The sequence below is a fragment of the Spea bombifrons genome, chromosome 4 (assembly GCF_027358695.1).
Source record: "Spea bombifrons isolate aSpeBom1 chromosome 4, aSpeBom1.2.pri, whole genome shotgun sequence".
NCBI lineage: Eukaryota > Metazoa > Chordata > Amphibia > Anura > Pelobatidae > Spea > Spea bombifrons.
The window spans coordinates 36,651,390-36,712,337 of record NC_071090.1 but is presented as its reverse complement, the minus strand read 5'-3'; the positions used below and the strand labels follow the sequence as shown (position 1 = coordinate 36,712,337).

The window sequence follows — 60,948 nt, the reverse complement described above, 5'->3', positions numbered from 1 at the left end:
CAAATGATGGCTGGGGTGTCTCTTTAAATTCCATGTTTCTGAGCACCCAACCTCCATGTGAAAGGGTCTTATGTACAATCTGTGCAGGTACCTCTGCTTAGTAGAACCCAAGTAGAATGTATTGTAGGAGGACCTATACAAGGCCCTTTAACATTGTAGGTATGGAGAATATATAGTGCAGAGCTCCAGTTACCCTTGGCCAGCAGCAAGTACTGGCACCATGCGTTATATTACACACTGACCAGCAAAACAGCAGCAAGTAGCCAATAAAAGCAATATAGGATGAGTTGCATGAAAGGGGGATGCGATCAGCATTCAAAGAAAAAGGGTAAAGCAAGTCAATGTTCCATTTGCCCTTTTATGCCTTTATCAATAAATAAAACAAAACCCTATTAGGTTGTTTCCATCATTTTGACAAATCTGTTAACTTCCTTTAACACACTCTGGTCCTGGTAGTACACACAGGGCCCCATTCCCCAATATGCATTAGCCAGTTTCCAATGTGAACACACGAGGCGTGCGGTTTCCTGTGCTGTGAGACGCGATACCCCTGCTTGGCCACGAGGCGCCGCTGTAGCCGGATGTGCAGGGACCGCCCCTCGCTGGGAGGGACTTCGCCGAGCACTGCATCCAGGACAAGGCAGTGAGGCAGACATGGACATCCCGTGCATGAGACCCCGGGAAGCTGTATAACAATAGGCTGTTCTGAGCTTCTAGTGCTCGCTGCAGCTTCCCAATGCCGGCTTTAAGCTCCCGGGCACCTTTGGCATTATACCCTGCTTTCCTCCGCAGCCCCGTACAGCTGCACATTGAACCCTTCCTCCCCGCATCGCATTGTTAATTATTTCTGACTGTGTGTTTGGAATCGATCCTTCCCTGTGTCGGTCTGTGGATACAAACCATGTCTGGCAAACACCAGCATTTCAAAGGACCTGAAGTCAGCTGTTGTGTCAAATATTTCTTATTTGGATTCAACATAGTGTTTTGGGTGAGTTTCCTTCTTGATGGTGACTTTGTTGGGGGAAGGAGGCAAAAAAGACTGAGGCTTTTGTTTGCTGCCTGGGGGTGTAATGTATTCCGAGTGGGTGAGCTGGCCTTTGCTGTCTCTATCTGTGCACTTTCTATTGTTTGTATGTTGCTGGTGTAATGAGCTGAGAGAGGCTCCATTATTCCTTGCAGAAGCTGCTTTTCCTGATGCCCTATTGTAACTCCAGTGTCCATAACACAGTTTATAAAATATTCTGCCTTGACCCTTTACAGCCGGTAAGGACCCACACACAGGCTGCCTCCTCTCCCCTTCTAATTATCATTTACCCCTGCATTACAATCAACCTAGTATACATATAAGTTTAGAGGGGCACATTTGGATAACAGAAAGGGTTAATCTGAGCAGGTTATGTGTTTTTGTGGATGCCAGTCCTTGGTCTTCCTAAATCAATACTATCATCAGAGTGGATCTTTGTGTCAATACAGGGCTTACAGATAACACACACACACACCTCCCTTCCTGCTTCTTTATTAGAGGGTATGATATTTCTCCTTTTGCATATAAGGTAACAGGTCATATAGGGTCGGTGGTGTGGCTAGTAGCAGGACTGTAGGTCTGATGCTAGAGGTCACTGGATCTGTGTGTATTAAAGGGCCAGTATATGTAGGATCGGGCTCGCTTGTGTCATTCATTACTGTACACAGGGTTCATTGTTTGTGTCTATGGGATGAGATGAACTCAGTCATCAAGTGTAATCTGCTGGGGTTGAAGTTAGGATTACATTATATTGTTATCTTTTATTAATATAGCGCCTGCTGTATTGTATAATAATCCTTCCTTTTTTTCCCAATTACTTCCCAATATTTCTGTTTTTGAAAAACCAAGTCAGTGTTGTGATCATAACACTCTTAGAACAGTGTTTTGGGATAATTACTGTATGTAATAACCTGGCAGCATTAACCTAGACAGGTTTTCCTATTTAAAATCTTTTTTTTTTTTTTTTTTTTTTTTTTTTTATGCGACTACAGTGTTTTAAAGTAATACATTTTTTTAGGATTTTCTATTGCCTATGCTTTTGTATGTGTTTACCTGTATTGAATGAAGTACTGTTGAAATGTAGGTACATAAACAAAATGTTATGGTGATAAACAGTGTGGCTCCCTAAATGATTTTGTTTACATCATTTGCTGTGAATACAAAACTCTATTTTTAATTCCAAATTTTAGCATAATATACATACTCAAGTGCCTTGAATGTGCTTTGCATCATTTTTCACTGCTTTCACTTCCTTTTGTTGAAATTATAGGTTTAGTTAATAATTAACAGTCTGGGACAAGAGGTAATCACTAAAGGTGGGGGAATATTTAAAAACACATTCACAGGAGTTAGAATAGCTTGCTTTTTTTTTTTACTTGCTTCCATGGTAACTGCTGCAGAAGCAATGGCGGTCACCATAGTGTATGGAAACTGATGTCACGCCATACGCGCCTTCTCCTGGAACGTGGTGCGCATCATGACATCACGAGCAGTCATGTGACTTACGTCAACAAAAACTCAAATCCAGGAAAAATATTTTTAAGGACTAGCTCACAATGTTACAAAGTCGAAAGACCATTTTTATTACTCTGTTTGCTACATAAGCTATGGTATATATATGGTATATTTAGATGTCGTTATGGATTTTGATATATAGAAATAGAATTTGAAGGCAGATAACAATTTGGCCCAGCTGGTCTGCCCACTTGTCCCACTGTTAAGACTCAAACCTTAAGCAGTCCTTGGTCTCATCTTAGATTTAGAATATGCCACATGTCTACCCCACGCGTTTAACTTTTGGGCTTATGTGTGTAGGTCAAAACTGACAGTGTCTCCAACGATGACACTTTGTATAATCTAGTCTCCGTAGAGCAGGTTTCCCTGTTTTGGATTGTTATTTTTATTATCGTGGGGTTCTAAAGCCAGCTGACCGACAACTACACCTTGGTGGACAAGAATTTGTAAAAGTTACAAATTACAATAATGTGTCGATACTTTAGGGCGTCTATCTTTGTCACCTTAGGTGTGTTCTAAATTCTTATACAAACTCTAAGAAACAGATGTGCAACTAATTGGGATCATTTTCAGGTTTTTGCAAGCCTTTGCACCTGGAGCAATTGTACGAGACTACTCACTAAACAGTAGTGTGTGAAATTCTCATACCATGTGTACTACTATCCCAGGGTCTGTGTGGTAATGGTTAGCACTGACTCATTCTTAATTTGGATTCTGTGATCTTGTAAATTGAGAACACTCATTTCCATATAGGCTAGTGAACATAAGGCATTGTGGTTTGATCGGGACCTGTTTAGGTTATTTAAGCTGGTCACTGAAGTAGGAGAGCTGCAGATGCAACTCACTGACTTCATTATACATCTTAAATGGTCAACTCTGCAACATTTCTTATATGAAAAGAGCGGAGTGGGTCCTATATAATGCTTAATTCAGCCAGTGAAATGACGTTCAAGATAAGCTCACTGGGTTACCCTTTCATACTAGTGCCTCTCGATTGTAAGCTCCTTTGAGCAGGACCCTCCTCGCTCGTTGTTTTCTGTAGCTCAAATTGTTAAGTTATATACTACTTATGTCCTGTTTATCTATTGTGCAGCATATGATGGTGCTATCTAAAACAATAAATGATAATGCGTACTGAAGTAGGTAAACTCTCCTAAAAACTACCAAACTACTGTGAAGCCAAGACCGAAAGGGGCAGAACTTTCATTCATGCAAAACATATACAACTTCTGTAAACAACATGTTATTTAAAGAGATACTTTCACACAGAATGTACAACTTTTTGTTAATTATACATATAAAATAAATGTGTTATTCTTTTTGTAGTCATCTATTATACTACTAATTTAAAGAAAACTATTTTGTAAAATCCCACAAGTTGCCGTTTTAAGATCAACCGCAGTTATATTCTAGGAAAATCTACAGCTTTAAAGAAATGGAAATATTGTCACTTTATTTCCAGTTCCTAGCATATCTCGTACAATTTTTCACCCAAAATGTGACATCATTTGTGAGAATGTTGCAGTGCTACGTTGCCATGGCTAACAAGTCCTCCATTGTCATTACCTGTCATCTGGAAACTGCAATTTAATGAGCTTTCATTGTGTTTTTAGCTACTGTGTAATAAAATGTTGTTAATAGTCACCCACACATCAAAGTGTTCATCCTGTAAACATCTGTTGTAGCCATCCAGTTGCCATGGTTTGTGGAGGTGTCTGGAAGCACTGGGCAGAGCCGAGGCTTTGGAAGGCAGCTGATGAAGCAGTATATGGTGCATTATATGGCCTCGGTCATCTCACCATCACTGTACATTTGGTTCTCGACCACACCTCAGATCAACCCCAAGAAACGTAGGGCACTGTGATCTAGAACACACATCCAGATTATGGCTTTTAGTGCCCTAGGCTAAAAGTTGATTTCTCTTCTGGCACCCTGAATTAAAACATTTTAGCATGATTTGACTAGAAGCCAAAGCTTTCTGACTGTCTAGCACTGAAAGCACAAGTTGGAACTAACACTGCAGGCTTTCAGAATCTTCTCAGAAGTCCCATGTGGATGAGTAAGTAGTTGTCAGACCCACCGGTGCCAAACGAAGAGAACACACAGCATTGGTGGGACCGGAAAATGTCTTACAAGCTACGATTTATAGAAGGGTTTTGAAAAATGCACTTGCATTTCAGTATAAAATATTTATAACATTGACTAATAAATTGCATGTTAATTAGCGGGATCTTAAAATTCTGGCTGAATTACAGCCCCTCGCGAAGTATATTGCTTTTGGCGTAAAGGTTGATGAAAGTCTCTCTAGTAAATAAGTGCAGACATTTGAAAGCCCAGAGCGTTTTCAATGTGTGTATGAAGGTTCAAATAATCCATCTTAGTGTTATAGTTCCATAATAAATGCTGCACGTTTCAGAAAAATCTACAGAACGAGGTTATCGATTTCAGCTGTTAATTACGGCTAACGTTAGCGGATCAACAAATACCCGCTTTATTTTAATGTCGTTTGTCACTCATTGAGGTTAATCTGGAAACGTTTAATATAGCACACCTTTCAGATCGGGACTTGCGACTCCAATTTTACATAAAAAGCCACCTGCTTTAATCCGTTTGATATTCCTTTGTTAACACTTCGTGGACCATTACAGTTTTATATTCATATGGTTGAATGGCCAAACCTATTAAAACCATGTTGTAATGCAATACCTGTGAGTCTTCCATGGCTATTTGCACACATGGGATGGGGTATCAGATGTGACGTCACTATAAATGTTTTGAGCAGAACTCCTGTTTTATAGTTTCATTCTGGACAGATTTTTGGATTTCGTAGATACCATCGGTTTTCTGTTGAATGAAGCGACGTTAGAGTAGCCACAAGCAAACAAGAGCTTCAATTGTTGGAGAATTGTATAGATGAAACCTGGGGACGTGTGCAGGGTGTGGTGGAGCATGCGTACGTGCATGTGTGTCCCCTGAGCAGTCATACTGCATAGGAACTGATGCCTGTACCTATCAAATATATGGAAATTGGCAGTAATTTCACTAGCATGTAATATAAATATATATATGTGTGTGTGTGTGATGACAGTATAGATCATTATGTTTGAAAAGCAGTGTGAATTCTAGGAATGTTGGTGTGTCCAAACCAAGAATGAAAGCAATCAAAAATCATTTCTTGGTTCGTGCTCTCATTACGTAGCTGGCTAGGTTTTCATTTTTTTTTTATGAATGGATTTAGAAAGGTTAATTATTGACAACAGTCCAGTCCGGAGGTTGTGAAATTGCCAATGCTTCATCGCGTAAGTTAATTGGAGAAGCTTCCTTATTATTCCTTTCCTCTGTAGTCCTGCACCTGATTTCTCCTATGTTCTGTTTAGGTTTAACGCTTTTGTCTTGTGAAGGATGGGATCCAGCATGGAGTATGTGCTCTACATCTATACAGAACCCACGACACACACACACACACACACACACACACACACACACACACACACACACACACACACACACACGAACAATACTCTGAGACATCAACTACTTAACCATGGGAGTCCTCACACATGGAATATGTGTACATTTTCTTTTGTATGCCATGGGAGTGAAACACTTGCATACATTTGAGGCAAACTGTACGCTGTTTAGAGAATTCCTCTTCTCTGTAAATCTGCCAACATTCTCAAATTTACCAAGACAGTCCCAACTGCTGGCTTTCCCAGCCAATGTCCTGATTATCTGTCCTGCTGTCAGCTTTGTATACACAAAACCAAAATTGGATGCCGATCATACCGAAAGTGAAAATAGCATGTAATGTAGGTGGACCGTGACAATGCCAGGAAGTGCCATATTAGTAAGGATGCAAATAACTGGTATTATATGTGTAAAATACAATTTCATCTGTGTAGGCCGTTAGCAAATATTTAGATCAAAACATAGTTTGACTGTTTCTCTTTCATACATGATTTGTTAAAGTTTCTTATTACATCCTTGTAATGTTTGTTTTTACTTATAGATTATAACCATTGTTTTTTTAGCAAGACCAAATAACAATAAAGAAATATAAAAAGGTGTATTCCTTGGGATTAACTGGGTCATGTGCATTAAGTTGTGGACGTTGGCAAGTAGTCACGTACAATTCCGTGCACATAAGGCATATGCAATGTGTTTCTTCATTTGCCTCAGTATATTTTATAAACACTGCTTAATTACAACCTTTTGCGACCACGCCTAATGCTGTGTCAGCCCGCTTTTGATATTCTGTTTGTGCACAACAGGAAATTTAAATTATTCATACGCTCTCCTTTTTTTAATTGTACTCCATATCAGTTTTGTTACTCTTGTTCTTTTATATGCTTTACTTTGTGTTTTCGTTGTTGTACAAATACCTTAACTTTTTGGTTTTTATATTGGTAGGCCTGGGAAAACGTATTTGTATCAGCCAGTAGAAACCTGTAGTCCACCCAATTTGGATATATGAAAAACCAGAATAATTGGATTTGTGTTTGTAAACATGGGCAGGTGTGTGTGTGTGTGTATATACTATATATATATATATATATATATATATATATATATATATATATACATACATACATACATACATACATACATACATACATACATACATACATACATACATACATACATAAAATTGAGTGTCCCTTTAAAAAAAAAAAAAAAGAAATATAAATACCGTATTGGCTCGGATATAGGCCGCCCCCGTATATAGGCCGCACCCTAAAAGTTTGGTGCTTTTTTAAAGAAAAAGTTTTTTTCTTTAAAAAAGCACCAAAAAAACATGCTGCCACTCTGTCCTCCCTCCCCGAGATACGCTGCCACTGTCCTCCCTCCCCGAGATACGCTGCCACTGTCCTCCCTCCCCGAGATACGCTGCCACTGTCCTCCCTCCCCGAGATACGCTGCCACTGTCCTCCCTCCCCGAGATACGCTACCACTGTCCTCCTCTGCCCCCCCCGGACTTACCGGAGCAGACTCCCGGCGGGGGACATCTACGCAATACAACTTCCGGTGCTGGCACCGGAAGTTGTATGCGCTGGCCCCGCAAGACACCCGGGAGTCTGCTCCGGTAAGTCCGGGGGGGGGGGGTATTTGAGGTAAAACGCAAATGCGCTTAGACAACCTCCCGTGCCGGCACCCCCCCCCGTGGGAAGTGCTGGCAGGGGAGGCTGTCTGAGCGTATCGGGGAGTAGGATGCAGGTCCCCTGCACCGCTGCGGGGGATCTGTATCCTAACCCCGCTGCCTGCCCGGCGCCCGGGACTGCATGTCCCGGGCGTCAGGCGCTAGACCCCGAATATAGGCCGCACCCCCACTTTAAAGACTTAAAGTGGGGGGAAAAAGTGTGGCCTATATTCGAGCCAATACGGCTATATGAATATAAAATCTAAAGGGACATACAGAGCACTGATATAATTCAGTCATTCATCCTGTTAAGGGAGTAAGAGGAATAATTAAGACCTATATCCCTAATATTAAAATCTTGCTTTATTCCTTTTAGTAAAACCAATAAAATATTGTTCTATTGATGCAGTGTGAAGATTTTTTCCCCCCCGTTCTGGTTCACACGTCTGTGGTTTCAGTGGCAATTCGCTGCTAATGCTGCAGTAGTCGTCGAGAACTCTTATTGCTATTTCCAGTAGTGGTGGAGACTTCTTTTTATAGGATGGTACTTCTGTTTTTAAAGATGTATAAATGTCTGATTGTGTCACCGTTTATCCTCCCTGCTGCTCACATTGATGTTTGTTGCTTTTCCCGATGCCTGCTCTCTTTGCTTTGGAATAGTTGTATGTTTACACAGTGCGAACCAACAGGAGCGCTTTCCTTTCCCTGTCAAACATTGATTAAAGTAGATAAAAGGACAAGTATCAAGGGCTTATGAATACTACCCTGTTAAGCAGAACATGTATGTTCTTGTTGAAATGTCCATAAAACATAGCGCAAGTGTGGTCTTGAACCCAATGAGCAGGGTTGTCTGGCTTACAGGGCATATTGACTACTGATAGATAGTACTAGAACATTAGCCTTTCACCTTTACACAGACAAACAATATTTCACCTTAGAGCAGAGGTCTCCCATGTGTTATACTGGCCGTTCTCTGCCACTGAGCCACAGTTTTATTCATCCTGTTTTCTTAGTAGCCCAGGACATTTCTCTGATTAAGCGTCAGTAGTTGTCTTTTTAGTTGCCCCTTGGTTTATTGCACACCGAAGGTCTGCAGGAAAGAACTGACCAAACCATAAAGACGTTTGTGGTATTTATATACAAGTTTAAATCCTGACTATTCTTATAGTCCTACTGTCCAAAATAGTTTTTATTGGTGTAAGTGAACACAGACTACCTCGATGAGGCTTTGAGATCGCAAAAGCAGTAACCTAAGGAACACCCCATCCCGTGTGTGCAAATAGTGATAGGAGACCCACAAAAAATTCTTTTCTGCCAACCATATGCCATAAATTTGGTTCCCCTAATCCCATTCCTTCACGTTTACGGTACTGTTTGATAAGCCTTCCAAGGGCATGGTAAATGTAACACTGATTATGGATGTCAAAGCAGGTCTGCACCGCATTTGATCTCTTTAATAGAATGGCCATTGTTCAATGGATTAGAAACGGAAGAGTGTTCAGGTGTCTGGTGTGGTTTTGATATACATTTTGCCATTTGATGTGTGCTTTCCCAAAAGAGTGGTTTTTTTTTTCCATTTTCCCCTGATAAGTCACAAGCGATGCTTTGTTCTGCTGCCAGTTGAAATATTGTAATGTTCTCAGTACACTGATAACCTTTTCTGCCAGATGTGACAGTGTACTGTTTATTTTTCGTATTCGTTTTGAAAATGCTTAAAGTGACATTGTTCTCTTTGTAACTTGTTGCTGCTACTCCTTCCTATCCTAATATATGACAGAAATGGTGTCAAAGTACATGGGGGCTGTTGCCATCAGAGCTTTTACCAGCCACAATTGTGGCTTACATGCTCCTTTGACTCATTCTGTCTATAAAGAATACAGTGTATGATGTGTGTGTGCACACGTCAATAAATATACTTATATGTGAAATGCTGCCTCCTATAGCACTCTACAATATGCTCCAAAATTCCAAATTGAAATACAATTAGGATGGCACAGGATCGCTAAAACCACTCAAACCCATCAGAGTAATATGCTGACATATTACTCTGTGATGGGTTTAACATAAAAAATGCTGCTATAAGGAGTTCAATAGATGTCTTGGACACTTAGGGACATTCCAGCCATCATATGCACATTAAAATCGAGATCTGTCATGTGGTCTATTTCCCAAAATGCATGAACGATTCTACATTTCCCCACCCTCAGCTTAACGCCCTGCAGTAGATACATTTGGCCGAATGCGTCTCCCTGCCCGCGATGTACCCTCTTCCAGTAAGCTCCAGCACTGGCTCTGGTGAATGCTGCTTGCAGGGGTCCGTTTAAACCCCGGTGGGGATGTGGGAAGTGTTCGCATTGACTTCAATGGATGTACTTTCCTGCCACTGGTTGACAGCTTCAAGAGAGACCCTTTAAATAATGTAGAATCAATTTGTTAAAGGTCGACACCTGTGTGCATTCATTGTCTGTGTTGGACTTGATGCTTTAGGCTGTTCCTTTGAACCATGTCCTTGGCTTAGATGGTTAACCTGGGGAAGCTGTAGTCAGTCTTTGATAGTAACGTGTGCAGCTGTACTTGCGCTTTGTCAAGTGAATGGTGACTTTGTATAGGAGGTCGTCTAAACATGCTGACTATGTGAAAAGGCTTTGTTTTGCAATATAAAGTAATATATGCCCTAAATAACATATAATGCGAGAAAAGTATCAGCTTCCTTTGATTTGTTTGTCAGAGATTCTCTATCGGTATTCCATTTGTTAACAAATTGATAGCAAAGCCTGTCAGTGTAATCCAGACCATAATAAGAGTCGAACTGTATGCAGTGCTCTCAAAGAGAAAGAGTATTGTCCCAGGCAGCCTTACCTTAATATGACTTTAATATGCATTATTTAAAATTAAATGAAGCGCTTACCCAAGTGAGAAGCTGCAGCTTCCCTCCTCCTCCGAAGTACTGTTGACACCAATGGGAGTCCTTTCTGTACATGCCCACATTGGGCTCATGTGTTGGAGCCAGTGGTAGAGCTGGCAATCAGTAAGTATATCACATGGCAGGAGATGTGTTAGGCCGATCACATCTAAATGGGAAATAGCTGGGGCTAGGGGAGAGGGGCAAATGCATTTGGATGGGGGACACCATTAAAATGTAAATGACCCCGCAGCTGTCATATGCATTAAAGTGAATATGATGGCTGGGGTGTCCCATTAAAGCTACTGGGTCACCCATTAATAAAAAAAAAATATCATTGCTCCCCCAGTTACTGAAAAACTGTAACCTAGTTACTTATTATTCAGTTGTTTTAATCATTGTAGCCATAATCCTTGTAACTGATTGGGTAGAAACATAAAAATAACACCCAATCAGGCAAGCAGATCTTTGCAGAAATATCAGATCAACAAACATAACCCTAACCCCGACATATACCGGGCTAGTTTCCTTTTCAATTTGGTAGCAAGTTACCAATTTCGTGTGTTCACTTATCTGGCTATATTTTAATAGTTTGTATTACTCTGTAACGTATATATAAATTCTGCTATAAACGGTTGTGGTTACCACATGTTTGTACTGCACTAATCACATCTTTCTTCAAAATTTAAACAAACCTAATACTATATGTCCTGTGGGCACATCTGTACAAAACCTGTTGGAAATAAGATACTCTTCTTCCAGAATATTCTGACCGTTAGTAAAGATTTTACCGTCTAAGACACAGCTCCCCAACAGAATATTGAATTTGCCTCTAATATACCTTTTTATGTAACTTTAGTAATGAGAGAAACTCCAAAGCATATTACCGCGGTGTTGGCATCGCCTGTGGTAGCCGGTAGTCTTGGTGTGTTTGCCTTGCTTCTCCTTTTTGCAGACTTGCCATGTTCAGTTGTAGAAAGATCTAATTGATTGCGATAATAATGTTGCTCTAAACTTGCTAATTAAGCCAACCTCTTTAATTGTGCATGTGGGCGGGGTATCTTTAGATCCACTGGATCTCTCGGTGGAGCTGGCTAATAATGAGCATGCGTGCATATGTTAAACGCATCTCCTCCAAAGCATATAGCTGGGGGCGAGGAAAGAGAGCAAATACATAGAGAAGGTTCTGACTAATGTAATTCTATTCTTTAATATTTATATAATTTAAAGGTGCCTCTTTGATATCCTATGCATTAAAGAGAATATGATGGCTGGAGCGTCCCTTTATGCGTACAGGTCACTTAGGAAGTGTAACGTCCTACGCTTCTTTGAATTGACTGGACAACGTATGCTGTTCCAGTCTCTGTATTAATGTTGGTAGTTTTTAATTTTATTATTTGGAAAATATAAAAGACAACGTTAATACCTTTTAGAGAGGGAGTGTTCAGCTCCTCTTCTCATATTATTAACTTTTTTTTTCTTAATCTAGTACTTCCAAATGTTGTATATTTTCAGATCTAAATAATTTTGAGCTGAAATACCCTTTTCCATTTTGCAATGGGTTTAAGCAGATTGCAGTGGTCATTATGTGTCGGTTAAGGCTGGCCTTAAAGCAGACTGCCAGCAGGCCCTGTACCTTGGGAAGTGACTGTTACTTGTAGACTTGTGACTCCCTCAGGATAAAGCCATCTCCTGTTGGAGATCTGAGGGATCACTGTGGTTACAGACTGGAAGGGATGGGCAGTCGGTGGTTTCCATGGGAACTGACTGGATTGCTGTGGGAACTTTAATTCCCAGCTCCTGGCTTTCTCTGGTGTGAAGTGTTTATGGCTTTATATCTGTCCCAACCCCCTTCTTTCCAGTTGACTCTTCCTATCTCCTGCTGAGTGCGGGAGCTTCCTTCACACCCGCACCACCTACATCTGTTGGCACTGAGCTGTATTCAACATCAAAGCAGAAAATAAACAAACTAGCATGGAGAGATTTCCAGAGTATAATAAAGATAGAAAAACGAAAGAGGTTTATTCTGCAAAATACCTTCTAGTCTAGATCTTTACTGTGCCTGAAAAATGTAGTGCCTCAATATTCTGTTACCTAGAGGGAATATGTTATATGGCAGTAAAAAAACAATAGGTTGGTTAACCCCTTTTTCAACATTTTTGCTATGTCCTTGTTGAACTGTAATTTCCCTCTTTCTCATTTAGTGTACCCATTCAAATTTATATATTGTGGGCTTTTTTTATGTGTTGCTAAGAACAAGTAGGACTTTCTTTTTAAACTCTTCTATATGATCCATCAGTAAATTGTACACAACTAGTGCAAATGTTTTCATATACTTGAGTTTGGATACACCTCATTTGCCTAGTATTTTCATTTATTTTGGCAGTTATAGTGCATATATTATCAAATTTGGTATTCGCTCACAGATATCAAAACTGCTAAAAGTATGTTTCGGTGAACGTAGACAGCCCAGGGTATTGCACTATGGTAATTTTGACATATTATGTACATTTCCCCACTAACCTCATCAAAAATGTGAGATCAGCAGCAGGGAAGCCTGCTAGGAGGTTCCCGATCCATTCCTTTTGTGCACTCTTGTATTAAATTGCTGAACTCGGGGCCATACACTGTGGCCACAGCTTGCAGGGGGAGACAGTCAAAACTTCTGTGTGTCAGTGGGTATTTAGCTGATGCTTAAAGCTACAGGATGTAATAGTACGTCCTCCGGCGTCAACTTCTGGAATTTTGTGATATTTTGTTACATTCATGTTGTGAGATGTGACACTCCCTGTTATTTTAAGATGCTTCTCCTAATATAAGTACATGGGGTCAGAATACATTTCCCTCTGTGAGGCCAGGACATGTTAAGCTATTCATAGATGCCTAGTTTAACCCTATATTTCCTGGTGGTTTGAGAAACATTTTTTCTCTCTGAGAGGTCAGGGAAGGTTTTCATAGTTTGTTAATCTTAGTTGCCTCATTTAAGGCAAACTACACAAAAAACATGTTTTCCTTTCCTCTGTTACCTTCCCGTCCATGCCAAACCAAATACTTAAAGACACTGTACGCAATGTATCAGTGTAGAGTTGAACAGGGTTAAATGTTATAAAATCCTGAATCTCAAGATCCTCCTACTCTAGCTAAGGGCTATAGGAAATGTACTTTACAGCACTTTATCATACTGTTTTATCTTTGTTTTTTCCAGAAATGTATATAAATTGTAATGAGGGTTGTCAGGAGTGGGGTGGGTTTGATGTCTCAGTGGCTGATCCTTACAGTTTAACAAACTGTTAAACATGCAAAAATAACTACAAGTAGGGGTCATGGCTTCTGTTAGGAGCTTAATTGCAACTACCACTACACTACAGAAAGCATTTTTGCCACAGGGAGGTAGGATAATACTGCCAGGGATGTGATTTCATATTTAGCTGAATTAAGGTTACAGTGCCACTTTCAGATTGCTGTACTAAGCTATATGATGCAAGCTGTGTTGCGTTGTGGAATGTCCACCAGCAAAATGTTGGCGATTTGTCTACACATCTGCCTTTCACACTGGGCGTTCACACTTAGGCGTTTATGATTGCTTGTTATTGAGCCATGTGCACCTACACAATTTGTTGTTTTTACATAATAATGGGAATTTTAATGCTTAAGCAATTATTTTTTATCAATACAAAGTTACGAGTAGTAAGGCGTTGCAAGTAAAGTGTACAATATTCTCTGATAAAACTAATAAACCAGAATCCATTTATTTTGGAAATAGAAAAACAAGAGTTTTTCCCCTCACAACCTTTGTGTCCCTAGAAGTCACTAGGGACTCCTTCCCCCGGTGTCCTATGTTGCCACTATTGGTCCACCCCATGAAGTCCCCCATCATTAAGGCAATGGAATAGGATGTTTACCCTGAAGAAGTTAATCAGCTGTCAAATATTTAAAAAAATAAATAAATACATTAGTGTGCATTTTCATATAGAAGAAGTAAATTGGCTTCGCCTGGAATAGAGTAATTTGGAGTGAAGTCCAGTCATGCATGTCTTTCAGGCTACAAGTAGTATCTTTTGTACTAATTTGTGGCGAGTCGGCTCGTGTCACCAGGTAGTGGATTTCAGGGCATGTCTAGAAGCAATGCCACAGGTCCGCCCCTGTTCCTGTCAATTGGGAAAGTCACCGTCAACCCTCAAACACATATGGGCCTGCTGTCTCCTACAGGAGACCAAAATGCTGTACCAACTTAAGCATTCTACCTGAATAGGGAAGCACTGTAAGCAACCACATGGTCCCTCAAACTGCTTTTAAGATCTTCCATCCAGTAACTTATCCCCAAATAGCCATCTCAGGCACACATGTGCGTCAAACCAAGGGATAAAGCTTTGTTATGGTGTGAGCTGTACCTCTACGCCACAAAATAAATCTGTCGTTATTCCAATCCTTCAAGGAGAAATGTCTTTGTTCCAAGATGTGTGCTTGTGTGTAAATAAAAGAACCACTGCATGCGTAACGTAGGAAACGTCCTAATGAGCGTTTTAAAGCAAATGCTATATAAGCTTTGATTTTTCACCTAGCTACATGCCTTGGTTGGTATATCCATTCCTATTGTAAATGTGCATTTGGTTTACCGCCTCTTGCCACAGCTAAAATCTTCATCACATGAGAGGGTAAATTTTAATCTTTGGCTGACATTCATTCACAAATTCTATAATGAATGATGGCGTAGGAGATTAAAGGCACACTACCACCATAATCCTTTATATAAAAAGATGTAATGTTATATAGGCCTTCAGGACCTCAAGGTCTACAAAAGCTTATGTACCTATACTATTTTTTTCTGTTTGAGTCCATTAAAAGGTGTTAATACAATAAGAACTCAACTTTATCTTTACCTGGTTAAACTTATGTACCAAAAAAATCTTCCTAAAGATGTGGCTTGATCTCGATTATAGCTATGTTTCTGTAGTGTCAACAGAAAGGCAGCGGGACTGCACCTCCATGGAACCACTGCCGATTAGGCTTTTCCTATTGTTGTCAACCATGTAGTAAAATATCAGGTGGTAACTAGAGATAGTAGAGCTTTTCTAAAGAAAAAAATGTGGTAAGTTTGATAAAGTCTTAACTGAAAGCTACTCGACAGCAAATGTTTTGCAGCACCAAGTTTAATATAATGATAATTCTAAAATCACGACGGTCTCCCTTTATAGCTTTTTCGTTTACCTCCCTGTCTTCCTTATATTCTTTAGTGCAGGAATATGACGAGTAGTCCTGGGGCTGGATTTGATTACCGGGTATAAAATCCCTGTTCTTTTACTTGTTAGTATGCCATTGACACAGCAGGAACCAAAGGAGCAAAGTGTCAGGAAATCTCTTTGCTTCCTGAAAAAACACAGATACAGTCAGAAAAAAAGGTAACACTTTAAAAAAAAAATGCAGGTTTTTCTGTGTAAAAACCGGCTTCTGACCTCTTATGTTTCATAGATTTTTGTTTTCAATAATGTTTGGCGCAAGTTGAAACCATTGGCAGGAAACTGACTATATATCCTTTTGCTGAGATCACTGTCTCTAGAGTCCTGAACCGCAACAAAAAAGTCTGGAAGAGATATTCTGTGACAATTAAACTGTACTTAATGGGATACACCCACCAACTTTTATCACTAGTATCTGATTAATCGAGGCATTTAGCAACACCAAAAAAATATGCCAGCGCTCCGTGTGATCGCTTTCTGGAGCAATCACATTCACTGTATTGAAAGGCAGCATAACTTTCAAATGCTGCATGTGTGACTGCTTTAGGAACATCCAATGATGTTCCTTGGCATATTCTTTGGCAAGGAAGGGGTTTCAACCCTTTCTTGCCATTGATCACAAAATTTTTGCTGTCTGCGCATTTTTTAAGGGTTAACGTTTTTTTACTGTTTTACTTTTTTACTTTACTTTTTTTTTACTGTTTTAACTAATTAAATTAACTTTTTAATTAGAGCTGAAACAACGAATCGATAAAATCGATAATAATCGATAACGGAAATCATCGATAACGATTTCCGTTATCGATTAATCGAGTGATCGATTCGTCGTTGGAGCACTAGGCTCCTTTTACTTACCTCCGCCAGCGTTCCCCGCTTCTGCTCCACGCTCTGCAGTCTCCGCCTTCTTCAAGCTACGTGACGACGGAGGTGACGCGCGTCTACTATCAAGTTGGAAGTGGAACAAGTTCGTAGCGGAGGTAAGTACTCTTTATGTCTATTGTCTGTGCGAATGTTTATGTGCGAGACTGGGTGCGCGGCAGAGTGTGTGTGTGTGTGTGTGTGTGTGTGTGTGTGCGCGGCAGAGTGTGTGTGTGGGTGCGCGGCAGAGTGAGTGGGGGGGTGCGCTGCACAGTGAGTGGGGGGGTGCGCTGCACAGTGGGGGGTCCGCGGCACAGGGGGTGGGGGGTCCGCGGCACAGGGGGTGGGGGGGCAGGGGATGCAGGGCAGGATGTGAGTGCAGGGCAGAGTGGGGCCAGGAGACTGGATGCAGGTCAGAGTGGGGGTGGGAGGGCAGGGTGGCAGACTGGGTGCAGAGCAGAGTGGGGGTTGGGATGCAGGGCAGGGTGTGAGACTGGGTGCAGAGTAGAGTGGGGGTGGGGGGGCAGGGCAGGGTGTGAGACTGGGTGCAGAGCAGAGTGGGGATGCAGGGCAGGCTGTGAGACTGGGTGCAGGGCAGGCTGTGAGACTGGGTGCAGGGCAGGGCAGGGTGTGAGACTGGGTGCAGGGCAGGGTGTGAGACTGGGTGCAGGGCAGAGTGGGGGTTGGGATGCAGGGCAGGGTGTGAGACTGGGTGCAGAGTAGAGTGGGGGTGGGGGGGCAGGGCAGGGTGTGAGACTGGGTGCAGAGCAGAGTGGGGATGCAGGGCAGGCTGTGAGACTGGGTGCAGGGCAGGGCAGGGTGTGAGACTGGGTGCAGGGCAGGGTGTGAGACTGGGTGCAGGGCAGAGTGGGGATGCAGGGCAGGCTGTGAGACTGGGTGCAGGGCAGGCTGTGAGACTGGGTGCAGGGCAGAGTGGGGGTGGGGATGCAGGGCAGAGTGAGGGTGGGGGCACAGTGCAAAGGGGTGGGGGCACAATGCAAAATTCTTTTAAATAAACGAAAAATTTGCATATTGTTTTTTTTATCCGATTAATCGATTAATCGAAAAAATAATCGGCCGATTAATCGATTATTAAAATAATCGTTAGTTGCAGCCCTATTTTTAATAATAAAAAATGGTTTTGAAATAGCAAAATGCTTCTTGTAAAAAAAAAAAAAAAAAACTCAAAGGAAATATTACCGGTAGAATCTATTTAGCTTTTCTAAACACTTAAAAGATTTTTTTTTTACATAAAAGCCAGAAAAAGTTTTTTTTAATTATTATAATACATTATATGATATCAAAATAATGGCATCTAAAAAAAGCCCCTTTCCTCCTGAAAAAAAATACAATTTGTGTGGGTACACTAAGCTAAAAATAAACACAGCGGAAATGTAAAAACAAACAGCCACGAAGGGTACAACATTTGAAAAACAGTCCAGTCACAAAGGGGTTAAAAATAAGTAAAAAAAAATATTAACAGTTATAGTGTTTGCATAATGTTTTAAGACCGTTTAATATTAGCCATGAGAATGTGTTCAAGTCTAGCTAGACACTCTGAATCTTCCTCTGCCTCAGTCTTAATCACCCTGCCAGAGTCTTAATCACCCTGCCAGACACTCTGACTAATGAACGGCTATGTAGGAAGGACTTCATAGTATTGCCATAAAGAATCATCTCGTTTTGATTTGTGCAGGGGAAGTCATGCAAAATATCACGTGACTGACAGCACTGGCATCCTCCAAGTCTTACATTGTTACTTAAACCAGCATGTTTAATAACGTTAGTAAAACCAACGATGCATGGTCAGAAGATATAGTATGTTCTTTGCATTGTAGATGCTTTGATGCAGACTATTCTTTAACCACAGCCAACACTGAAATTAATACGCTCTTACACTGTGGAAGGCTGTGATTAGATCAAAAAAATGTGTATAATTGTGGAGTTTCTTCAAGAACTTGATTTTACATGTATTGGGAACCGATAAAGTGGCGTTACACCACGTACGCTGCAGAGCTGTGGTTCGTCTGCGTAGCAATGATATCGGGTGTATGGTCAGATGGCTCAAACTGGTGTTGACTTATGGTTGATAAGATTGAGGCTTGTGGTAATGGGTGTGGTTAGAACCAGTCTGCCAGCGGAAAGCATCATCCATGCCAAGAACAGATATGTGTTATCTTCTGAGTGTGCTTTGTTGATTGTATTAATAGGAGCAAAGACCTACTCAGCCCATGAAAAGCTCCAATTCATATCTACTATTAGTTCATAAACCTTCCAGAGCTTATTTTATTCTATATATCACTTCAAACTACACTTCTGCATAATGCACATAAAGTCAAGGAAGAGAAATGTTGGGATGAGAGGTCATAAACCAGAAGATGCCTTCCATCAGCAGTGGTAGAGGTTAATAATAGAGAATTTAAACATGCATAAGATGAGGCACACAATGATCCTGTATATAAGACAAGGCCAGGGACTAAACCCAAGGTTTGAGATTTCACAGCAAGAACATAAATGGTCGGATCAGATGGGCCAAAAAGTTATCTGCCATTAACCATGTCTCTGTGTAACTAGTTAAATCTTTCACATCTGCTTTCTTGACATCAGAGTTGAGTCTTGATCTTTAGTTATCTGTGGAAATAAGCTGTGTGCTGCAGAGTGAGAGACTGGAGTTTGAACGTCAATGATAACAATGCTCGCTTATTCATGGCAAATTGGGGATTCCCAAAAGCTGTGCCTGTGTATTACCGGCAGATAACGCTGTCCACAAGGTAGTAAGTAGCAAGTCCAATACCATGCACTAACAACCGTATTGGAGCAGCTGATAAACAGACTACGTGATTGGCCATTTAGAAAGCCTTGGAAAATGTATCAAAATGAAAAGGGAGAAAAATCAGTGGGTTGGTATTTGTAAGATTAAAAAGTAGCTTTTGTGATTCATAGATTCCCGATGACGCACATTTTGAGAAGATTTTAAGATGTTTTTTTTTTTTGTTGTTGCTGCCAGACTGTTGCTTTGTTGACCAATTCTCTCCATGGCAGATCTCGTGAATCTGATATCGCTGTGGGAGTGAATTCTGTGAGCTGAGTAACACTGTGAGAATACTGTGGGCTTTTGTTCAAAAAGGAACAACGGGAGTAGGAATGCTATTCATTGTAATGAGTGCTTCTTAACCTTGGAACCCTTAAAGTACTCTGAGCCTGTTTAGAAAAGGGGGGAAAAAAGCTGGTTTAGACATGTTATGTAGAACCTGTCTATATATAGATATATATATATAATATAATTTATTTTCTCTCTTACAGTTGCTGGGGGCAGCTTTCCTGGCGATTGCTTTGTGGGCATGGGCCGAGAAGGTAAGTTCAAATGTTAAAGGAACTTTCAACTAATTTCTATCCTTGCAGTTTTGAGGTTTCCCCCTCATGTAAAAATCATGTATTTTACACTAATAACTTTGCCGCCTCAGTTTTTTGTGCCACCCCTATGGTAACCCCCAGAGATTGAATACTACTGTATCTAATTTGCAAGTTATAGAACCATAGATTTCCCCTGTTCTCCTCATTAGTGCTGTGCTTTTTATATGGTGTGTGTTCTATTGGTATGCTTTATGAATAATAAAATATTCGTCTGCTGAAAGATGTTTACATGTTGCACACAGTGATTGAGGACTGCTATGTGATAGAGATTAGTCTGATTTACAGTTATGGGATATTGTTATTTAAAGACATAACCAGGGCTGCCTGCGAGCATAACCCATTTATTTCCTAATCGTTAAAATGAATGCCTGTATGGATGCGGCAGCTGGTGACATACCTCCCTGGTCCCTCTTTGTTCTATACATATGAAACAATAGTCAATTGAGAATAAGCTAGGGATGCACCGAAATGAAAATTCTGAACCGTAAATTCACAATTCACTTGGCCGAAACCGAAAATGACCCACAACCTTAAAATAAAATTAATAATAATAAATAAATAGCCACACTTTTATTAAAAGTAAGTAACACACCAAAATTGAACAAAAAAATTAAATAACAGTATTAATATACCATGTTTTCCGGTGTATAAGACGACCCCCAAGTTTTCCAGTTAAAATATAGAGTTTGGGCTATACTCGCCGTACAAGACTACCCCTCCACCCAGTATACAACAACCAGCCAATCACGGCAAGCGATGTACCTTACCGGTGATTGGCTGGTTGTTGTATACAAAGCCTACTTGGATACAACAGGACATATGCCTGTCCACAATAGGACATATGCCTGTCCACACACACACATGTATAGACATACACTGCCCTCACACACCCCTTCCTTTACACACGCCAGCTTACAAACACACATATACACATATACTGCCCTTACACACACCTGTCCATACACATACACTGCCCATACACAGACATATACATACATACACTGCCCTTACACACACACACACATATATATATCTACACATACTAACATACACCTGTCCATACATACACATTTATATACTGCCCTCACCACACACCCCTGCCTTTACACACACACACACATTATATATATATATATATATATATATATATATATATATATATATATATATATATATATATATATATATATATATATATATATATATATATATATATATATATATATATATATACCAGCTTACAAACACACAAATACCTACACTGCTCTTACACACACCTGACCATACACATACACTGACCTTACACACACACATATATATACATACACTGCACTTGCACCCTTTTCTCCTAATCTCTTACCTTTCTCATCTTCTATCTTCCATCCAGTTGTGGGAGCGTGAGGTCTGTCATTTCAGACAGCTCCCTCATCACTACGCGCCGGCAATTGATGCAGAGCGTCGGGATATGACGTCATCCCCGCGCTCGGCATCAATAGCCAGCGCATAGTGATTAGGGAGCACGGAAGCCGAGGTCTGAAGTGCCAGACCTCAAGCTCCGTAATGTGGGGCTAGTTAGAGGCAGGTCGTGATCTCCCCAACCAGCCCTGCTCATCGGGCTCCCGCTGATCAGGGCTAGTTGGGGAGATCACGATCTTGCACCTATCTCTGTGCGGCCCTGAAGACCAGCCCAGTGGAGGCGTCTTCTCCCCGGTGTATAAGACGACCCCCTGACTTTTGAGAAGATTTTCACGGGTTAAAAAGTCGTCTTATACGCCCGAAAATACGGTGTGTGTGTGTGTGTGTGTGTGTGTGTGTATATATATATATATATAACAGCAATATTGTTGATTTTTTTTTTCTGTCCAATTTTGGTGTGTTACTTAATTTTAATAAAAGTCTTAAGACACCAAAATTAGACAAAAAAAAATCAATAACAATATTAAATATGTATACAGTGCATTATGGGTAGAATTAGGATGAACGCTGAATGAATGCATTGCAGCAAATTGGTCTGCTATATTTACCAACCATCCACGTCTCTTGGCTCCCTTAAAAAAAACATAAACAACATCAATATTTTCAAACATTCCTTTAACCCCTTAACGACAATTGGCGGTCCTGGCACGACACGGAAAAGCATGTGCTTTACGACAATTGACGTGCCAGGACCGGCACGTCTTTAAACGGGTGCAGAAAGCGATCTACTTTCGCTTTCTGCACCCAAAAAGCGTTGGCACCCAAAAAGCGACCTCGAGGCATTCAGCAACGCCGCGATCTCTGGCCCCTCCACGGGGCGTCAACATCCGCCATACTTTGTATGGCGGCGGACGCCCGTTTTAATCGCCTCCTAAACTTAAATGGTGTCGCTGGAATGCCTCGATCAGGAGGCATCCAGCGACACCAAACACTTACCTTTCGATGGGCTGTGACCGCTCCGGAGAGCGGTCACAGCCGCAGCTGCCCGTGATCTTCGCCATCAAGCAAGATGGCCGCCGCCCTGCAAGAGATACAAACAAGTTTTAAAGTTCGCTAGATGGTCCAGACCATCTAGAGAACTCTGGCTCCACTTGCAGGTTGAATACAGGTACTGCATTCACCATGCAAGTCAATGGAGCCCAGCTTTCTAATCACAGTGTGATTAGTAAAAATAAATTAAAAAATAAAATAAAATTAATAATAATTAGAAAAAAATAGTAAAAAACCAGTAAAATGTAAAAATCATTTCCCACTGATGTCACTATCAGGGGAACCTCCAAGTTGAAAAAAATGTTAATTTTTTTTTAAAAAAAAGGCAAAAAAAAATAAAATATATATATAAAAAATATATTTTTGTGAGCAAGTCCTAAAATTAGCATATTAGCTTAAAACAATTCTCGCATGGAAAGAGTTAAAATACTGGCATATTAAATGCCCGTGGGGTGTCTACTTTTAAAAAATGTATGATTTGATGGGGTAAATTGAATTGCACGGGTTCAACAATGTCCCAATTAACACCGGGGGAAGGATGGCCACACATCTAATTTCCAATTAGAAAAATGCACACGTACCAAATGTGGCCTTTTAGTTCCCCCAAAAAATTACAAACCCATGCATGTGGGGTATCACTGCATTCAGGAGATGTTGCTGAACACATTATGGGGTGTCGTGTGACAGAGGCATATACCAGGAGCTGTAAATTCATGCATAAAGTAGGTGTGTGTGGGAAAAATACACACACAAAAATACTACTGCAAACTTTGAAAAAATGCTGGTGGTAAAATGTGTGCATGCAAAGAGTTAAAATACCAGCATTTAAAATACCCTGGGGTGTCTAGTTTTCAAAAATATATGGTTTTATTGGGCACACTGAAATGGCCCGGCTCAAAGATGTACCAAATAGGGCATGGGCAGTGCATCCCCAAATGCCAAAGTTCAACATTGAAAAATGTGCATGCCCCAAATGTGGCCCTTTTGCCCCCAAACAGCCAGGCAAAATCATTCATGTGGGGTATCACTGCGCTCAGGAGATGTTGCTGAACACATATTGGGGTGTTTTGTGATAGTGACATAAACGAGAACATTTTAATTCATACCTGAAGTAAAATGTGTGTGGCAAAACAAATGCAAAAAAATGACTACCATAAAGTTTGACATAGGCTGCTGGTAGAATAAGTGCATGGAAAGAGTTAAAATACCAGCATTTGAAATACCCTGTGCTGTCTAGTTTTCAAAAATATATGACTTGATGGGGTAAAATGCATTGGCCGGGTTCAAAGATACCCGAAATGGCACATGGGGGGAAGAATTACCAGATTTGGAAAAAATGGCTTTGAAATAGCAAAACGCTACCTGTACTTATTGCCCCATAATGGGTAGAAAAAAGCAAAAAAACATAAAAACATTGGGTATTTCCAAACTCAGGACAAATAGTAGAATCTATTTAGCAGGTTTTTTAATTACCTTTTATAGATGAGTAAAAGATTTTTCAACTAAAAGTTAGAAACAGTCATTTTTTTCTAAATTTTTCACCATATTTTATACTTTTTTTAATAGTAAATAATATGATACAATCAAAACAATGTCATCTAAAGAAAGCCCTTCTTGTCCTGAAAAAAAACAATATCTAATGTGTGTGGGTTCAGTAAACGGGAAAGAAGAAAATTACAGCTAAACACAAGCAGCGCAGAAATGTTAAAAAGGCCATTGTCACGAAGGGTACAAAAAGTAAAATCAGCCTTTGTCACGAAGGGGTTAAAGAAACAGTTTGGGAATTCAACTTCTGAATATCGTACTCAACCTTTTACATCCCAAACAAAGTAACCATGTTGTGTGAAAAACTGCATCCACTGAATATCCAAGTAGTTTCAACATAATTGCTACACCTATCTAATGACCGTTATTATTTGTATCCAGCTGTTATAGTTGTATACCGTTCGGGCATTCACATTTTCTGCATCGGTGTATAGAAATTGGAATTTTTGGAAATGATACAGTTTTTAGGTCAGCGTGTCAGGTTAGGTGGAGGACAGGACTCTGTGTCTTGGCTACGCGTACATAGAGATACATCCTTGAAAAGGGTGTAGCAAGATAATATCTGGAGTTTCACATGTTCTGGCTCATCTTGTTCCAAAACCAACAACACAAACCAAACAATTTTTTTCCTATGTATTAAATGTCATCCAGTCATCCAGCATGTATTAACACAATTGAATGCATCTCTTCTACCTTGTAGGAAAAAGGCCTAGTATGGTATTCCCTTTGTCATATTGTATTTTTCTCCCCACAGGGTGTCCTCTCCAACATCTCGTCTATCACTGATCTTGGCGGCTTTGACCCAGTCTGGCTATTCATTGTTACGGGGGCTGTCATGTTTATATTGGGGTTTGCAGGCTGCATTGGAGCTCTGCGGGAGAACACCACACTCTTAAAGTTTGTAAGTACCATCAACTCAAAAGTAATTTTTCTTGTGGTAAGAAAAAAAAAAAGATTACAGATGACAAATAATGAGGTCAACCACCTCCGTGCCTCGAGGGTTCTGTGCTATGATAAGCAGTACGAAGGCGCATACTGTTTAATGCCATTGTGCTTGTACAAACAAAACCCATTATACCCTGATGGAAGACCAGGACTGGTTCTCCACCTGCTGTTGGACTAAGGATAATGATAGTTATGGTCCAGCTGGAAATGGAGATTCAGGTCTTGACTGCCTCAGTCATATACTTGAAGTAGAGTGTGTCCCGTCTATTCATACTTGAGAATACATAACATTTTGAAGTACATGTAGAGGTTTTCAAGGTTTATAAAAATGCCCTTTTGTGTCTTAGTTCAGCTCATTTCACATATCCCCAGGTATGAACCTGACTCCCTGGTCATCCTTGACTTTGTACCATAGTTTTTAAAGATAAAACAAACTGTAGAATGCATATAGTTTTGTGCTCAACAAAGCAAAACACTATGGTAACCAGGTTTTGCAAGATTAACCTTATAAATGTACAGCCATAGTTTGCTGGTATTGTGATGCTGGTTCACTGCCCTTGGGAGATGGGGAATGTACTCTGTATTGTGGTTCACCTTTGGCCTTTGCCCAGAAAATATTACAACTAGCAGTAGCTTTACTGCTTGAAGACGTTTTGAAAGTTATTTGTATTGGTGTGTTCTATTTTTTTTTTTGCATAGATTATAACATGAATAAGATTTAAGAGGGATTTAAGTAGGAGGGTACAGGCTCAGGCAGTTACCCTTTGTTTACATTTTTTGAGATTTCAACCACTGATGGTCAACACCATCTCTTGCAACTTCCATATCTTACTCAAATTCTTACTTCAATCACAGAGCTTTCGCTGACATTGGTTGTTAGGCTGACAATCTCCAAAATACTTGAACACAAAGTGCGTTACACCTTGGTGAAGAATCTGATACTGTAAAATAGTTTTGAGTCCAGTGCTGCACCCTCCTTTTTGTGGCTTTTTCATAAGTGTAGGATGGCGTTATTATGTGCCTTGTCTTCTGTGGTTTAAGAAGGGAGAGGGCTTGCTTAATGTTTTTCTTGAATACATGTTCTAATGTGGGTACCATGATCTTAGACCAACATCTCAGATTTCCTTTAAGTAGGACTTTAAGGGCTCAGAAGAAAAGAATAACAGTCTCTCATGACCTTGTTTAGCTACAGGATCTCCTCGCTTTACATGCACAACAGTCCTCTTTCATGCCACTTTTAAAAGGCAGCAAACCTTTAGCAACTCACTGTGAGGGGTGGCAATGCCTATAGAGACAATAGAGACACCCCCAGTTTTATACGGTTACGACATCTGCACATTTACCATTCACTGCCTTAAGAGTGACAAGCTAAATCAACCCTTATCATGATGCACAGTGATCATTACTAATTTCCTTACCTAAAGATAAGAGCCACATGGCTTCCATAATCACACGATGGAGTGTACCATTTGTATTTCTTGTTGTTCTGTATATAAAGATAGACCCGAAAGGATATTTAAGTAAGTTTAAAATTCAGTTACTGACAGATGATCGCCTTGCCCTCATTTCTTGCCTTACATAAGAACGGCACTTTCCTGCCTCTGAACCACTGCTGGTTTTGGGGGCTATGAGTCTGCCAAAGGACTGACTGATGCAGCTGAGCGGGTGTCACGGCAGTGATCTGAAAGTAACACAGGTTCCTTTCTTACCTGTTGCAGCTACTATTCATGTTGCTTTTTTAAATGCTTTGTTTTTAAACAAAACAGCCCAAAAATGGTGTAGATCTTAATAAATAAATACACTAATCCATCCACTTCACTCAATATGCTAGTAATGCCAGAAGCTTGAGGCCAGGAATTTCTACCATTAGAAGCTTAGGTCTTTGAAATATTGCAGCTCTTATACTCCAGAGATCTTATATACTCTTCCTTAACAATGTTTTATGCGCATTATTTAACATCTTGCTTTATTATGGGATTTACCAATGGCCTGAATACTGGTGCTGTTTTGTGCAGTTCTCAGTCTTCCTGGGACTGATCTTCTTCCTGGAGCTGACGGCAGGTATCCTGGCCTTCGTGTTCAAGGACTGGATCAAGGATCAACTCAACTTTTTCATTAACAACAACGTGAAGGCTTACCGCGATGACATTGACCTGCAGAACCTCATAGATTTTGCTCAGGAATATGTAAGTTTAAAACTATTTTACCAACCCATCCAAAAAAACCCAGATCTGTACAAAAAGCGGCTTCTTCCAAATCACTTAAAGCAGCATTTAAAAATTAAAAGAATAAGCGGACTTCGGTTTATCACTGGTACTGGCTGCTTCTAAAAGCTAGTGTTCATTGTGATTCTTTTTGGTTGTGTGGTTTACTGAGATGTCAGATAATGTCAGCCAATAGGAAAACAAAATAAGCTGGCCTTTCTTGTTCATTTTAGCGATTAAATACTAAAGCCGTAAACAATGTAGCCTTTCTCTTTTTAATAGCGATTATCCCAAAAGATGTCAAAAGCTGTATTTTGTTCAGAAATCTTTATTTTTTAAATATTTGTATTTTTAACTTTTCCCGACTCTTTGCTCCTCTAATATCTTACATTTGTAAAACTATTGAAAACCCTTTTTCCTGTAAATAACGCAGTGGAAACTGGAACCTAACAACCTGGTAAGAATGTTACAAGAAGGCCCATGGATTTTTCAGCATGGTTTCTTATAACCATTTGCTTGCCAGGTGGTTGAGCTGCCCCTTGTGTTCCTCACCTTTTTTCACCTCAATTTGTTATGCCTTCCTTCCTGCATTTGAAAAGTTGAAAGTATGTGCATAGCAAGGGTGCCCCCTTGTGGAATTACCAAGAACAATCACATGGTGGTCTTAAAACTGTTGGAGAAAAGTGTAGCATACTATATTCTTTTTTTTTATTAATAATAAAAAATATTACTAGGTTTCTGACTGCATAGCATTTAATTACTCCATTAGCTGTGAATATGCCTCCACTCCATCAGGGGATGCTAAATACAGAAACAAACAAAACCCTACTCAGCGAGTGGGACTCACCTTGTGTGTGTGTGACAGCATCCGTATTTTATATAAAGGACTGTCTCAGTGACGCAGAGTCAGGCTAAGTTTATTGCACAGGCTTTTCCAATGGAAACAAAAGAATAAGTGCAGCACAGCAAATTTATAAAACATCTACATATTAAATTGAAGGCATATTAAATCAAATTGGTAGGGCAAAAGCTCCGCTTTTTTTAGTCCCTATTTTAGACTTTTATTTAACCAAATTCTTGATAGAAGTCCCAGACAGGGTGAGTTTAGGTCTAGTTTGTTAATCCAATCATCCCACAGATAAAAATGACCCGTCAGAGATATCTCTCTCCATTTTGCATTGGGACAATACTTGTACTACCAGCATTTCCCAGGATACGAGTTTGGGTGATCTCCAGTTCCTTGTTATAATTAGTTTTGCTGCCAGTAGAATATCTATAATAATTGATCACACATTGAATTTCATTTAGGAAATTTCAGATGGAGGGAAGCTATCCCTGGACACATAGAAAGCATGAGATCACATAAATCGTTAATATGTTTTAAAGGCCTCTATCCAAAAACTTAATTAAGTCACATTGCCAGAATATGTGAATTACATTTCCATTATGCCTGCCACATCCCCAACAGAAGTTGGGTTTTCCTGGTGACGTTTTTGTTAAGGCTTGGAATCAAATACTACCTATTCAGGATTGTATATTCCCTTAGGTAAAGGCAGTGAAAAGCATTATATGCCTGAGTTAGAGATTTGTTCCATTTCGTCTGGGTATTCTAGTATATAGATCTTGATGTCAATTGTTTTATTGTTTCTTGAGTAAAAAGAAGTTCTTGACAGTTAAACTAGTGATTTGTTCTTAAATAATTGAAAATTGCTTTAGAGGGTAGAGAAAAATTCATTATGTAATTATTGATAGGACTTAACTCTGGACTGTCTGTTAATTCAAAACTAACAAAGAATTTTTACCAATTATCCAAAACAGAGCCAACAGATCAAAAACGGCTGGAGAAGATCTTTAGTAACCCCAGTCTGTACCTGCTTCAAAGTGTCTTAAGAAAGCAGTTCTGAAAGTTATTTCTTAACTCTTTCAGTCCCCTGAGGCGGTACTTGTGCATCCTTAAAACCTGTGGCAAGAAGCCCATTAGGACGTACAGGTACTTCCTCCAGTTGCTACATGGGAGATCAGTCACCACGAGCACGGCATACCATTATTCACGGAATGCCTGATCACTTGATCGGGCATTCCCTTCCAGTAGGTGTCATTGCTGACGCCCACCAGAGGTTCACTTGAGGACAGGAGAGCCGCAGCAGGGTCTTCTGGGCTCTCCCATTGCTCCTCCTGCTGGCTGATCGCAATTATTGCAAAAGACAGTGCAATAATGGAGCCCTGCTTGCTGATCACAGTGTAGAGGGAGAAATATAGTTTCTGTCCTTCCAAATATAAATATATATAAATATATTATATTTGAGGGATCCCCAAAGGGACCATGAGCCATACTGCACTGGGAATAGTGCAAACATTGAAAATAATAAAATAACTTAGCGCATTAGCGCATCCACTATAAGTAAAAAAAAAAAAAAAAAAAAAAAAACTACCCCCAAACTGGAGATGTTGCTGAACACAAATTTGCGTCATTGTTCAGCTGTGCAGGTACAAATCAAATATGGAAAAGAGGAATTGTGGTTTAACTTACATATGGTAAAAATGACAAAATATTTTGGTCCTTTTGTTAATGAAAACCCCCCGGACTGAAGGTGTTTAAGTTATTTGGTATTCGTGTAAAGAACTGAGTATGTCTAAAGCAAAATAATGGATTAGCAACGGGGTTTAGCCGTGACGGTTACATCTTTTGTGGAGAATCAAAAACGTGTTGCGTGTTTTCAGACAAAACAATCAGTCGTGTGGGGAATCCCCAGGTGTATTTGATAGTTAGCACATATTAGTATATAGCGCAAAGGATCTTCTTTGTTTTCTTGTGTCGATCAAAAGATCAGAATAAAATGTTAACTGATTCAAATGATCTTTTAGGGATTTTTCAATCTTTGCTTTGAGCATTTTTTTAAAATATAATATGCTTGGCTTCAGAGTGCACCTAGCTTTAGTAGTTTTTGATTTTTTTGTTTTTTTTGTATGCACCCTCTTTACTTTGTGAATGTGACAACTTTGCTTTCTCATACCTAGTGGTCTTGCTGTGGAGCTCATGGACCAAACGACTGGAACCTCAACATTTATTTTAATTGCACAGACTCCAATCCAAGCAGGGAGCGGTGTGGAGTACCTTTTTCCTGCTGCGTAAAAGACCCAGCGGTGAGAGACCAACAAGCCTTGTTGCCTTATTAGAACAAGACTAACCTTCTATGATTTTATCTTTTTCTGTTTCCAATCTGTGTCTATTATTTTTTAGCTTTTTATTTTTCTCTGCTTTCTTTTTCTCCTATTTGTATACATGCATATATAGTATGCATAGTATGTATACATACATTATTATATTTACAGTGCCTTACAAAAGTATCTAGACCCCTAACCAGTTCACTCATATAATTGAATTAGAAGTTGTACATTGAAATGTTCTCTATTACTTTTTAATTTGGAATACTGAAACTCAAAATCAATCAATTATTGTAACATACATGTCGGAAAAACAAACCCCTGTGTGTTTCGAGCTCCCAGTTTACAAAGCTAAAAGAAGTTGCCCTAAAGAGGGCATTATTAACTGGTTGTTTGCCACTACCTGTGAACCATTAAATGTAATGTAAGGTTCCATGATAAAAACTACACCATTTAACGATCATTGGCCAGGTTGGGGTTCTGAAAGAAAAGAAACAATAGTATTCTACATTAGTCAGTATATTCAGAGTTTGCTAGAAAACATGGGACTGCCCTATATAGTATAAGCACATACTACAAGAAAACCTGGTTCAATCCTTAAAAAACGTTAGGGTGAAAAGGTGTTTCTTGCAGAGCGATGATCCACATGGTCAACACAACATTGGCCTCTCCAAAGAACAAAAAGTTGAATGTCCAAAAGTACTGACCCTAATCCCATTGAGAATCTGTGGCACTATTTGAAAATTATGTTTTACAAGTGACGTCCATCCAAACCGGCCAACCTGGGGCCCAAAAAACGTAAAGCTGTAATTGCATCAAAATTTGCTTTACCAAGTATTAACATTCAGTAGTTGTCCAAGGAATACATTTTATTAATTTTCAATGAAACTTTACCAAGATAAAACATACAATAATCCTTACAATAATAAAATATCCTTTCTGTCCACTGAATGCTATAGCATGCATCAGTAGCCTAATGAAATTGGTTAAAACACATTGAAAGGACATTTTCTTCAGCTTGAGCAATGAGAATATAGTTGCCAAAGAATACTTTTTAGTCTTATCGAAGCTCCAGTTTTAGGTATTTGCATAAGTAAAGCCAATGGAGTTATGTTTTATTTATTAATTACATCCATTCGGGGTTAAATGTGATTATTCATATTTTGTGTACACGGTTATCTTGACTTTGACCTTAAATTCAGGTTCATCCTTTTAGGAGCCTATTCACTAAAGGGAGAGTTGGCAGGAGAGTTTTTAGGAGAAGAAATCACTGTGGTTGAACTTTCATATTGTATGGTGAAGTCAAGTAATTTAAGCTACAACTCTGCCTTTAGTCTACGGTGTAAGGTCATGTACAGATATTATACAGTGTTATATTATCGCTTGCCTCCGAATTCTATGATGGAGAAGGCCCCATTCTAGGTTCCATGGAGAGATTACTGCCATACCTCCTCCTAAAATGTTCTAGAACTGTCATATACAGGAAAGTAGATCATCCCTGAGGCATGCCAGCGAGACAGGTTGTCACTATGAGTCATCTTTCTTCCTAATTTATTTCCTGTAATTCTCTCCACAGGAAGATGTTCAAAACACACAGTGTGGATATGATGTGAGATTAAAGCTGGTAAGACTTATCTTTATACCTTTTTTTTGTATGTGGGTGTTCATCATTATTAGATTTTTTTTTTTTTTCATTTTTTTTTTGTGTGAAGAGATAACATCCTTGTGGTAACGTGGACATATTTGTTTTGAGTACACTGTTTTTATCACCCAAAGGGGAGCATATTGTAGAGCTTGCTAAAATCATTATACATGCAAGTGCCTACGGTTGTCACTACAGGCAACTCTAATGGGTGTAGCGAGTTCATTGATCAGTATGCATTAGATTGAATGCTTTGTTTAGAGACCGCTAAATGACTTTGTAATAGTGTAGCACAGTGATCTGTCCTACGAATGTATTCATGAGGCCGTAACACACAAGGTCTGTTACGGTGGAAATTCTATAATGAAAACCTGATGATGTCAGAGCTGATTGTGGACATATGTGAATAAAACTTTGAAAATTGCTACATTTTATTTTAAGACACCAGCAGGATCTAGAAAATAAATAACAACATACGTATGGCATACTGCTACATAAGGAGAGGCTGGCACTGCTCTTGTAAGCTTACAGTCTATTAGGAGGTTTGAACAAAAACCATAGCGTGCCAAGCTCAGCAAGCCTTGGGGGTAATGGCTTCTCATTCAAACATCCCCTGAGATGTCTTGTTGTGGCGTAGATCTCGCTACACATTCCTCCCCTTCTTGTGGGAGTTATGTATTAAAAGTGATTTTGTTCCAAAGTGATCTTGCCCCCATAGCAACTAAAGGAATATTTGTTCTGACAGCGCCATCCTATTGGTTGCTATGGTGATAAGATGACTTATCAAACTTTACACTGCATTTGTTTTTCATACATAAGCCCCTCTGAATCATTATAATTATCTTTTATTTATATAGCGCCAACAATTTACGCAGCGCTTAATGCGATACATATATTCAAGGGGTATGAAAAGATGAGAATTGACAGACTAAGACAAACCGATACATTAGGTGGAGAGAGCCCGGCTCGCAAGCTTACAATCTTGTCACTGCAAAGACAGTCACGACCTATCATTAACTGACATGCCTTGGTGATGTCTGTATATAAGACATGCGCTTATAAAATCTGCTACATTTACTAGGCACATAAAGATACAAATGAAAGCTAATTAGATTTTTTTTTTTCGGGGGGGGGGTATGCAAACTATTTGAATGACTATTTTCAGTTCTCAACTTAATCCTGTTTTCTTCTTCACTCCAGGAGCTAGAGCAGCAAAGTTATATATACACGAAGGGATGCGTTGGCCAGTTTGAAAAGTGGCTTCAAGATAATTTAATAGTTGTTGCCGGGGTATTTGTTGCTGTTGCGCTCTTGCAGGTAGGTTTATTTTACATGTTATACATGTTCAGTAGTTAAATTATTTTTCTTAACAATAAGTGTCTTGCCCCCAAAAATGTTTTTGGTTTTGAAAAGTCTAAACTTTTACAGATGAGTTAAGAGTGTTTTTTGCCGTCTAGACTGTCTTATAGAGCGCCGCTGCCCTAGATGTATTCAAGATTTATTGTACGGCTCACACAGGTGTCAGAAAAGCTGAACTAAAGCTTAACGTTATTAAATACTATAGCTCTTGTAACCCACTGTTGCCATACAAGTGAAAAATATCCAGTCGTACATCATTCTGGCTTGTTCCACAAGGTCAGGCCTTCGCTAAAATGAAAAACAATTCTCTTCTGTTCAAGAGCTACGTTTCAATGTTCATTGGAAAGAGATAATATGGTGCAGGCAAATCTTTTAGCTTCCTATTAAAATAGTCATTTATGAAAACTAGCCATGGATTTGTTTGTCGGTCAATTTAATTATCGGAAAATATGCTTACATTTAAAAGTAAGGGTCTGTTTTACCATACAAATGTTGAATAGGGTAGCAAAAAGTGGCTGAAGTCATATGAATTTCCTGTGCCTTCCTCATCCCTAAAAAGGTTGACTGAATCAATCAGCTGCCACAAAGTGGCCCTAGCTTACTAAAATATATAAATTGATATTTCAGTAGGGAGGAATAATAATCCAAAACCACGCTATATTTCTAAATAGTTTTTTTGTTTTTTGGTGACATCCCTGCATGTGCAGACTGCTTGGGCCTTGTTGAAAGTCTCATATAGTCTTGTCTTCCTGTTAACAGGTTATCAATAAGGTTTATAAAAACACTTTGGTGATTCTTTTCAAATATTTTTTGTTAAAGTTTTTTATTTTGGTGATTCTAATCCCTTATGAGTTCCTTCTGCAGTGGTCTTCAAACTCACCTGAAATAGAAGCCATATTTTATCAATATAGCTTTGCATTGTTGTTTTTTTATTGGCTTTGTTTGAATTGTGGTGTACATTAGAAATGGATTGTTATTTTATGGTTGTAACATTTCTGTTCTTTCTTTTCTTCAGATTTTTGGGATATGTTTGGCTCAGAATCTAGTCAGTGACATCAAAGCTGTGAAGGCAAACTGGTGACTAAATTCCCTCCATGCCCTGCCACTGGACACCTCTTGACACTGGAGCCCACCCTTATGGAACTGCACTGCAACATCGCACAGACACAAATTACCCCACATAAACTTTGAGGGACTCCCTTTTTTGTTTCTTTTTGACAACGGCCAAACTGGTTTGATGGTGGTCTTGCTCTTTTTTCCCCCCATGTGTTATATATTTAGTGAGGCTCATGCCATGCCTCACCCCCGAACCCACACTTCCTGCCCCTAGTTTCATTCCATTCCTGGGCATGGAGGGGCTGGCATTGGTAGCCAGTATGTAAATAGGTGCATGTGCAAAATAAGAAGGCAGCGTGACTGTGATTTATATTTATATATATATAAAATATATATATATACTACAACTTGAGAAGACTGTAAGCACCATCTCAACCCTCCATCTGTTGGAGAGGCCTCAAAGCTCTGTTTGTGAATAGGACCTTTATTTTGGCTGCTCCTCATCATCTGCTGCTTCATGAAAACAGTGGGGCATCAGCCAGAAGTCTCTCGTTCCTGTCTGACACTGGAGGATCAACAGCTTTACGCTTTTTTTTTTAAATGTATATTAATCCTTCCAGTATTCAGTGCTGCCAACTATGTGGATTTTATTATAGTTATTGTTTTTTGTTTTTCTTTGTAATGTTTTGTGTTGGGGTGCTGGCCATAGAAATTGATGCACTTCAGCAAATCTTCTCTTGACAGACAGTGAATATCTTGCTCAGGGTCCATGAAAGCTTTGATCATAAGGAATAGTGTAGGTCTTTATCACTTCCGCGGTGATCACTTGTGCCCTGGAACAATGTCTCTGTAGTAAAGCAGATATTATGGAAATGGAGTGTTTGTCAGATTTAACAGAAGAGAGGCCCTGTGAAACATTTCATGTTTCTTAGTTATGTTTCTCTATTTTCAGTTTGTTTTATGCAAATCTGCGACCGCTGCCCTTAATCCTGTTACTACCCAGCTGTAAACAGGTTAGAATGTTACGTTCTAAATGTCTGCTCATCTGACAGCCATAAGCACTGTAAGAATGTGTTCGATTCTTTACCGGTCTCTGCAGGTATTATTGTATTCCCACTTCCAGAAGTTACTATCGTCTGTCATAAGAGGTTGTATCCATTAATTTCTCCAGATTACAAATTCTGCAGTCTTAAACCCTTGCTCAGAAGTATTTAAACCATTTAGTAGCAGGCTGGGTTTTCCGCCACTTTCCAGAAGATACACTACTACATTCGTTTCTACATGTCAGAACTCTTTGGGGCCGACAACCGTTCCTTTTCTACATGGTGTTTGTGTAGGTTTGTCCGTTTTATTTATTGTTTTTGACATTTTTATGTTTTATTGTTGAATGTGTTAGGGGTAATGTTTCAGCCCAAAGTTTAGCCACTGACATCACCATGCAGATTTTTAAGATTGTGAACCAGGTGCTGTCTAGGTTTTCGTCAAAGGCCTGGCAATAATCTTTTCCGTTAGCATTTATTTGAAGGCTGCAGTATGCTATGCGTCACTGGATTTATGAGTTGAAGCCGGTCTGTTAGAATAACCAAAGTTTATTTTGGCAATCATACTTTTCCTTGCCCTAAGAATGCTTTGCAGTATTTCTTTAACTGCACCAGACACCCAGGTCACGGTGAAGAACACCAACGGGAAAATAAATGTATTATTTGGTTGGAAGACTGCAGATACCCCAGAATTCTGCAACTAGGAGGGTCAAACGTGCTAAGCATTTTTATCTAAAGCATTGCACATGGTGGTTGGAGTGTTGGTAGCCTAGTATTCCATGACTTCCGATGCACAGAGAGGGGAGAACCAGCAATTGTTCCACAAGGTTCCTTATTACCAAGATCACTGCACAACAATGGATACTATGGAAATGCCATGTAGTGTGTGAGATATGGGTATATAGAATACAGGTCTTTGACTCGCATTGCTTTTCCATGTTTGCAGTTTCCCTCTTGTCCTGCACCAGTGATCGCTAAAGACTTGCCTCTTTGTGAGAACCACAGGTTAACCATTACTGCCTTTTTTATTTAGTAAATTTAACTTCCCCTTGGGTTACGGGTATGTTTTCCTTGGTATAATCTTTCCACGTGGCGGATGTTAAATTTAAAAACCTGTCTGTGCTGCTGTCTTCTTTTAACATGCTCCCCCCCCTCCCCAAAAAAATACTGTGAATGTCATAAGATAATACCAATGTCTTAAAGATGCAGAACTGACACAAGCTGTTGTTCACCTTCTACAACTGTCCCCATTTGCCGCACTTACACACCAATTTTGTCAAGAGAATAAAAATCAGGACCTCACCGTGCAATTTTACTGTATAAAATTCTACACAGAAAATAAAGTATTCTCCTTGTGGTTTTTTTAAATTCTGAATGGGGAAATGGTTGAGTGGGTAAAAAGCAGGGAGAAAGCAGATGGAACATACTTGCTGCTCAGGGACTCTTCTACCGTTTATGTACTACTTCTTTATTCAGGAAAGTAAATGTGTTTCAAAGAACGAGCCTGTAATTATTTACTGGTGTAGTAAAGGGGGCTACCACTAGGGGGCACTGCATCCCCACCAATAGAAAAATCCCATTTCATACTACGGTTTACAACACCACGTAGCTTTGCCATCATTACACGCACTGTATGTGTGATGAGCATATGGACCTTTATGGGAGAAACCGGTCACTTTATGTGCAGCTGTTCTGCAGTATACTTTAACTGGTAATTATAATGTGCATCAAATCAGTGTGCAAGTTCATATGGAGAGAAAAAAAACCACATGCTCATATGATCTTCTGCATTGGGCAGAGATGCAAATAAATTTATAGCAAAGTATAAAAATAACTACTATACCACTGAGCTTGGTGGTGGGATGCATGTATGAGATAGGCCGAGGACAATGTTGGTGCAGCTGTGAGGGTTGATAAGCCTGAAATCAGCCAATAGCATCTGGGATAGCTGTCCGGCTCGGCGTCTTCTACACACTGACCTAATTTGGGACACTAATGACTCTAAATGATTAATGAAGGAAACATGCAGATCTTTATACGTTAACCAATCTTAAGGGTTTTAGGCAGAATTATAACATTACACTAAGAATAAGCTGACATCGACTTTTTTTTTTGGCCCTGTGGCCTCTCTAGAAGGTGCGCTTCCTTGCCAATCGTCTGAAACCAGGATAAGCTTAAGCGATCTTATCTCACATCTGCAGCACATTTTTACACTTGATTGGGAAAGTAGATAATACTTAAGATCCCTTGTTTATCTGCAGTGAATGCCAGCATCACAAGGCTTGAGCTGAGCTTAAATGTTGTCAACCTGATCATTGACTGCATATTGTATAGGTCATAAAACCGACAACAAACTTGGGGAGGACAAGGTGCTTTCTCATGAAGGTGCTCTTTACTCAGAGTAATTGCGATGACATTAATTTATGTGTTAATAGATTGCAAAACTGAAAAATGTGTATAAAGTGAATATTGTATGCATTCTTGTGAGACTAAACTGTGCAACCATATTCATCAGTATGTAACATTGATATTTGTGATCAGTAATGCCTTAACATGTATGCATGGTCATACATTTGAAATATAACTATTCAAGCCGCATATAACATCCACTGATATACCAAGGGTATAACATGTCATTCCCAGCCCTGTCTTAAGTTGTAGGTCTGAATATATCTAGGTTTACGTGTCTTCTCAGGGGTGCCTAGTAATGGAGTGGTGTTCATATGTAATTGTGTTAAGGGGGTCCCGAGACCCATCGCTGGGCTATTTTTAAAGACCAGGTACGTTTACTGAAACGTATCCTGTATAGAACCCCGGACCGCCCTGTCTATAACAACTATATAAGGGGTCCATTTATGAAAAGTTTTGACTTCAGTCTACATATGCATGGATGCCTAAATCCATCTGGAAAATAATTCCAACCTGAAGAGTGCTATGTCCAACACTGGTGGTTGGGGGTAAATCCATTGTGTTAGAATCAGATTTCTTTTTAACGTGGAATTGTTATCCTGAAACAAATGGTCCACTGAAGTTAAGCGGGTCATTTAATTTGGCAGTAACAATTTGGACCTAAAGAAGCAAAAGGTGACGAGGAACCACAAATTTACAATCTATGAGAGCTTCCCTACATGTAATAGATGAAGTGGACGCCACTGTTGAAGAATGCATATATGAAATAGTTTAGAAACTTTGTGTTATCTTCTGCTGGGGGTGTTGAGTTGTCTTCAGTGTGTTTAGCGTTTGCAGCGGTGTGGCTGAGAGTGGTGGAGAAGCATGGTAAGAATGGTCAGTCTTATTAAGTGGTTGTGGAGCATGATGAAGGTGCGTTTGCCATATTGATTTTTTTAGGGAAGCTTATAAATTTCACATGCTGCTCACCGCCATATGTAAAAACCCTGGATGCTGATAGTGGGGGCATTTAGCTTGAGGGCAAAACAATTCTTGTGTGAGTTGTGTGTGTGAATTTTTCTTGTGTGACCGCCTGTCTCTAAGTGTTGTGAGTGGCTGTGAGTTGTTCTTGTGAGTGCTTGCAGTGGGCAAGGCATACTCTTGAGTGGTGTAACGGGGCCCACAACATTTTGTGTTACTCCTCTACATTGATATGTAGCATTATTCGCCTCACTGCTATTTTAATTGGTGTTGAGCAGACAGCCTATGTCATTAAAATATTTGTGCAGATTCAAAGAGGAAAATGGAAACTTTCATGTATATGAAATGGCAAAGCACAGATGAAAATGTAGTCTCCTGTGAGCTTTTCCCAATAATTCGCCTTTGATTTGGCTCATAATTTAATGATGTATTTAAAACTGCAATTGTTATTGGGCCATTGATCTACCTGTTGCTGTGACAGCTGCTAGGACATAAGTCTGCTACTTAGGACTACCCTGGTAGATTTAGGAATGTTGGAAACTATGTATTACATTCATTTAGAAAGTACATTGAAAGGCAAAATTTAGGAGTTGGGGAATTAGTGGCTCCGATTAAAGTGATGTAAGTTAGGACCTGCTTAAAAAACAGCATGTTCTTTACCATATCATCTTTTCAGTGACTATCAAATCCCAGGTCAGTTTAAGTATATACAGATACTGTCAAGTAATGGGAATTCATTTGTATTTATCTTAGAGTCTAACCTGTTAAATGGCATATATTGCTTAAAGTGTTTTTATTTGTATGCAAAGACAGAATTCTAGTATAGGAAATACCCATGGTATAATGACCACAAGGTGGCGTAGTTGAGCTACATAAAATAGTATGTATCCTATCAGCATAACACCTTCCAATCAATGGCTTATTCAACAATTGATCTCCTTGTGTTAAAATAAAGGTGCTTTGCATGACTAGACTGCAAAGAAGCAAAAAACACAATGTGGATTTCTAGTAATGCAGAATTATCACTGTATACATTGGCAGTAAGCAGACATGCTAGCCAGACCTTGTTATCATACTCCGAAACATTGGCCCTAATCCTGGTTCTCAAAGCCAACAAGATTTTCAAAATGTCCATTCCTGATAAATCTCCTCTTGTAAATTAAAAGAACAGTCACACAACAAGTTAAGCGAGTTAATCTTAAACCGGCATTGTTGTTTTAGTCTGATACACTGCTTGGTTGGTTACTTGACAGCTGCCTGTTGCATTATGGGTTGAGCACAATGGAATTTGACACGTCAGGAGTGGTAGGTATCTGTACATAGGTATTCCCACTTCAACCACCAGCTAAGCATATTCTGTCCAAGGTGTGAAATGGCCAGTTGGGGAGACCAGGGATCTCCTTTGTAACTGGCCTATTGTCCAGCAGCATACCGGGAAGCCTGAATGTTTAATTGGGTGACCTGCTCTCAGTTTTATGGTAGAGGGCCTTCTGCTCTTGGACCTACCACCCTAGACCTATTTGGCCTAAGCAAGAATATGGTGCTGAGTACAGCATATGAAAACTGAGCAATAACAAAGAGCTTCTACCATAATAAACAAAACTTTGGAATTGATAATATATTTTACATTTATTTATTCTTTATTTGACACTCTTTCCATTTATTGACTAGGCTGATGGTTGTTCATATGACCAACAGGTATAACAACTCAATATATCAATGTAGACATTGCTGGATGTTCTAAATTTTCCATACAAGGATTTTGTTTAATTGAAAATGAAAAATAAAAAATATGCTGCCCATGTAAATATTCAACCTCTGCGGTCTGGAATCCCCCAGTCTACGCAGATGAAAGACGTTGGCTTAATAAGGATACAATTACCTTACCATTGGCCTCCACCAGTGAACTATTAACGGATCATTGGTCAGGCAGTTATGCAAATGCACAGATTAGGTACAAAATAATATCCAAGTGTTTAGATAGTAAGGATTCACAGAAATCTGTATCCAAAAAACAAAAACTGTCTGCACTTCTTACCCTAATAAAGTTGGCAACAAATATATAAACATATTATAAATTAATTGGCCAAAGCATAATTAAGCTCACCCGCCACGTCAAGGCAAACTCTCAATAGGGTGAGAACCTACTCACCTCATACATAGTGGGCACACAAAGCAGTTTATACTAGACTTGGGCACCGGCCAACTCTTCGTGTTCGTCTTCGTGAGAGAAAAGATCTTCGTATTCCGCGAAGTACACCTGTACTTCATTGGTTGATGGCAGAGGAGACCCCTGCTGGTGACCAATAGAGTCGCTCGTACAGACTTTTTAAATTCTGGTGCCGCAACTTGGCCGGGAGAGACCACTGGCTAGCTTAATGCATCTTCATGTTCGTGTTCGTCTACTAATCTTCCTGGTCCCTTCCCCATCTAGCCTACCTTATCTATGCAGCATTGCAGGGGTTAACAGGAGCGGAAATTCGTAGGTTCTCCGTCAGGAGTTAAAGGGCCGTGTGAGTGAGCCTATTGGTCACCTGCAGGGGCCTCCTCTGGCATCAACCAATTGTGCAAACAGGGAAAAGAAGAAATGTTGTTCTGCTAAGATGTTGTGTCTCAGGTTCAAATAATACAAATGTATAATATGAGGCCTACCAAACGGTGTAAGCATGCTGCAAATACAGTGTGTGGGCTGTACAATGTAAACAAAAAACAAAATACTGTCTGCGCTTCTCACCCTAATAAAGTTGGAAAAGGGAATTCCTCTGCACTCAAACAAGAAAGAGACTTGTGAGAGAAGCCACAAAGAGGTCAACAATCCCTTTGATGCCTTTATCCTTAACCATTACCCTATAACTCTGAGCTAATTTTGATCCTCTTTCTTCCACCCATTGGTCTCAAATTCCCTATTGAACCTTTTGTACGTGTTTATTTGTTGCTTCCATGGCCACCGGATGAACAAATGGGATTTCCGAAAAGGAAAATGTTGGAAAAATTTCGACAAACATGAAGATTTTTTTTCCCCCTTAAATAAAAAAAGAACACGAAGAGCACTACTGTCCAGAGCTCTTATTAAAGCTAAGTACAGCAGACATTTGGTCTAAGAGGTCCATGTATAAAGCGGATAGAGAAGCAAAAAAAGCGATCATTGTTAACCTAATTTGCACATCTCTAACCAGAATCCCTTGCAATGGTGGCAGCACTACCATGTTTTTGTGGGAACAGCCAGTCTTGTCTGGTGGCTGCAGATAAGTATTTAAACATGCCTCTGCTACCCACTGAATTTTAAGTGGAATGGTTTCCCCATTACCTTTACCCCACCGCAACTTATTTTGTGTGCTTGACAGATCCAGTTTACTCCTACCTCTACAAGTGAAAAGAGTCCCTCACTAACCTCAAACCTCTTAAGGGAGTACAATTAAAAATACAATATAGTTTGATATGTAAGGGATGTATATGCCCCTCTGGAACATAAACAACGTATGTGTGGTATAATAATGTTGTAATAATGTTTTATGTGTTTCTATGATTTCAGGCCCTACTTGTGCAGAACAAAAAGGTGTCTAGTTTGTGTGGGTACATTAAATATGGACAAACATATGGTTAAAAAAAAAACAAACCATGGTCTTTAGGGTATGAAAAACTCCTAGTCAGGAAAGGGTTAAGGGCTCAGCATAACAGTGACCTACATAGGAGAAGGGCAACAGTGAAGCCATTCAGTGGCGTAGCTACAGGGGTCATAGCGGTCGCAGCTGCGATGGGGCCCATGCCCCTAGGGGACCCGGTCCGACCCCTGCAACCCCTTGTTCCTGTTTCCTCTTACCAAAATAGTTTATAAAGGGCCCTTCTGACCTGGGCCGCTACTTCACATGTTTGCGTGGAAGCATGTATGCGTAAGTGGGGTGAGATGGAGTGTGTGTTAGAATGAATGTGTGTGTGTTAGTGAGTATGAGTAAGTTTGTGTAATTTGTGTAAGTGGATTTACATATATGTGCAGACCAGCTGTTGAAGTTGGGGGGGCCCAGGGCAATTTTCGCACCAGCACCTGTGGTTTCTAGTTACGTCCCTGAGGCCATTACTCAAAAGGTACAGGTTAAGAGCATGTCTGGAATTAGATGGAAAGCATAAGAGTGCCCTGGCTGTGATTCTGGAAAGGGTTTTGTGGTGAGATGTTACCAGTATAGAGCATTTTTGGGTACAACTCAAAGCACTTATGTGTGGTGGAAACCTAGTACTAACCATTCCTCAACACACGCCATCCCTACAGTAAAGTATGATGGTGGCAGCAACATGCTGTGGTGATTCATATCACATACCTCCCAACAGTCCTGGTTTTCAGGCACTGTCCCTCGTAGCTACTCCACAGTCTCACTTTTGCAGGCAGTGGGGAGCATGTGCCCAATTGATGAGATCCTCTGATATCCCCTGGCCAGCCCAGGAAACTTTAACATCAATGGGGGTCTGTGCAATTGCAGCACCCATGTGACCTCATTGTGATGACAGCATCACAAGCTGGCTATTTGGCCTCACCATGCCTCCCTAATCAGCTGGGCTTGGTCATCTTTTTAAAGTTGAAAGAAGAATGGATGGAGAAAAATACAAATGGCCATGCCGTAAGAAAACCTCGTCCACTAAAAAGGTAAGCTTGACTAAAAAGGCTGCTTTTATCATGACAATGATCCAAAGAAAAAAAAGAGCAAAGCAACACTGGCTTAAGAACAAACATTTTTAAAATATTAATGCATTTGGGTTGAATATATGTGTAAACATATGCACTTGAGCTCATGCACAGGTACAACATAATCATATACTGTTTACAATATGATTTATTGGTGATATTGTGACCTAGTTATTAGATTCACACAGTGTTATTTCCACACAAAAAACACACACATGGAAAGCATATTTGAAAAAAACACAAGGTCATGAAATCAGGGGTTCAGGTGAAACATTATTTGTAAGTTATAATTTCATAACAAAGAAACCTTCACAAAATCTCAATGAGGTTGACGAAAAAATATTTCGTTTGTGCCAAGGTTTGTACAAAGGGTGTCTTTACAGAGTGAATTGCTTTTCCAATACTTCTAACATAACTGCAAATGTAGGAATAAAGGAAGAAGAATGTTCAATGGATTGCCACTATGCTCCTCATGGCTTTACCCCCATGCCACCACATCCAGGTGCTCCTGAAACAAAGGTTAATTTTTATTTCACTTGATCCAGTTGCCCAATTTGTCAAACACAACATAGTGTGCACTGTATTTATTGTGTAAAAAAGCATCCTTTCATATAACTAATAATACTTGGTAGGATTCATAGAGTGTACCCAAGGGTTATGTCCTAGTTGCTTGTATTCTGTACTGTTGTCTATGGTGCGGAGATCTTATAGGGTATCGCCAAGTTCTGTATACACTGTGCTAAGCCATTATACAGCAAAACGGGTATGTATAGAAGTATGCACGCGAGGAACTCACATAGGGAAGTTGGTAAGATGAAAGGTTCAACTCTCCCTCAAACTTCTAGATTAATGAATATGCCTTCAAGAGTTTTCAGATTATTTGGCATAGATCATGGCTTCGGACAAAAAACTTTGCAGAAAATGATTAGCCCTTCTTGATTGGAATGTGTTATGCACATCTGGATTTTGTATATAATATGACTTTTTATATTTTTAGTAAAAAAATGGCTGGGGTAATTGTGTTGTCTATCATGTTGTTTAGGATAGTAATGCACACTAGTCCAGTTTGTCCTGATTTTGCTGTTGACCATTGGAGGTGGTCACATCTCACTATGACTAGAGGAAGCAGCTGCGAGAGAGACAAGCTATCCGTGAAAAACGTGCTTTAAGACAGATTGGAAGAAAGAACTTAGTGTAGATCTATGACCTTCCACACTCAGATTTTCATTTTCCATTTTTTTTCCAGCTTGGCAATTAGCGAACGTGAAAGAATTTTAGCACGTTGCATCTGTTCCCCTCACCGTTCCTGACACCGCAGCACCCAGCTGATTCAGGCTCACATATATTAGCGCTGCTAATAATTACAGCTGTTTAATATTCAAAGGCCAAGCTTCCTCACTCCAGAGCAATACGCAAGATCTAAAGCAACCAACCTCACTCTATTTTATGTACACGCACACATACTAATCTACCACTTGCATGTAGATGGCTCCGTTAACATTAATGTGCCATTACAGCCAAGTTGATAAATCTATATGTGTACATGCAGATATATATCACACTTCCATTTGGAAAATGCGACCAAATGCACTAAGAGACCGTAAAGTAGCTTTGGCGTGGATTGATTGCGTTTGAAACCCTGCCATGTTTGAGAGGAGCGTTGGAAAATAATATTTGCATATGACCTCCTTCCCCTTTACACCAAGTATACACTCCATGAAATGGTTGTTTTCATCAGAAGCAGTGTAGCTGGATCGCTGCTCTGATTTATATCTCTGCAGCAAGAAAAGCTAGACAAAAACATTCATCTCTGGGAAATGCGAAGATGAGCTTTCGGCTGTGCTGCTTCTGTTGCCTTAGCGGCTAGAATCTATCCCTTTCCTAATATCACCAAGTGAGCTGTCTTTGTACAAATGAGAAACTACGTGATCCCGACCTCTGGCGTGGGAGAGGTCACCGCTCTTATTCACTTCTACTATTCCTTGGATCACTGCTTTAATGCATCCTTACATATCTTATTCTCTCTCATCTCCCAGTTTTTCTCAGTGTTGGCACTAGCCTTCTCTTATCTTACTTCTCACTCAGGGTAGCATTAAAATTTCATAGAGTCCTTCAAAGTACTCCCCATAACTGCCTCATACTTTCTTCACAGCATTTAGACGCTACAATGAGAATGCATCGTGCCAGATTATGTTTGTATGGGCCTTAGGCAGTAACCTAAATTGCCTTGTGGTTAATCCAATGTTCTCATCGTTGTACAATTTCCAAGACCTTTTTTCTGTTCTAATTCCACGCCATTAAAGGTTAAAGGGGCCCTGCATATGTATTTTTGATGCATATGATAGGCGAGGTGTCCCCTTTAAATTTTCATGGGGAGATTCTGTATTTGCAGCTGGATCAACATTTCAAGAGGGTCTAACAAGTCCTTGCAATTGCGCGGAAAACACTCCTATCTAGGGACAGTTTTAGTACAAGGCACATACCCTCTTTTGCCTGAGTGTTGGCATCATACTGTGCAGTGCAGTGCAGCTGGGCAAGCCACCAGCCTGAACTGTTGATAAAAGGCAGGATGGATCCATGCTTTCATGTTATTTTCGCCAAATTCTGACCCTATCATCTGAATATCGCAGCTGGAATCGAGACTCATCAGACCAGGCAATGTTCTTCCAGTCTTCCGTTGTCTAATTTTGGTGAGTCTGTGCAAATTGTAGCCTTGGTTTCCTGTTCTTAGCTGACAGGAGTGGCACACGGTGTGGTCTTCTGCTGCTGTAGCCCATCTGCTTCAAGGTTCCAAGTGTTGTGCATTCAGAGATGGTATTCTGCATACCTTGGTTGTAACGAGTGGTTATTTGAGTTACTGTTGCCTTTCTGTCATCCCGAACCAGTCTGCCCATTCTCCTCTGACCTCAACAAGGCATTTTCATCCACACAACTGCCGCTCACTGGATATACAGCAGTTTCCCAGGGCAGATTCCACTCAGAACAGGCCTCGCCATGGTCGACCAAAGAAGTTGAGTGCACGTGCTCAAGCGTCATATTCAGAGGTTGTCTTTGGCAAATACACGTATGAGTGCTGCTAGCATTGCTGCAGAGGTTCAAGGGGTAGGGGGGTCAGCCTGTCAGTGCTCAGACCATACGCCGCACACTGCATCAAATTGGTCTGCATGGCTGTCGTCCCAGAAGGAGGCCTCTTCTAAAGATGATGCACAAGAAAGCCTGCAAACAGTTTGCTGAAGACAAGCAGACTAAGGACATGGATTACTGGAACCATGTCCTGTGGTCTGATGAGACCAAGATAAACTTATTTGGCTCACATGGTGTCAAGCGTGTGTGGCGGCAACCAGGTGAGAAGTACAAAGAAAAGTGTGTCTTGCCTACAGTCAGGCATGGTGGTGGGAGGGTCATGGTCTGGGCCTGCATGAGTGCTGCCGGCACTGGGGAGCTACAGCTTATTGAGGGAACCACGAATGGCAACATGTACTGTAACATACTGAAGCAGAGCATGATCCCCTCCCTTCGGAGACTGGGCCGCAGGGCAGTATTCCAACATGATAATGACCCCAAACACACCTCCAAGACGACCATTGCCTTGATAAAGAAGCTGAGGGTAAAGGTGAATGACTGGCCAAGCATGTCTCCAGACCTAAACCCTATTGAGCATCTGTGGGGCATCCTGAAACAGAAGGTGAGGGGAGCGCAAGGTCTCTAACATCCACCAGGTCCATGATGTTGTCTTGGAGGAGTGGAAGAGGACTCCCGGGGCAACTTGTGAAGCTCTGGTGAACTCCATGCCCAAGAGGGTTAATGCAGTGCTGTAAAATAATGGTGGCCACACAAAATATTGACACTTTGGGCCCAATTTGGACATTTCCACTTAGGTTGCCAAGGTTAAGACATTAATGGCTGTGTGTTGAGTTATTTTTAAGGGAACAGCAAATGTACACTGTTATACAGGCTGTACACTCACTACTTTACATTGCAGCAGTGTTGTTTCTTCAATGTTGTCACATGAAAAGATATAATAAAATATTTACAAAAAATGTGAGGGGTGTATTGTGATATAAAAATATATATACTGTATATATAAAGGTGACAGGTGAATTTGCATGGTTGTGGTTTTGGATCCCAGTACAGGGTGACCACATTTCATAACTGCCATTCAGGAACACTTTGACGAGTGCATTGCATCAAACTTATGCTTGGGGCTGGTGAAAACGTATCTGCCAGTGCATTTTATCAGGATTTGCGCAATGACTGGCTACATAAAAGGGCATACTTCTATGCATGTCAGAGACCTCTTTTTTATTGTTTTCTCAATGAGCAGGAACTTCGTTTCACCAAACAAAACAGAAGGAATGTTGTTTTGTTTACCTTACATGTATATTTTAGCATTATAAATACACCTTTTCTAATTTAATATTTCATTTTATTGTTATTATTATGACAGTTGTCATTACTAAATTACACGCTGTTACTTTCTGGGAGCTGGTGACTTATGATTGCACAAAATCAGGTCACTTGGCATGTATACTAAAAGTACAATTTGATTCCAAAGATAGGCAATCTTTGTCCCCAAATAGCTTCCCAGTACCATATTTATCCCCAAACAGCTTGTCACTTGTCTGTACAATTGCTGTCTACAAACAACTTATCAGTGCCGTATATTTACATCTACACAGCTAAACAGTGCCATTTTGTTCCCCAAACAGCTGTTGTCAACAGAGTTCCCAGGTATGATCATCAGACCACTATGGAGGCAGAATCTTGCAATCATACGTGTTATGTTACTTTGCTTTCATCAACTGTACTTAAGAAGGGAGTTCTTTAAATCTTTTCGCTTGGGGCACTAAAAACGTACAACCATCCCAGTGCACCGACGTCCTATTCTTCTTCCTCATTTATTAAGTATGCATTAGAACTCTATTGATCGCTGAGGCAGCTTACCTTTCTGTCCACTGACCACAGCAGGAATTACGTGGTCCTTACTGATTCTCTTTTTCCTTCCGTCTCCTGTGTAACAGTGAAATGGTCTCTTTTCTGCCTCTCCGCAGGTGTTTGTGTGCTCTAATAGTACTTCACAGAACGCTACTATGTCGACCCATGAAAAAGCTTTTACAGTCCAGGTAATGCAGGTCTGGCCCCTGCAGTGATACATGAGGCCATGCAAAGGATTGTAAGTACATTCGGACTTCAGCCCAGTATCCTGGCCATAGAATTTCCTCTGATGAAAGGGGGAAGCTTTATGTATGAGCATGTGGGTGGCTTTCTTTTCAGAAATGATTGCTCTAATGACCTGCTTTTAGAGAGATCATTGCTCCATTAACCCATTCACTCAAATAAGACCCTTAGATAATTACTCTTTTTCATGTGATTATAACAAGCAGGCATTTCATTAACCTTTTCACACTCATTATTACCTCTGTGGAGCATTTTAGGAAAACGTTTTGTAACACTCTAAACTCTCAGCTAGCTTTTGGCTGAGAGTCATGTGCATTATAATGCAGTAAGAGATGAATTCAATGCATGTTTCTGTTATAACCCAATGAATAGATACTTAGACCTCAAGTTGTTATCAGTTGTGATACTACATGATTCTGTAGATAAAAAGTGAAATTACTTAGATTTCGTTACACTGGGGTTTATTTGCTAAGCAGTGAAATGAAAGATTCCAGCTCCATTTCATCTACATCTCACAATTTAGTAAATAAACACCGCTATACTTTGAAGGCTCAGCTGTCATAGCAACAGTATTTGAAAAATCAATTCACCCGTTCATTAAACGTGTCTGTAGAGAAGGTGTGTGTGTGTGGAACCAATTCAACGCACCAATTTTACTATGTATTAAGAACATTCAAGATGACCCTTGATGACACATACAAAAATTATTTGTGAGATTTTTTGATGCCTTCCCTCCAATTAAGTCTGTATCATATACATCACTACTTGTTCTAGTTTATACATTAATCATTAATAATATAAAAAAAATATTGTGAGACATCCCCTTTAATAGTGTCATAAAACCGAGTTCACAATTCCATGTAAAATTGGTAACAACCACCTCAACATTTATGTTACCATCTTTATGGTTTTGCATGCCCTACAATTCTCCCTTTCCATAGTCTACAGCTTTGCCTTATACCTAAAAAAAATATGCAAATATATATATTTGTGGGAGGACTATGGGGAAACGCCAGACAGTGGCAATGTTTGATCTAATCTTAGTTTACAACAAATAGACAACATTCTTCCCTTATACAGGGCCAGACTGTCCATCTGGCAAATCAAGCAAATGTCTGATGGTCTGGTGTCTGATGACACCACACGTGCCTTTACTGCTGCAGCAGATCCAGTCCACCAATCTAAGGCTCTAAGCTAGATTCCCGTTTCTTTGAGAGTATAAAATCATATTATGCGGCCATGTGTATCCATCAGTCACCACTTTTATGTCATATAGCAGCTGCTGGTCTTAAAGGACCATGGCCGCTTTTTTATCCCCAGTCCTGTCATGCCCTTGAATAATGTTTGATTTTTTTTTACATTTTTTCTTAGTACTTTATAGTACTTTAAGGTAAGATTTAGAGGGGGCAATCTGCAAAACTCTATAAAAATATACTATATACTAGAATGTATTATACTAACCAGCTTTATCTTTAGATCTGACTTTACCATCCGGTTTAAACGCTGGGCTGAACTCAGTTTACATGAAAGAATACTGCAGAAGTTGTTAAGTCTAAATTGCCTTATTTATTAGGCAATAATAGTTATAGGAGTTTATAGGAGTTTGTAAATTGTATTGCCCTTACTTCAGTTGCAAGCATATGAACTTACTTGCTTGACTTGACCCAATTGCAACTTCAAGGTAGATAGGTCAGTGGGTACTGATCTTGGTGGAGATATAACCAACGTGGCCAAAAAGCCAAAACCAACCACAATCATAAGTATAGAAAGCAAAGCATTTTCCTATACCAAATAGAATGGATGACTAATGTGACACCCTTCAACTGTTAGTCTGTCCTTAAACAGTACTGGGTTGTTGACCTTACAAAACCTGCCAGAAACTAGGATTAGCTTCTTGCACAATCTAGCATTATATCCAAATGCTTTAGATAGCTAGTGGAATCATCTTCTTTACTACCTCACTGTCTCTAAGAAATGTTCCAGTCCTAGGATCTTGTTTTACTACAAGACCTGCCGATAGGCTGCATTTTAATCAGTGCCGCCTAGCAATATGGCATTTTTCAATGTCCTTTGTTCAAATGGAAATCCTACTGTTGGAAAATCACTACTGTAAAAAGAGCACACAGCTCTGATACAAATTGCAATATACCATGGGGCTTCAAACAGACAGCGGAATCTAAAAACAGGTATTGCCAAGCAGGGAAAAAAAATAAAGACATACAAAAAAATAAAAAATATCAAATATGTGTTCAGAACTTTAGTATATGAATATGAAAAATAAAATTCACAAATTAAAATATTAAAAGATGTAACAACAAATTTACATAACGCATTGTCTGTTTGATACAGTTAGAACCTGTTGGATGGAAAAGGTAGCCTTTGGATGGTATATTGGATAAGTGGGATAACTATACAAAATGATACCTAAACGATAAACCTAAACTCTGCCCTTTTCAGTAAAAAAACCCCCCACAAAAACATGGTGTAGAATTTTTTTCATGTAACACTGTAGCTCCCTGTAGGTTGTCAACTATTGTGTTGATTTTGTTGTAGCTGCAATCCAGAGAATAAGGATCACAGATGAACAGTATTTTCTGGCCACTGTTAGCACAAATGTAATTAGTTAATTACATGTTATTTAGCAAGATCATAAAACATGTAGGATTTTTGCCCTTTGAGGATTGGTTCGAACAGTCCTGCGTAAGGAATGCTGTGCTGGTTGCTTAGAATGCCCAGTTATCTTGTGACTACCCGTAGCCCATTTCCGTCATGGAGAAGCATGACACACATTTTTAACTCAGGCAGAATAAATCATGGACAAACCACATATTCTTGAAAAATGTCTGAGCAAGATATGGGTCATTTCGGTATTGCCAAATACAGGGATTTTCTTAGCATTTTTTTTCTTTCCAGTAAAACACTTAGCTCATCACTGATGGTATATCTTAACAAAATGACAAAGTAACGCACATTATCATATATTTGTAGCTTCCTGATCGGAGTTACCATTGTTGGCTAATGTGCAAACACCAGGCTATTACCTATTTATCAATTAAAATGTTCCATAGCAAAATGAAAGCACTTTCTCTGGCAGTGTTTTTAATATAAATCATGACCCAATAAATGAATATTTTGGTCTCCTCCCTTGAAGTAGTGTTACCACTGAAATACAAGTGATTCTGGTGCAAAGTTTAGCAGGTGATCTTATTTCTATTGCTTGCAACCATTGGAATGTTCCTGCTCATTCGACCATCGGTTGCTTTGATCATTAAGACCCCTCTTTAAACTTCACACTAGAATCTCTTTTTATACTAAACCTGTGACGGATAAACTGAGTCTTTGCAAGCAGCAGCCTTGATGCTTTTATGTATTGTAATTCTTGTGTATAGATTAGTTATTGTACTAATATACAATATTATACACAACTGGCCACTTCAGTAGATGATTTGCTGGATGCTATGGCACAATGGTTTTCAAGGTCTTTGTTTATCTATCTCTAAATAGTTATCATACTACTGGAGTCAGGGCTGGCTTGGGTTTGTAGCATGAGGTGCTCTCAGTGAAAGCAGGCTGTGTGTTTTTGCCAATGGAGCGCCCATGACCTCTGGAAGTGCCCCCTAGGCATAGGCCTAGTAGGACTAGGTGAAGAAATGCTACTGCATATATATATATATTTATATATATTTTTGCAACTGTGACAACATATCACCCTCATTGTATTAAAGAAGAACATTATAGGATAATATTAAAATAATTGTATCATAATAAAATACTAAAATGCAACTGAACAATTGTTTTTAAATATGTTTTCATTATGTTGGAGAAACTATAAGGAAAACAAATGGTTAATATACACCCTACAAATATCTAGGAATTTAATTATTATTCCACCTTGAGTTGCTGAAAATTTAATGAACTTAACTATTGATAAACAGAAGGGTTGGTCCTTCTGCAATTAAAGGTCAGGAGACATTGTATGAGATTATTAATTAATGTGTCCTCTGTAATTGAAACCAATGGATCATTCATTAATTGTACATAACAACAACTAACCATTTTGTTAGCTATGAAAACAACTGCAGTAAAACAAAGCTTCAGTCAATAAAACAGGGGATTTGCTAACCATTGTGCTGATGATGCATCCACTTGGTCGCATTTGTACAATTATTTGAACATTTCATTTTACAGCACACAAATGTAACATATGACCTTTTAAGAGCTTTTTATTCAAGGAACAGTAGACTCGCTCCCCTTCTAATTGTGTTCTTTTTTGGTTGAAGATGTGTAGTGTACATTTCGTAAATTAGATGCCAGTGGTCCATGAGTAGTGGCAGGCCGGCCTAGGGGGCAATTGACCACTCTCGGAGGCAAGAGCATAGTGGGGCCACATAACACAACTATAAGAAAATGGTCTAGGCAAGGGAATGGTGATATGTGTGAAGTGTTATACATCCCACATACTTCAGGGCAGGAGTTTACATGTGCTGGTTGGCAACATGTAACACATATGGCATCTATGTCCTGCAAAATGGTTGCATGTGGTCATTCTATTCTAAGGCCATGACTTTTTTAACATTGCGGAAAAATGTACGTAAGCCAATGGCTGAGATGACACAGCCTCTGTTGTGTAAGTGGGGCAGTTAAGGTGATCACAGATATGGATAAGATAACTTATCCATTGAGCAGCAACTGCAGTCCCCCTCTATGTGCCACCCTAGAACTAGTCAGCCTAGGCCAGTATATGTGTCAGGGGTTTGGCCTTCCTGCACTGGTTTTTCTTCCTCCTTATGGCTTTCTGTTTGTCATGTTTAGCGAGATGGAATTGTAATGCAGCAGCGTATACTACATCCTTGTAGTCAATGTATCTTCTTATAGTAGTGATTAAACTCATTTTGTTTGTATTATAGGTAGAGTTTTAGTGTAATTTATCAATATGAAGATCTTGGGGTGTACCCATATATATGATAGATAGATAGATAGATAGACTATCTATCTATCTATCTATCTATCTATCTATCTATCTATCTATCTATGTGCATAGGCTCATATGTAGAGTTCTGTGAAAAAGTGTTTTTCCCTTCTGATAGCTGGACATTCTTCTTTCAGGGTTATAAAGAAAAAATAGTAGGAGAAATAGAAAACATATGTAGTAAAAGTATCTAAACCCCATTCTTTCAGGAATTACTTGTATAGAGCAGAATTCATGGTTCCAGTTCCTGAAACTGCAAAGCTCGAGTGTGTAAGGGTGAGTTTTGATACTTACCTCTCTCCAAAAACATTCTGCGTGTAGGGTATATCTTTATACTGTATATCATTAAACATTTTTTTTTAATTTGCATGAGCTGGATACACATTATAATTGGTAAGACTTTGTTGTTTTTTCATTTTTCCTATACTCTTTTATGTCATTTTCCTTATATTTATTGGGTTGTATGTGCTAACATGGTTATAAAATAAAGCCCTCTTTAAATTATTTTGAATTTGTACTATATATAAATTCGAGCTGTTCGGGTTAACTAAATGTGAAAGAGGGTAATTAGAGCTGAAGAAATGCACAGGAAAAGTGCAAAAAAATGTTAATATCTTTACAAGTTAAAAAAAAATCATAAGCTAGCCTCTGACCTTCAGGGGTTTAACACATTGATAACAAAACTGGAGCTCCCATCTGGGTATCACAGGAATGGAGACTGCAGAAATAATCCACTTTGCCACTTTCACAGTTTGCTATATACTTTGATTCATAATTTTACTGTTTTCCTGCATAAATTCACAATAAGAACACATGAACCCTTTCCCCTGTGTTTTGTTGTCTTTGTAGAGCAGCAGCATACTTTAACCCCTTGATGACAAAGCCCGTACATTCACGGGCTCAAAATGCATTGTTTTCAATGGGTTTAGGGACCACCCATTGTCCTTAAGAGGTTAATGCAGCGATCGACAATGTCAGAGCATCATTAAATGATCAGATCAGCTGTTTAAAGGAGGTTTGGATTGTTGCTGATTGGGACACACACAGAGCCTTTGCCGTTGTCTGGGCATAAAAGGTATAATATCATTTCTAGTTAAAGGGAAATAATTTAGCAGCTGTGCTTTTTATTTTTCTTTTCATGAAATTCTTATCCATCTTTTCCAGTTCTGACATGACACCTACCTCCATCAAAAGACTAGATGGGCCATGGCCAGCGTTTGCCATGATCCTGCAGTGGCGATTGCATTGGAACCCTCACAGCAGCCCACGTCTGAAGTTTTAACACACTTCCTGTACCTTGTATGCGTTGTTTTTGTAGACGCTACATGCACATCAAGCGTAATGTCATGCGTAAGGCCCATATGCGCATAGATGTTATAAATAGGAGTGTGTTTACTCTAGGAAGTGACAGGTCCTGTCATCAGCATGTATTGCTTTCAGAATCCCAATCTTTAAAAAAAGTGGTCGCTTTGATTTCTGATCGCTGCATTACATTTCAATGAATCTCCTGACCTGTTTCTCTGTTTCCACCTGCACTAAAATCTCTGGCGTCAAAGATGGAAGTTGTAATAAAAAACATGGGGTCTGGTGGGAAGTCCCTGGTCAACCCTACCACCTTCCATATAGCAAAAGCCGGCTACAAGATGGGTAGCCACACTGGTTCTCAAAGTAAAAGTGCTTCTCTAGGGAAAAAGGGTTATCCCAAAAAAACCATACAACTCCCCTGTCAACTATGCCTTTAGTGCCTAAACTCCATCTTCCCCCTTCACCTTATTTTGAGGATAGGCAAGTGTAGGATTTTATATAAACTCTATATATATTGAGGCATTACTGACCCTTTAAAGACCTCTAAGAGCATTCCAAAACAGATGTTCATGAAAGCTTCCTTCTTTTCCATTAAATGTCATCGACGTCTGCTCTGTTAGTTTATAGACCAAGTCCATAACAATGCATTTTAACCAACTATCTAACCTTTTTTACTGCCACACAGTCCTCAAGTGAATTGATTAGCCATCTACATGCTGACAAGATCAGCAAAGAGTCACGTAACTCATTTACTACTTGGGAAGTCAATAGAGCTAAGACCCTACCAGGTGGAATATGTATCATCTTGTGTAACAAGGTCTTACCAAAACAAGTCGATCTTCCCTATCTCTGTTGCTTAGGGAAGGCCAAGAAAAGAACAAACAGAACAAACATTCTAACTTTGAGTAGCTTTTGAAATCTAGTTGCAGTAATTTATCTCAGTCCAGAGGGAAATGTAGATGCAATGCAAGGTACTGTACGAGCAAATGAACCTCTGACAGTGAAAATTGATAGTAATGAAAATCGTGTTCCTTTATTAAAACAATAAAGAATAACATGAATCTGAAAACTGGTTCGTTATTCTAGAAGTATAGTAATACTTGTGCTCTGTCATATTTAAAAATATGACACTTTACTCCTAATGACATGTAAATGTCCTGTATGTCACCATGGCCTTAGGGCAGCTGGAAGCCTTTTGAATAACTGATATAGACTCAGACATTGTGTCTTCAGACCTCAGTCCAAAGAGATTTTGTAGTTTGTCAACCCATTCAGCTACGTGGTGAATAGCCTGGGTGACACCTCTACTTCCAATAGTGCTGCACAACATCTAGTAGAAGTGAATACTCTAACCCTTTGGAAGTCATCTTTGTGTTTCTAAAAAAGTCGATGATGTATGTGTACCCATCTTTTCCAGTTCTTACATGACACATACCTCCATCAAAAGACTAGGTGGGTCATGCCCAGCGTTTGCCATGATCCTGCAGTGATGATTGCATTGGAACCCTCACACCATCTAGTAGAAGCGAAGACTGGAAATCCAGATGTTTGTTACATGGTATACTAGGAGATAATTGTCTGATCATCAAGCAATACCAAGAGGATTCAGATATCAGAAGCCCTTATCAGATGACCGCATTAAAGGAATTTTGTTAATTACTTTATTCAAGGCATTTTTAATCTGGTAAAAATAATTGTTGCTTTGTGTGTACTTACCTCTAACATAAGAAAGAACCTGGCTGGTGGTGCACCCTACAAGCTGAGGATTGCTCTAATTCAAATATTTAAGACATGAAACAGGACAATTAAAGAATTAAGAACATGAAGGGTCTACAACTGAACCAAAGAAAATGCGTTTATATCCTAAACTATAACATAAAACTAATTTGGTGAAGTACGTCCATTTCAGACTTAACTCCTGTGCCCCTGGTGCCTACTACATTTCTAAAAGAGTACTCTGCATGTGCAGTTGCCAAGTTTTATATCTATATATATAGATATATATATATAGATATATATATATAGATATATATATATAGATATATATATATAGATATATATATATAGATATATATATATATATATATACACACACACACACACACACACACACACACACACACCGGTATATATCCCTTTGCCATTATGTGCATCAGCTCGCTGTTATGATCGATAATGAAAGCTGTCACAACCATAAAGACAGCGGAACATAGATGGCACGGCTGAGCTTGTCCACCAATTCAGCATTGGCAGTAGCTCTGGCTAAGCACAATGTACAAATCTGTTCATTAACTTGATATCCATAACTGGTAATTGGTCCATTCTGTTCCAGAATAATGGCTTTTAATCATTAAAGCTCTTCAAGATAAAAGCAGAGATTTACTAGTTCATTTACAAACCGAATTATAATTGTGGTTAAAAAAAAAATAGATGTCCAGCATCACAAGAGTTAAAAGGCTGATGGTGGCATTAGCTATGATTCATTAATAATATCAGATCTATCAAATTACGTTCCAGATACTAACATTTAATCACAGAAGCATATCAACTAGTTTCCCAAATCATTAACATCTATTGTGGTGAATGGAAGTTAATGATCATTAATGATAATTTTACATTAGTGAACAGAACTCTGAGCTCCCCTTAGGATTATCATTAACTCGTTTAGGTAAATTAAGACATCCCTATCCCTTCAGACAGCTTTTTGTGCAATATTTATCCATCTAGAACAGAAACTATGATTAAATATACTTATTTTTCTGAGAGTAATATTTTTGAAACATTGCCAAATAGGCACAACAACACTTCTATATAGTACTGAATGGTAATTAGCAATTAACAAATTAATTGCAATGTACAGTATAGGGAAAAACACTGGGCTTTCAACACGGGGGTATGAGAGGTGCTTTTTATTTTAAACCTATGGCAAATGGCTTATTTACATGAATGTGTTAATGTTTTGCTAGTAAGAATGATGCATAATGTGTATTATTTTAAGAATGACTGTTTTCAGTCTTGATCCAGAGCATTGTTTCCCTGTCTTTGTGTCTTTGTTACTGAGAGATGCATCTACACAACATAATATTGCTTCCCCATACCTGCTGCGAAGCTGGAAAGACTATTTTATGTATCTAGCTTAAACTGTAGAAAATAGTATGCATTAGATATAAATATGAATGTCATCATTGAGTTTTTAATGAATTGTCATATAATATGTATAATATGTAATAATTGTCCATCCACACCTCCTACACTGCCCCCCCCAAAACAAACTACCCCTCAGTGGCCAAATTCATTAAGTGCAATAGTTTTTTGCCACCTAACAGATTTTTTTCTTTAGATTGGAAGAATTTTCCAACTGTCACATTCTCAATATGGTCGATAAATTAAACTGAGCGCTAGAAATGCATTCCAAATGACTTTTTATATATAAAAAAAAAAACGGTCAGATGATAACACTGTTCTTTCATTAGCACAAGCATGGTGCACTAATGCCTATTAATAATATTGTATTAAAAAAGGGAAAAATGAGAAAAAAAAAATGTCAGGAAAGAAAGACAGGAGCGTGTGTGTGTGTGTGTGTGTGTGCGCATGCACTGAGCAGTACAGGGGGTTTAGATATTTTTAACCTGACAACCTATAGACAGCCATGAATACTGTATGCATCATTTCAGCAAAGGCAAGCAAAAACATAGAATCCAGCAGCTGGTAATGTTCACATAAATCAGGGTCTCACAATCTTGTCCTCAGATATCTAGGTTAGTTTGGATTGTGCACAAGAATACACGTTTTCAGTGTGGTTCAGGGTGCCAATTAAATATGAATCCATACCGCTACTACATACCTGGACACAGAGATAGAAATGATATTGTATGTCTGTGTTCTTGTTTAAATATACCAGCTTCAGCACAAGTGAATTGAGTATTCTTGGTTTTTTCCATTAATCATCCAACTTCGATGAGGAGTTTAATTATTTTTACGTTATCTGAAACTATACATCATTTTTGTAGGAGTATGAACGTATGGATAAATGTATATTAAAAAAAGCTGGCTGCTACATACTGGAAATGCAGCATCACACAGTGTACAGTGACTTTATTTCCAAGCCCATTAGTGGTGATGTATTTCATAAGCTCGGTATGTCTGGCTATTCTAGTAGTGAAGGTGTTCCCAAGCAGAACATCCCGTAGTGGCTGGTGGCAGTCAAGGTTACCTTCCCAGCCAGCCGCAGGGAATGGCTCAACTCTGTGACAATAACAGGAGAGAAGGTCTGCGAGAATCATATTATCATTCAAATGAGAGCGTGGAGAAGAGGTATTTCACTTGATTGGGAGAATAATGGGTCCCATTTATCTGGCATGCCTCAACCCTTCATATCTCTCACACTGTTTTATGAGCTGCATCTATCACAGTTGGAGAAGACACGCAGCTAGTTTGCAATTATTTAGGAAATTTGATCTTCTAAGGGCTAAAGCTGATTTGGTGCAAATAAGGACCCATAATCACTGAAGCCAGGAGGGAAGTGTAGCACGTTACCTGATGAACAGATAAATGAAGGATCAAAGTGCTTTAACCCTCTCAGTGGTCATGCTGGATCATATCTACATAATACTCAATAATCCATACTCTATATAACCACTAATATGTGGACACCGCACTGTCATACCTATATGGAATTGTTGGACATCCAATTTAAAGACATAGGCATTAACATGGAGTCTTTATATAACAGACTGGGTTTTTGGGTCACCCTTTGCCCCCAATGGGCACAGGGTGACTCAGACATAAGAGGGGACTGGGCAGGCACACAAGGAGTCTCCCCATGAATCCCTCATGGCCCCCCTCCCAAACTCAAACCTACCCCCATGTGTCCTCAGCCTTATGGGGTTACCATGACACTATTTCTGCTGGCAGTCTGTTACACATATCCACCGCCTTGTCAGTAAAGTAAATATTCCTTACATTAAGAAAACATTCTAAAATTAAATAAAAGTAAAAATCTCAGGGGTTCTGTGGGCCTCAACCTACTAGAATGAAGCAATATGCTACTGGGCTTCATTCTGTTTTGGTTTTAGATTAATGTAAGAAAGTTTTACTTAATGTCAGGGAGATTTACTTTACCTAGAGAGCTTTGGGTAAGTGGAACACACTCCCGACAGAAGTGCTAGAAGCTATAAACATGGGATAGGCATATGGCTCCTGAGACTAAGACAAGACCAAGGTTGATTAATTTGAGCCTATACAACAGATAAAACAGGCAGACTGGATGGGCCTAATGGGCCTGAGAACAGACAACTGCTGGAGAAGGTAAATGAGCATGGGGGGGCAGATGCAAAGGCAAAGAAAGGCAAGGGGGGCAGAGAAGGCTGCAGGAAACGAGTGAGAGAGAACTAGGGAGGAGAGGACAGGGCAAGAGGGCAGGAGGCAGAGAGAGAGAGAGAGAGAGAGAGAGAGAGACTTATTTTGGGGCAACAACATTTCTAAATAAAAATAGCCTGCTGAATTTTGTCCTGGATTTACAGGAAACTAAGCTTGTTGTCCAAAAAAATGTTCAAAATGATTTGGGGCATTGTGCATTGTGTCACAATTAATGTATATAACGAGCAATGTTACCCTGTAAATATGTGATGCAGTTTAATGGGCTGTCAAAAAATAGATATTTTTCATTAGGAAAAGCAGGAGTTCAACAGATAAATATAGCTTGTTCAACTTAGTTACAAAAACGTTTTCAAAACAGGTAACTGAGCAACTTGTTTACTTGTTAGTGTACATCTTCTACTCAGGACTAGTTACTGGGCACACAATCTGAACATTCTAAGGAGGAGAATGTCTGTATTTTAGAATTTCCAACTATTTCCAATAGTATTATGTTATTCCAATGAAGTACTTCCTATACAAAGTTTTGTATCCTTTGTGGCACAAGACGTAAGTGTGATAACTTGA

The 60,948-nt window shown here is 39.5% G+C and overlaps 1 protein-coding gene across 1 annotated transcript; it reads left to right on the top strand.

The window, feature by feature from the left end:
• The first annotated feature begins 636 nt into the window (after positions 1 to 636).
• TSPAN17 (tetraspanin 17) lies at positions 637 to 34,819 on the top strand. Its single transcript, XM_053464176.1, has 8 exons — positions 637 to 988; positions 19,977 to 20,027; positions 24,853 to 24,999; positions 27,059 to 27,229; positions 30,266 to 30,391; positions 31,989 to 32,036; positions 33,255 to 33,371; positions 34,429 to 34,819. The coding sequence occupies exons 1-8, from the start codon at positions 902 to 904 to the stop codon at positions 34,492 to 34,494; spliced, it is 813 nt and encodes a 270-aa protein (XP_053320151.1). The 5' UTR covers positions 637 to 901; the 3' UTR covers positions 34,495 to 34,819.
• The last annotated feature ends 26,129 nt before the right edge of the window (positions 34,820 to 60,948 follow it).

What these genes read in the sequence shown, in the direction of transcription:
- TSPAN17 (XM_053464176.1), top strand. Translation starts at nt 902, where the DNA reads ATGTCTGGCAAACACCAGCATTTCAAAGGACCTGAAGTCAGCTGTTGT. An exon ending in ACACCACACTCTTAAAGTTT is followed by an intron (nt 25,000 to 27,058) that starts GTAAGTACCATC and finishes TGTTTTGTGCAG; the next exon opens with TTCTCAGTCTTCCTGGGACT. An exon ending in TTGCTGTTGCGCTCTTGCAG is followed by an intron (nt 33,372 to 34,428) that starts GTAGGTTTATTT and finishes TCTTTTCTTCAG; the next exon opens with ATTTTTGGGATATGTTTGGC.